The 54,719-nt window shown below is 32.9% G+C and overlaps 1 protein-coding gene and 3 long non-coding RNA genes across 4 annotated transcripts; 2 read left to right on the top strand and 2 right to left on the bottom strand.

Annotated features, from left to right (window-relative positions):
* Window positions 1–1,114: 1,114 nt before the first annotated feature.
* Window positions 1,115–11,885, bottom strand: LOC133174433 (uncharacterized). The gene is made up of 14 exons (XM_061309557.1): window positions 11,826–11,885; window positions 10,180–10,221; window positions 9,251–9,344; window positions 9,035–9,128; window positions 8,563–8,642; window positions 7,979–8,072; window positions 7,019–7,043; window positions 6,206–6,260; window positions 4,344–4,441; window positions 4,056–4,174; window positions 3,870–3,935; window positions 3,174–3,220; window positions 2,151–2,302; window positions 1,115–1,791 (listed from the first exon to the last, which is right to left on the bottom strand). Exons 2-14 carry the CDS (start codon window positions 10,190–10,192, stop codon window positions 1,571–1,573), a joined length of 1,158 nt encoding a protein of 385 aa, XP_061165541.1. The 5' UTR covers window positions 10,193–10,221; window positions 11,826–11,885; the 3' UTR covers window positions 1,115–1,570.
* A 1,265-nt stretch (window positions 11,886–13,150) lies between these two features.
* LOC133174683 (uncharacterized) lies at window positions 13,151–17,882 on the top strand. Its single transcript, XR_009719170.1, has 3 exons — window positions 13,151–13,312; window positions 15,633–15,742; window positions 17,479–17,882. It is a non-coding gene; the product is annotated as an uncharacterized LOC133174683 (long non-coding RNA).
* Window positions 17,883–23,004: 5,122 nt separating this feature from the next.
* Window positions 23,005–26,737, bottom strand: LOC133174688 (uncharacterized). The gene is made up of 3 exons (XR_009719172.1): window positions 26,504–26,737; window positions 24,724–24,829; window positions 23,005–23,113 (listed from the first exon to the last, which is right to left on the bottom strand). It is a non-coding gene; the product is annotated as an uncharacterized LOC133174688 (long non-coding RNA).
* A 2,443-nt stretch (window positions 26,738–29,180) lies between these two features.
* LOC133174415 (uncharacterized) lies at window positions 29,181–49,800 on the top strand. The gene is made up of 4 exons (XR_009719136.1): window positions 29,181–29,304; window positions 49,043–49,256; window positions 49,389–49,495; window positions 49,682–49,800. It is a non-coding gene; the product is annotated as an uncharacterized LOC133174415 (long non-coding RNA).
* Window positions 49,801–54,719: the final 4,919 nt, after the last annotated feature.

The following is a 54,719-nucleotide window of genomic DNA, read 5'->3' as shown; positions in this document are numbered from 1 at the left end:
GGTCACAATGGTTAATGGAAAGTCACCTTGACCTCATCTTACAATGTGTATACACTGATTACCCAGTAGATGTTTATAGGAACATACAAACAAAGTAGGATTCATTGCCTGATCTAACAAATGTGTCTGAAAAAAACGTGTACATGAATTACACATAGAAGTGATGTTAAATTCATATGAATGTAAGGTAATTGTACAATAAATTTATAAAAGCTAGTTATCTTTAATCTTTCCTTCATTGTTACTTGAAGTTTTGCCAGTACATATAACAGTAACATATAACTTTAATAGTTTGACCCTTGACCTTCCAACCTCTTAACTTATCCAAAGAGGGGGACCAGTGTATAAGTTTGATGACAATCAATCAAAAGATTCTCAAGATACTCATGGCTGTAAGAACCGGACCAGTCCCCCCCCCCCCCCCCCCCCAATAATTTTGTCAATATATAGAATACACCGTACTATAGAAAATATACATGTAGCTACTATATGCTTGTGCCCCCTCAATAATAACGTCCAATGACCTTTTTTTTTCGCTTGTCAAGGAATTTTGGTAGTTGATAGTGCCCCCCAACTGAAAATGTATGGTTGTGCCCCCTCAAAGTGAAATTGCTTCCTACAGGCCTGATACTGATCAGACCAACTGACTGCTTAAAATGGCATGTCCTCTTTTTTCAAGCAGCACAAATATACAAGTCTTTCAATGAGGATTCAAACAAACAAATATCATTACATATTTACTTCATATATTTAATTAAACATATATAATGTACAAGTATATACACAAGGCTATTAAAGAATCATGATGAAGATTATAAACTTAAATAACAAAACACATATTAAGTATGAAAGCCCTAGCACCAACTGTTCAAAAGTTATGGCCAAGCTTAAAGTTTGGCAATTTTTTGTAAAAGTGGGTCACACTACAAGGTCAAGGTCACGAGGTCAAATTTGGTGGTACCCAAAGAAAGATTTTGTCACAAGGAATACACCTGTGAAATATGAAATTTTTGATTTTGGGGGCATAAAGAGTCAAATAAATACAATATTGTTCAAATATATATGAAGTAAGAGTGGTTCATTCTAAATTTCTTCATTATACTAAAAGCTTTAATCCATACATTTCAGTGTGTTTTATAGTGGGCCTATAGATAAGGTGTGAAAAGCTTATTTCAACTCTCCCCTCTAAAAAATATTGCTGAGAAATTCAGTTAATTATGCACATTCACTTCTTTTATCCTTGATAGAAATGAAAACAGAGCATCCTTGAAGTACAATAAGTATAACATAATACATCAGGTATCAAAAAAATATTGCTAACATAAAGAGAAAATATCAATGAATGAAATTGATATTCTAAAGTTTAAAAAAAAAAAGATAAGGGGGCATATATATCTATAGTATTTCTGGATTTTGAACAAAGTATTTCTTCCTGCTATAAGCCAGTACATGTAACTATCTGACAGTAGAAACTATTACATAACTGGAATTTTTACTGCAGTTGTGACATTACATTGTGACATGATCTACCTTCATACATACATTCATACATATAATGATATTTCATATATCAAGTCAATAAAAGAGACATAAACTCGCTTAGAAAAATGTACAGATGGCGAGCACAAGTCATGTCAGTTATGTTGACCGGGAAAGGCAAATTATAATGGCTCAATATAGATGAGGCTACGGAAGCAAAATCCTCGTCAATCTCCTTGAAATTATTTCTGACAAGTCTCTGTAACTCAGTCACAACGTTTCTCTGAACAGGATGTAAGTAGTTTGAAGCACCTGAAAAATGAGTAAAATAATTAAGATTGTTGGAGCTAAAACAGTTGTGACATATTTTATAACACATGCATATGATACATTTTCAATCATTTTTGTGTGCTTTTGGTACATAAAGAAGAGAAACCAATGAATATACAACGAATACCTGTCATGCATGTGCTTCCTTTTCTATAACATTTAACAGAGAGTAGCATCTGCTAAATCATGTATATAGCTAAATGTTTTCATGTATATATTTAAAATAAGCATTTCCTGGAATGTGCTAAATTAATTCTACACTTACATAATAAACTAGAAGTGTTTGTGAAACACTGATGCCACAGATAATTTTACTGGTTTAGCTAATAATTTACTCATACCAACAACTTCAGGATTTTGAAACAATACTTCTGGAATTCCATGCAGGGTATCTCCCAGCTTCTGTCTTCGTATGGAATGAGTATTCCATTGGTCCATTATATCTTTTAGATCTCTCTTTATCAGTGGAAGATAAACAAATTGTATACAGGATCTAAAAAATGCAGTTGATATATGTAAATATACCGGTATTTAGACTGTTAGTAGCAACAACTTTATTTGCAATTCATTTGTTTGAAATAATAAGGTATGCAAGTGGCCCTGGACAAATCCTCTCATCCGAGTCATGCTGTCACATGAATATTCAAAAAGACTCCCTCCCACACTTGATCAATTTCAGTTATAAGGCTATATACCAAGGTACATGTACATGCTAACATACATGTAGGTGCACTAAGTCAGAGTGTTATTTTAGAAACTATAGTGTTGTTCTTCTAACATTCCCACAATGTAATAAGCGAAAATCAAAATTTCATGTTCACATTGAATGTAGCTGTTGCAATGGCTCTTCCATTAATTGTTACTTAATACCCAAAGAATAATAGTTTTGAAATATGAGTCATGTTTGCAGGCAAGACTGGGAGTTATAAAATGTAAATATAAGCATTAATTGAATCACTATTTTTTAAAAAATGAAGTCTCATAAGTCCAACAGTGTGTGCAAACAAATTTTCATAATGTGCTACCACAATTACAAGATACTCTATTTGTTTACCATGTTTAAACACACTGTTGCAGTTAGGAGACTACATCTTTCAAGAAATAATAAATGAATGCTTTAATATAGCAGTTTCTTTTCAAAGCATAAAAAATGCTACCATAATTTCTTTTGCAAGTACAAATGACATAATATTTTTATCCTCCATGTTACAGTCTATATTTTGTTACCATTTACAGAGATATAGACGACACTTTATTATCAATGACAGGGTATCATTCTTATCCAAGACAAAGTAAATAGACATGTACATCTAATATTTCTTTTCAAGGAGGTTCATCTGAACTCCTTTTTCATCTATACATACTTATGTAGAGGATTTCCTATTTCCAGCAGTTCTTCATACACCAATCCCTAATAATAAATTCCCAAGATATATTTTCGTATTTTTTTATATTTACTATGGCCATGCATATTACCATAAACGAAGTACATGCATAGTTAAAGCTGAACACGCTTCGTAAAAAGAATGCGTCCGACATATTCGCTTGAACTCGGGCTGTATCTGAGGGCCCCTGTATATAGAGTCGCTCACTTGGTCACTGTTCAATGTAATCAATCGTCATCGGTGTAGACGGACGTATGCTATACAGCACTTGGTAGCGACAAAATAACTGTGTGCTTCTTCTAAATAATGCAGGAGAGTAAGATACCAAAGAGATTTACAACAGTTACACAGGTCAGCGCAGTATACAAACAAACACAAATATACGTAGCTGCAATAAAATGTAAACAAAGGGAATGCATGATAACCAGCACAAACACGGGTCGCCATTCCACACCGATACCCGTGACAATAAAGCAGTCACGTGTAACGAATCCGAAGAGTATACCCTGGTGCTGATATCTAAGATAGTAATATCGAAAATGGCGTATGCCTATTTACGAGTCGTGTTCAGCTTTAACACACTGTAAAATGTAACTTTAGTCAGTAAAATACTTGTTTTCCTAAATAAATTAAGAGAAACATTTTTGTAATATTTCAGATGTGGCAATAACTTACTTTGAAATGATCCATCCAGAAATCTGCTTTCATTTGCCTTAAAATGCCCCAAAATCTTTCAATTCTCTACAATTAATGTTTGTAAAAAACATTATTAAAACTTGGACATATGATTTTCTTTCCAGAAAATGTTATCTGTGTGTGTTTTGGGGGTGTGGAGCTGTTTAAAACATGTACAATGCTAACCTGATTTGCAGTCGAAGTTCCAAAAGACACTGCACTTGGATCTGTCTTAAGAAATGTTTGGAATGTTGCGATGATCCCATTTTCTGTGCCAGGATCAGCTCTTATCTTTTGAGGACAACCTTAAAAGACAGACTATGATGTTATCAATATATGCCTTCCCTTCTAATTCATAACAAGTATTTTGAAATTTTGGTGGCTTAATTTCAGAAATCAATTGACATTTCTTGAAGCACACTTGCAATTGTAACTTGTCATTAAACATAGTACCCGGTGATTCTGTCACTATACCTTTCATAGTATGAACTGCATTCAGGAAGTATTCTGCTACAACCTCCGGTCTTTTATTAGTCACATCTGCTTCCAGCCATATCAACTGTCTGGAAAATCTTTCAAAATAAATTGAAAATACAGAAGTGGTACAATCTTAGAAAGACACTATATTTTTCTCTTATATATATGCAAAATAAGAAATTAGATTTTATAGTTGAAAGTTTTCCATTTATGTGAATGTTGTTGATCCCATCAATAATTTAAAACAACATCTGCAATACAGCAGATTAAACAAATAAATTCAAGTCTTTCTCATGAAAGTAAATATACCAGATTTTTAAAACCCTTAACCTATTAAAAAGTGTGATGGAAGAACATGATGGAAGGATGGAAAGACAGAAGTTGGAAAGAGCAAAGTACGGAAGACAGACATGGCAAATGATATATGTTTTGGCCATATTCATGGTGGGGCATAAAAATGTCAGATATGAAATGCTTCTATTTGAACAAGACTAATCATCGGCAGTGGCAGATTTAGAGGAGGCCTGGGCCCCCCTTTTGTGTCAAAATATCCATAAGATTTAAGAAATCATATTTTTTTGGGTGTGGCTGTGGGCCTCTACTCCAACCCCAAACTGGTCAGCACCCCCCCCCCCCCCTCCTTTTCCAAGATACCTGGATCCGCCACTGATTGGCTCTGCTGCTTTCCTTCAAAAGATTTTTTTTATATATATTTACCTACGGTAATATATTTTCCTATGTAAAACTTTGAATGATCCCCTATTGTTGTCCCACCATAACCCTAGAGACAACTAGAGATAACAAGAACTCTGTGAGCCAGTGCTCACTAATAATACCCCCGCTCTGTTGTGAATACACAAGTTCAGTTATGGACAGACACAGTAATAATCAGGAAATTGACATCGATTTGTACAAAAATGATTCGCAACATAAAGCATGCCTAAACAATGAGTGAGTTAAAATTTCAAGCATCTGCGATGAGTAGTTGCTGAGAAAACTGCTACCAAAATTTCTTATGTATTGTACGGACAGACGCACGGATAAACAAGAAGTTGACATCAGATTCGTATAAAAATGAATCCCACCACATGGCATGCCTAAACAAAGAGTGTGCTAAATTTTCAAGCATCCGCAATGAGTAGTGCTGAGAAAACTGCGACCAAAATTTGTTACGGACAGACAGACAGACAGACACACAAGGGTGAAACAGTATACCCCCCTCTCCTTTGGAATGGGGGTATAATAATTGAAAAAAAAAATGAATATACACTATGTCCAGAAACTTTTACATCTGGTCCAGTGGAGAGGAAGTTTTTTTTTTTAATTCACTATATTTTCAACTAATCCTTGTACAAGAGCATGGTTCATCTGGAAGAAAAAAAAACCCTCACCCAAGGATGCTTTGTGGCAAGTCTGGTTAAAATTGGTCCAGGGTTCTGAGAAATATGAAATGCTAAATGCATACTGACAGACAAGCAGACAGATGGACAGAATTCAATTAGAAAACCACATTTGAGCTTTTAAAAAAATATTTAAAATTTTGATGGTTTCTTTTTGTATCTAAGTAAAATATTTGATTTCAGTTCAGAAATTATTATACTTTTATGAGAAATCCATGTAGAACTAACATTAAATCAAACCACGCCAAAAAATCTTTTTAATTGAAAAGGAAATGCTTCAAAAACAATATGTCCACAATTATACAGTCCAAAAGAATATTTAAAGTTTTAGACATGAAACTACGAAAATCACATGAAATTACTTTTTTTTTTTAAAAAATAACTTAACATATTGTATTTGAATACATTGATCATTAGTGTGGAATGTTTAAATTAATCAAACAAAACAACAAATCATACCCATCAATGCAACCATGAATGCTTATACCATATGGCTTTAGTTTGTCATATCCATCTATAAATGCAGTTTCATGTTTGGAATTACAGTTTAATTTCTGCTTGCAGGTGTCTCATAAGAAGTTAAGACATTTGATATATTTGTTTAATTTTAAAGCATTTCAAACCTATTTCAAATATCTTTTCTTGACATGACTGACATTTAGGACAGATATCTACTATAAAATAAATGATATGTTTGTGAAACACTGATGCCCCAATCTCAACCAAGCCTTGGAGTGTCCATCCTTAGAAGCATCATCCATGCTAATTTAGTTAAAGTATGGCTAAAATTCACTCATCTGGAAAATATAGGGGAAATCCAGCATTTGAAGCAGAAAGGGTAGTGTACATCCCAGCATCATCCATGCAAGTTTGATCCAAGTAGGGCTTATAGTAACATGGACATGTATAGGAATGAAGCTGCTTCAAAAACATTAACCTGGTCAATCATCTGAAAAATGTAAGTAAGATCCAGCATCTGAAGCAAGTCTGGTAGTGTCCATCCCTAGATGCATCATTCCTGCAAGTTTGGTCCAGGTAGGGCTTATAGTTTCCAAATGGACTTGCTCCTAACACTTTTACAGGGATGTGACGCTAACACCCACACCAACAGTATAGCATAAGCTCATCTCGACATCATCGGGGTGAGCTAAAAATAAATTACACAACCTACTTTTCATCTTATCAAATTGTAAAAGTTACATAAATAAATAAATAACAGGATTGATTTTGACTCTTCATTCATGAGCCAAAAGAAGGCAATATTACACTTACCCAAATGCCAAACAAAATTTGGACCCTATAAATACACATTGTACAAATATGGTATAAATAATTGTCCCTGACTTTCATATTCTGTACAGCAGGAAATTAGCTCGTGGAAATAATATTCGCAGAAATAAGAACCCCTCAATATCATATAGTGAATAATTCTTTAAAAAAATGATAAATTGAAATATTACCATTATCTGTGGTTAGATTCTTTAATTCTCTCTGTGTTTCATTGCAAACATAAAAGCAGTAATTAATAAAAGCGGAGAAACTGATGTAGACCGTCTTGCTAATAATGAAGGTTTATGGATCAATTTAATCACTTAATACATGTAGTTGTTCGTGATTTTGAAGCTTAATTTAATTAATAATTAATTAATATATATAATTCTATAACTTAATAGTGCCACCCAAAAGACTTGCAAGGTAATTATCCACGAAACACACAGAGTTAACCTTTACATGTGCTTATTACTTATTCTTATTACCTTTAATTGAGGCACTTGCGTAGTAAAAACGAAGGTTACACATTTATTTAGTTATACTAACAGTTCAACATAACTACTAATAGAAGGAAAAGGAAAAAAAACAAGGGAAAAAATTAAAATCATCAGGATGCGTGACAACGCTTTGACTTCAAATTGGTATTAATCTGACATTTCGTTATATCTAATCGGGTTCAGAAATGACATGACATAATACGCAAGGAAAATACTTGCAGTGCTGAATTAATAACATTTCCTTTCTGCAAATTCAAACAACCCCGATTTACTACAAATTTAAAAAATTGCGATTTTAACCTGCTGTACAGTACATGTACAAGGTATATTTCACTTTTTTTCTTGCATAATTATTTTTCAAGCTTTGAAGTGTTGAATTTTGTCACATTTATGAAATTAATACATTAATAAATACTGAGATGATCAATGTTTCATAATTTTTCTTTCAGTCTTCGGTCTATACCTTACTAAAGTATTGCCTTCTTCTCAGTCTTCTCTGCTTCCTTCTCTTTATCCCATCTTCATCCAAAAGACGAACTATATCTCTTGCTATGGACCTGTATCATTAAACATTTATTTCATTTAATGTATTAAAATTTTACAATTATTGACTATTTTTGAGGGCAAACATTATGACTTCTGAGCCCAAGAGAACCACTACCAACCAAGGCTCAGCCAGTCTTAACAATGGTTTTTGAAGGGTGAAATTTTTCAATACAACTCTCAACTGAAAGACCAAAATATTTGTTATACCCGGGTATTTTACTGAATGGTTCATGAAATATAATTATACATGCTTATAGATTCCGTGCAGTCAGCAATTTTTGGGAACATGACTCATCATTTTTAATGCTAACTGTTGCTACATTCTGTTGCATTGGATGGGCATGGTTTAATCAGTCATTGGAATATAGTGTTTTTTATCAAATGTTTCTCAATGAATCAGATTCAACTAATTTACATGAAAGTATAACATCAAAATATTTGCATGTTTGGATGTATTTAATCATGGATGGAGGAATGGACTGACTTTGATTATATACTTACCTGGTAATATTCAGCTGGTGTTTCATTTTTATAATTCTTCTTAGACTTTCAGCACCTGAACATCCATTCAGTATTTCTCTCTACAGAATATTGTAAATTGCATGTATAAGGTTTGCTCTATACAACTTTATATGTATTTTAATTAATATATGCAAGTTTTAGCATAATTTTCCGAATTTAATAGTACACTTTTTCTCCTTAAATACATGTACATGTGTAATGTATGTAATTTTAAATTTTGGCAACAGTGATGATTTAGAGCTGAAAAGACATCAGGGATATGAATTCCACTAAAATATGTCAAATTCCACACATCTTTCATACATATACATCCAACAAATAAGTTAATCATTGTGTTCTAAACTTTCATTGAAGAATTACCGGGTACTTAATAACAGTTAAAAGAACAGAAATATTTAACCTGCACGTGCACCTTTATATTTATGAATTTTCTAAGAAATAAAATTATTACCTGTGCAATATCAAATATTTCATCAAAAGCAATGTCTGCAAGCCTCCTTTTCAAACCAAGTCTAGGTAGAACTTTCCTTGTTAGGCAATTATAACTGCAAAATATTTTAATCACATAGAAGCATCATCATTGAATGACAATTTATGTATTTGATTAAAAGTCATGATACATAACTAGACTTCCAAAAGTATTTTTTTAAATTTTGTATTATAATACCTTATGTCACAGTTATGGTTTCTCTGGATCAAATAATGGATTAAACGGTAGTTAAAACCCTTATAAAACAATTCTTTTATCTTTTCAAGTATATCTAAAAGAGAAAAAGAAACCTTTTAGCATAAAGTACTGATCATTTTATTATATAATCTACAGTCCAGCTTATACAAGAACATGATCTAGAGGATTTTCCCGATTTTCCCCAGAATAATGAAGTTTAACTGTATATCAAAACAAAACATTGCAAATGTCCATTATTCATAAGATATACACTGCTGATCAGACTAAAGACAATGCTGAAAAGGAACAGCTTATTCTGATAACAGAACTGCAACAGCAGAACAGTAATTTTGAGCCAGGCTCATTGCTTTACTCTTAGAGCAATAATTGCCTTTTTGTCAGGGTGTTCAACTGGATATGCTGCTTCCTCACTGCCAATCAAATTTACAAGTTAAAAAAAAAAAGTCTGTATATGCTCAGACGCTTTTGAGACAATACAACACTAAAATTAAACGAAGTAAAGTAAACTGATAAATTTTCTTAACAAACAAAATTAATGGTAATGTACTTTGGTTTCTCCCATGTGCCATGATGTACTACGATTTATTAATATGGTTTTAAAAGATGCATGTATGCAAAAGGTTTTCATCCGGTCCCCCTCAGTGTCTGTAGCACATACTAAAAATAAAGGTAGCATAACCAGGATAACACTAATGCAGGGAGCACGTGACCTGTGGTACACTTTGATGCAGAACTTCCCACTGAGGACTCATCTGAGCATAAACGTTTGTCCTTGCTGCATCAATGTTTATTTTTGTACATGGTGTAAGACCCCAGAACGATCCATGTGATAAATTCAATGTTCACTATTCTGTAAATGAGCTCTGCTCTCTATACTTCTGAGTACTTTGATTTTAAATATCACTTACCTTGCCCAATCATCTTCACTTCAGCTTATAATCTTTGTAAAACTACAAATAAGGAATACAATACATATAACACCCAGTTCACTTCAACAGTATATAACTAAATATACGTTTACAATGTTAATGATAAGAAACTCCTTATACCATATGCTTTACTCTCAGGGTCATTCAGGGTTGCAAATAATTATTAGCCCACTCTCAAAATTTAAGTGTTTTGTCTGAAGGTAAGGGTTGATATTTTCCTGGAAAATTCACTAGCACAAGGGTTACTGATCATTAAAAATTTCTAGCCCAAACCTCAAACTAACTAGCCCAAACCTCAAACTAACTAGCCCAACAATTTTTTAATGCAAAATAAATTAAAACACAACAAAAGTAAAATTTTCAAATGCTTTGGTAACAGAAACAAATTAAACTAGTTTTCAGTCAAAAGAAACCAGTTTACATACATAGAAAACAGAAATAAAGTCACAAGAATATTTTCTGGTCTGCTAGTCTGGCAGACTATATTTACATTTAAATTAGCTAGCCCTTGAAGTCTTAAAACAATTAGCCCCAGACTTTGGCTACCAATTTTAACCCCTGCTGAAGGCTTCAAACTCTTCAGGATGTTATTGCCCACATAGCAAGTAAAAATCTTATTGGAACTTCAAAACATACTGAATCATGTCATCATTACAAATATCTTAGATTACAAAAACCAAGTGGAAATTTCAAACAAGAGGTATCTAACACCACAGAAAAACAATAGGGCATAGCTTTTTGGATTATGATAAAAGAGGATCCAAAACTTTTTCTAATCGAAATTGTGGAAATTAATTAAAAATGGAATTTGATTTGAAGTAAAGCAGTATGCATAAGGAGTTTGTTTCTCTTTTCTTTATAATTGTTTTCAACCTTTTATTTACATTAATGTGGACCCCAAAGCAACAATACAGGCTAGTAAAACTTGTGAAGTTAGGATCCTACATGACTTCTATACTTTCAGACAAGCAATATCAGTCTTAAAAGACAAGTGTAAAAAGTCATACCTTGTGGGCAATAACACCTTTGTGAGGAGCAACCGTGAGAGAATTAAATCACGCGCATGAAAGAAATTCACGCGCACATGTCTGAATTTCAAAAGTGCGAAGGAAAAATTCGCGAAAAAGAATAAATATACACATGCAACTTATTTGGAACTCACCAGGATTTTGACAAAAAGGTTGCATAATGTGTGATAAAAAATTTATCAAATCATATTCCCTCTTGCATAGTCAGCTTAAGAGTTACACAGAACTCATTTTGTTATATTCCGAATACATACAAAACCTAGTCTTTAAATCAAATTTACTTACTTTTGCATGTTGCAAAGACATTCTTTCAATACTTTTGCAATATGTACATCAACAACAAAGTTTTTCTGTCAAAATTAACATTTTGTCATTAGAAAAGCACAAATAATGAACTTGTACTAAATAACTAACTACTTTACATGCTAAACTAGGCTAGGGTTTCATTCCCTGACGAGAAAATTCGAACTAGGGGCCGTTGCAGAAGAAAGTTAGGTTTGAAAGTTCTATACCAGTATACCTTAACATTTAAGTTTGAAAGTTCTGTACTTTAGCATTTAAGCTTAAAACATTGCTGGTGTGGTGTTTACTTCTTACCGTGTTTGTCCTTGCTTGTAACTTTTGTTGTCGAAGACTGAGATCATGAGACTGTCACTTCTACAGTAAAATCAACTGAACCCACATGTAAGGATCTCTCTCACATAGACGCTTTGTATCCGTCACGCTAGAAATAATATTTCTTCACGCTCAAGATAATATTTCCTTCACGCTTCAAATAATGTGTGCAAATCTCTCTCACATTAACGCTTGTATCCGTCACGCTAGAAATAATATTTCTCGACGCTCAAGATAATATTTCCTTCACGCTTCAAATAATGTGTAGTCTGTCACAATAATAATCGTGTCTCCCAGCGTTTCAACATAATTATTGTTTCAACAAGGGAGAGTTTTCGTTCCTGTCACTAGAAAAGAAGTTATCTTTCCCGATGAGAAATAAAAATAAAGTTTCTACGAACAATTAAGGCGCACATTATTATTGTTGCAAATATGGTGGTTTTTTTTTTTTTTTGTTTTTTTTTTTGTTTTTTTTTAACGTGCATACATTTTTATTTCCATGAAAATGGCTTTTTTTTTTTTTTTTTTTTTTTTTTTTTTTTTTTTTTTTTTAAATTTTCAAACAGTAGTTGTTACAAGTATGCATTCTTATAAATCGTTGAAGTAAACGTAATACAGCTGTAATATGAATCTATAATATTGGTGCTAAATAAAAAATAATGTACACATCGATCGACAAGATTATAATTATTGCTGTTGGCAAGATTATAGTTGTAAAACATCAGAGGATAAATTATTATTATTATTATTGGGCTAAATAAAAATAATTTGTACACATATTATGGTAGTATATATGGAAAGCCGTAGGGTACCCCCACATTATTATTATTTTTTCCTATATAAGTATACCAAAAATAATTATCTCATACAAAAATAAAAATCTTGGTTTTTCTTTACAACATTATTATTTTCCTGCAACAATTATAATCTTGTCTGCCAAACGTGTACACATTATTTTTATTCTGCCCCAACATTATAATAATTATTCTCACTTTACAATTATAATCTTTTCAGTTAGTACGGAGACATTATTTTTATACACCTCCAAATTATAATCTTGTCAGTCGATGTCTGCACACATTATTTTTATTTCGCCTCAAAATTATAATAATTATTCTTTCTTAATAATTATAATCTTGTCTGTCCATGTGTACACATTATTTTTATTTCGCCTCAAAATTATAACAATTATATTCCACATCGATCATACAATAATTATAATGTTCAACAATAATAATCTCGACCAGAAAAGATGCAACATTATTATTTAGACGCTCGACAAAATCAAACGTTTGTATGATTCTGATGCACAGCACAATTATAATCGTTCACCAATTTTGAGAAGGTAAGATTATTATTTGGACGCTTGAAAAAGGAAACGTTTGTCTGCCGAAGATAATCACGTGACTCAAGGCCATGTGCTAGTATCAACAGTGCGGCAGTGCCAGTGAAAGTCAGGCGGTATGCCGGTAAGTAAAGATGATTTTGTGATATTAATGTACAAGTAAGTGATTTACATTCATTCAAGAAAGGAAATGTCTCAGAAATCAGCTGTCAGCATATTGTAATTGAACTACGGCTTCCGAAGAAACTAGTTCGAATTATCTCTATACCTTTGTATAGGGGATGGAGATTGCATGGTGATTTTATGTTCCATATGTAGATAAAGTGGCGATAAATTATATGATATATCTTTACTAACAGATATATCTTTACCAACAGTATATGCTCGTATTTTACAGTTTTAGCTTGAATTTTCTCTGCAGTAAATCATTTACACTGAGTCTTACTCAGGTCTGGTACAATCACTAGATTTAGCTACGTAGCTTGAATTACCCACATAGCTTTATTTACCTACCTGGAGTAGCTTTATTAACTTACTAAATCAAACTTATTTCTTAAAGAAGAATTTTTCCCAGAAAGTGCAGAAAATTGCACTTTGATGCAGTGATAATTTTCAGCTTTGAACTCATCTGAAAACAATTCATGAAAAAATCACTCTTGGAGATGTGTCTTTTTTGCGCAATTGCAATCAAAGTTCTAAAAGTTTTGGGGCTACATACAACAGTTAATTTGTGACCTAACAGTTACTTCTTGAGTGTAATAACAAAGAAAACCAGTTTTGGTTAACATGAGTACAATGTGAAGTTATCATACTTATCCACGCCTCATCACACACAAGGTGTGTACAGTTACTCAAACAATGGGAATACATATTTTCCTTAGAAGTGATCAAACGCAGCAATGTTAAAACTATCTCTGCTTTAGATTGCTTTTTAAATGATACCTAGAATAAATATTAGTAGACATTTTCTTGCGACTTTTTGTCTTTTTAAAATAAAAAGCAAAATTGTGAAAAGTTGCCTTGAAATAGCTAAATAAAGCTACCTGAGGTAGGTAAATAAAGCTACGGTAAGTAATTTTAGCTACGTAGCTAAATGTACTGATTGTACTGGACCTGTTACTGTCAGTTGAAAGTCTGACTATTGATGACTTGTCTGGATTTGCTGATTTTATGTAGTTATGTATGATTGGACCAAAACATTTCTCTTAATATGGCACCAAACACCTATGTTTGTGTCTTTGTTGTCTGTTGTTTAATGTCCCTCTCGAGAATTTTTCACTCATATGGACCTATACTCTGCACTCAGGGTCATTGAGCAGTGAGGGATCTTTTTCGTGCCAGCACCTACTGCAACACAGGTTTATACAGTCTATTCAGAAAGACCGGTCTCCACCTCCCGCAATGGGATTCGAACCCGCGACATAAGGATCAACTCCTTACTCCGTGACTCTAAAGCAAATGCTTTTAAATTAACTACAGTAACTGCACAACGCAGGCGACCCTATGTTTGTTAACTTGAGCCTTTGTTTGTTAACATGAGCAAGAGCTATGTTATTGTTAATTTTTACATTTTACCCGGTATGTTCAATTAACTACCAGTTAACTGCACAAATCACTAAACACAATCAGGCAACACTCGTGTGTTGGATTTGGTTTTAGCTCACCTGAGCCAAATGAACATTTTGACCGTCCGTAAACTTTTCACATTTTCGACTTCTTTTCAAGATCTACTGGGCCAATTTCAACCAAACTTACCATAAAGTATCCGTGGGTAGAGGGGAATCAATTTTGTTCAAATGAAGGGCCATGCGTACTTCTAGAGGGAGGTTATTAAAAATTAGTAAAAAATTAATGGCATCTTTTAAAAATCTTCTCAAGAACCACTGGGCCAGGAAAGATGAAACCTGTGTGGAAAGACCTTCAGGTAGTGTAGATTCAAATTTGTTTAAATCATGACCCCAGGGGTTAGGGTGGGGCAACAATGGATGATCAAAGTTTTACAAAAGAATACATAGAAAAAATCTTTAAAAAATTTTCTTCTCAAGATCAGCAAAGCAATGATTGGTGATATTTATATGGAAGCATCCTTAATAGGTAGTATAGATTCAGATTTGTTCAAATCATGACTCCTGGGGGTAGAGTGGGGCCTCAAGGAAAGTACCCACTTATAGGGGAAAAAATCTATAAAAATCTTCTTAAGCCATGATTAGTGAAAGAAATATGGAAGCATCCTCAGGTAGTGTAGTTTCAAGTTTGTTCCAATCATGCCAAAGACACTGCTCAATGACCTTTTGAAGAAAAAAAAAATTCACTTCTGTTTTTCCTGCCACTGCCATTAAAAGTTCTAAATATGAGAATTTCTACATTTTTTGTTCAATCACCAGTCACCATGAGAAAAAGAAATTATGCTATAGTTTTTGAATTATTTGAACATTTAATTTTAGGAACAACAGAGTCTTGATTTTTAGAGGCAGGTTTTAAAGAAAGGAAAAGAAATCGGTGTTGTAAAGAAAGAAAAAGATTTTCCACTCAAAGAATTATGGATAACACAGAGGTAAAAAGGACAATAATGGCTACAAAGAATTAAAAAATTATTTATTTATTACATTGGCAGATTTACCCGGGGGGAGGGAGGGGTAAGGAAATGTAATGGGTACTTGCAAATTTTTACATTGAGATATTTTTAAATTTATTCTGCAGAAAATATAAATTTTAGGATGTACATAATCTAGTAGGTGCTATATTTAGATTTACACTCTTTTGATATGTTTAAAACAGACATCTACTCAATAATTAATTATTTACAATTTAGCTCACCTGAGTCTAAGGCTCAAGTGAATTTTTCTGATCAAAGAGTGTCTGGCATCTGTCTGTCATGTATAAATGTTGTGTGTCATATCTAAATTTTCAACTTTTCAATTTTTTTTTTCCAGAAATCAACCCAATTTATCACAAGGCAGTATTGGGTGGAGATGATTTAAATTCATTCAAATGAAGGGCCAAGGGGAGATAATTAAGAAAAAGTTAAAGTTTGGTGGTGTCATTTGAAAATCTTCTACTCAAGAACCACTATGCAGAAAAGTTGAAACTTCTGTGAAAGTTCCCTGACATAGTGTAGCTTCATATTCAATTAACACCCCCTTTGAGAGAATGGAGCCAAAATATGGGATTAAAAATCTGCACGGGAATATACTACTAACTAGAAGTTTGTCCATAGGACATGAATCCCCACCCAGAGTATATTAGTAATGCAACATGAAAATTTGTGTATGAAGTTTGACGATGATATCTTTAATAGTTTTTTGTTTGTTTATTTTTTGTTTTGTTTTTTTGTTTTGTTTTGTTTTTTTTTTTTGTAAAACTTAGTTTTATAAACATATACAATAAAAGTAAAGAAAAGGTCATTGGGACAGTCAAGGTAAAAAAAAATGAACAAAATTGATGAATTTTCAACAAATTGTGTACCAGAGCTTACATAAAAGTATCTGGAATAGTTTTGTTGAAAGTGAGTTATGTGCTTATATAAGAAAAAAAGTGATATCAAGGTCAAAGGGAAAGTCATGGTCAACAATTGTTGTTGCAGTTCAAAAACACTCTTCAAAATGTTTCAGTGTATAAAGTTTGATAAAAATATCATGATTATTTCTTTAAAACTGAGCTTAATACAAATTTGAAAAAAAGTCAAGATTAAAAATGTTCATGCAACTGAATAGCCCTTATCAATATGTATAAGCATATGAAGATTAATCAAAATCTCTTGAATAGTTTCTTTGAAACTGAGCTACTCACTTATTTAAGGAAGGTGAGGGCAAGGTTAAAGGAAAGGTCAAGTAAAATAATGATTATGACATTGAATAGATCCTATCAATATGTATCAGCACATATATAAGGTTTGAAAAAATATCTTAAATAGCTCTTGAAACTGAACTAAAGAAAAATTTAGGAAAAGTGAGGTCAAGGTCAAAAAATGTTCATGCTGTTGAGTAGCTCTCGTTAATAATTTATATGTATCAGCATATGAAGTTCAAAGTGTGATGGAAGGACAGCAGGACATGTTATTGGGGTTAAAATTAATTTAATTATAAACAGTTAGGCTAAGGTGAGGCCACAATATTGGGTCATTTTTCATTGGGAGAAAAAGGGAGATTTTTAAAAAAATTCTTCAGAACCAGAACACTACATGTGCAGGACCAAGGTGACTAAGGTGAGCACTGTGGCCCATGGGCCTCTTGTAATGTGTTATTTAATTCATCAACAATCAGGTGAAATATTAAATTTGTTATATTTCAGTACTTCCTATTGATGACATCTTAACCAACTTTGAAAAAAGTTTTGTTTGAAAGAAGAGGATCTGAAGAAGGAGAAAGATCTGTTTAGATTCAGATGGATTAATAGACTGTCAGACCTTTTGCCATCACTTAATTCTGTACTATTAGTTCTGTAACACTGAGCCTATAAGCTTTTGACATGATGGTTTATCTAATTTGAGAGAGCAGAGTCCATGATATCAGTCTTTAAGCATTTCAAGATTTACAGAATATGTACAGATATAATAGCAGATAAAAATCCCACACAAAGAACACACTGATATAAAGTTAATGGAATTTAGAGATATTTCATTTCTCTCTTGTGTGGATTGATTTAAGAAAAAAAAAAGTTTATGCCAGAAAAATATAATAAATTAATTACTTGAGTCTTGTTTTGTGCTTATATTTCTAGGTCACCAAAGTCAATCAGGTGTCCTATTGCTATCTGTTTTCGTCCGTCGTTATGCGGTGTGCGTCGTGCATTGTGTGTTAACATTTGAACATTTTTTAGCTTCTTCTCTGAAACCGCTTAACCAATTCCAACCAAATTTGGCATATAGCATCTATGGGTGAAGGGGAAAAAAATTGTGAATTTCATGGTTCTTTCATGGTCCCTGCCCCCATGGGGCCTGAGGGGTGGGGCTAAAACCACCAAAATTAATGCAATCTTTAAAAATATTCTTCTTTACTCCTGGACATCAAGCAGTCAAACTGTTGGCACGATTGTAATAAGCATTGAGCTCTCTACCAAAATTGTGAAATTCATGGCCCCAGGGGCAGGGGTTCTGGTGCTAGATCTTCTTCTCTGCTCCTGGGTATTAAATAAACTAACTTAGTACATAGTTATGATGAGCAAGAGTGCCTCTTTCAAAATTTTGAATTTCATGGCCCCTGGGTCAGGGGTTCTGGTGTTAAGGTGGGGCTCTATTGATTATATAGTAAAATTGCATTAATTCTTTGAAAATCTTCTTTTCTGTTCCTGGATATTAAATAAACTAAGTACAAAGTTATGATGAGCATGGCTGCCTCCTCAGAAATTATGAATTTCATGGTCCCTGGGTCAGGGTTCTGGTGTTAGGGTGGGACTGTATTGATTATGTAGGGAAAAGGCATAAATTCTTTCAAAATCTTCTATGCTCCTGGGTATTTTTTCAAACAAAGGAAGTGCATGGTTATGATAAGGAAGAATGCCTCTTCCAGAATTGTGAATTTCATGGCCCTTGGGTCAGGGGTTCTGGTGATGGGGGGGGGGGGCTTATTGATTATATAGTAAAATGCATAATTTTTTTCAAAATATTTTTGCTACTACTGGTTATAAAGTAAAGAAACAAGTGTATAGTTATGATGAGCAAGGGTGCTTCTTCCAGAATTGTGAGTTCATGGCCAATGGGTCAGATGTTCTGGTGTAAAGATGGGGCTTTATTTATTTAATAATATAGTGAAAATGCATTTCTTTGAAAATCTTCTATGCTTCTGGGGATGTTCAAGGCAAACAGAGTAAAAGTTTTAATATGCAAGGGTATTTTTACCAGAATTTTGAAGACCTTGACCGTTTAGTCAAGTGTTCTGGTCATGGTCAGGGCTCGATTAACTTGTATTCTGCTGAGCAAAATTATTCCCCTTCGCCATTCACTTTTGATAATTAATCAACGTAAAAAATGTATTTGAAAGCTTAATAGAATAAGAGAATTATGCAAGAATATTTATTGCATAATACAAAAAGTACTTTCATAGTTTTAATGACTTGGAAATAATGGATGAATAAAAATAAGGCAAAAATAACATCTTTTTAAATGTTCTTTAAAGGCCAAGAGAGGCCAATATGGGGTTAAAAAAATAGACATTTTGTTAATAGTCTGCATGATCATAGTGATAAATGGGGGGGGGGGGGCAGATAGATACTAGACCAATTATTTTGTTGATGCTAATCATACTATTTTTCTTGCTTTTGGGCAACAAAGCTTCATTTATCAGTTTATGGATCCTCTAAATTGTTGTATTGTACTCAGGTGATCGTTAAGGCCCTTGGGCCTCTTGTTTGGAAATCTACCTACATGGAAGTTTTTTCATTACTAGATTTGAGTGTGAATTCCTTCTCTATGGAGGTACTGCATAACTGTCATTTTTATATTAAAATGTGTACATATAACATGTATAATTTATGGATTATCAGACATATAAACAGGATTTTGCATATAGTCATATAAGATCTAATTTCATGTAACTTTAAGGAATTTTAACTCTGTTTTCAGATATTGATGTGGAAAAAAAAATTGCACAGATTTTCCTAATTTTTACCTTCTTTTACTTTAAACCAATATTATGGCCAAAATTTGGTTAAGGTACAATGTGAACAAATCTGCATAATATAGTAGACCTTTTGCATTAGTATTTTTTACACCTATAATCAAAGATTAAGGGGCATATACATGTAGTTTATGCCTTGTTTTTCTGTCCGTTTGTTCTCAAAAAACTTAAACATTGTCAATAATGTTTGATTGGTTGGAGCTATGGCTTTCGTATTTCATGTGTATTCCTTGTGACAAGACCTTTCTTTCGGTAAACATTATATAAGTATATTATAGTATATCTTAAAGGTGACATATGGGTCCATCGTGCCAGATCAAGATGTTTGTAAATTGTGATATAATTGTAAGTGATTATCTATTTTGTTAAACACATGTCACTATAATAAATAAACACTACTACTTTTATTTGATCTCTTGGAGTTTGACCCACTTTTGCAAAATTTTACCAAATTTTTACCTTAGCTTGGCCATAACTTCTGAACAGTCGCTGTTGGTGTTAGTGCTTTCATATTTCACATGTATTTCTTGTTACAAGACCTTCCCTTAGACACCATTATTTTGACCTTTATAATTGACTTACTTTTGAAAAAAAACTTTAACCTTCACCATAACTTTTCAACGGTTAGTGCTAGGACTCTCAAATTTTACAGGCATATTCCTTGAGACAAGACCTGCTTTTAGGTAACAACATTTTTGATACCTTGACTTGGACTTTAACTTGCATTTGAGAAACTTTGACCTTCACCATAAGCTGCTATTAGGGGCATCATTGTTTCACAAACAAATCTTGTTTTTTTATTCATTTATGGCTAAGTGGAAATTTTGATTTTCTAAGATCTCTCCTTTATTTTCATTAATGTAGACCTGAATCATGTTCAAAATATAGGAGCTCCTATATAGGCCATATAGTAGCTCCCATATTTTGAACATGTATTTTCAATGTTGGTGAACAGTATTTGGGTCAATGATTATAACATGTATATGACAGAACTCCAGGAAGTCAATCCGGCTTTTCCAACATGCCTTCCTGTGCATGTTTGTCATTCAAATCCAAGACAACACCATAAAAAAATCATCACAATTTATTATCCATTTTCATATAATTTTAGTACATTCCATCTCCCACCCCGCCCTGAGTGGCAATTTTTGGTCTTGATTTTTCGACAATGAGTAAATATTACAATATAACAAGTGCTAATTGTAACGGGAACCGTTACAGATGTTCCCCAAACGGCTCCCCAATCCCTTATGATGCCCCATTCCCTACAAGCTTCAATAAATTAGACAATACTTTCGTAATATAGATGGACACTTTATTTTTAAGGGTATTTCATTGGAAAACTACTCCGATATAGCCATATGGGTATTAGCCAATCAAATTTCAGTGCATGTGCTTGCACATGTTTTCTACATTTTTCACATTAATTTTCTTATAGTGTCTCACAATACATACATTTGTGTTAAATATTAAAGAATCTCATTGAAAATTTGAGAGATGTAACCGTTTAAGTATTAGCCAATCAGAATTTAGCATACGCGCATGCATGGCCTTGCATTCAATTCTGATAGTATCATAATGTAGGAGCTCTATGTGCCTATCCATGTCATAAATTTCATCCTGTTTTGTTGAAAACCAAGGGAGTTATAGACATTTAAAGTTTCAACCAATCAGATTAAAGCACACCTGCATGAGCGTGTTTTCAAGAAATTTCCTATATAACATGTTGTAGCACCTTATAATATATACTTATATTCTAAATTTCAAAGTATTTTGTCCAAAAACAAGGAAATTATTGAGATTTTTGTATCAGCCAATCAGAGAAGAGCGCACGTGCATGCGCGTGAGTTCACACTAATTTGACCATGTTATCTTGTCTAGACTACTAATATATCTTTATATTTTGAGTTTCAAAGCAATTCATCAAGAAATATAAAAGTTACGGCTTCATCAAGTATCTCAGTCATTTCACTGATTGCACGCGCGCGCACGTGCATGCATGTGCGCGCAAAATGACCTTCGTTCCGAACACCTACAAAACATGCCTATTAACCCTAAAAAGGTTTCATGTCAATCGGATGAGTGGTTCTATGAGAACACTCCCGGACAAAAAAGTACCGGAGAAGAAAGTAGAAAAAAAGAATAATAATAATAATAAGAAGAAGAAGAAACAGAGTAAAAACAATATGTTCCCAAACTTCGTTTGGGGAACATAATAATGTACCTCTTGTCACCAAATGGGTAGGTTAATAACACATCATTACCAGATAACTTTAAATAAAATAAATGTGCAAATTACTTTCAGGAAAATGGCAAAGAAACTATTTGCAAAATATTCAAATAGCAAATGCCTCGATTATTTTGGTATACATATATACAACTTCAACAAGAGGCCCAGGGGCCACCTCGCTCAACTGAGTACTGTGGCTAGGAAAAAAGCAAAAATCAGTTTAGTATGTAAAAGCTTAAATGCACAAGTGGTTCCGACCTACCCCTAAAAAGGGGGAGTATGATTTGAACAAAATTGAATCTACACTACATGTAACTAAGGATGCTTACATATTTTCTTTGACAGTGACCTTTTTTTCCTAAAAGTTTGAACATTCATTGTGGCCCCACCCTACACCCAGGGGGTCATGATTTGAACAAACTTGAATCTACACTACCTGACAATGATTCCATGTGAGTTTCATCTTTCCTGGATCATTGGTTCAAGAGAAGAAGATTTTTTAATGGTGCCATTAAATTTTCGCTATTTTGTAATTATTAAAGTTTACAATGACAACGAGAGAAAACGGACAAATTTTGATCAGGAAAGCTCACTTGAGCCTTCGGCTCAGGTGAGCTAATAAATTCAATCAATATAAATGCAGAAATTCAAGTTTTTTTTTAAAACATGCAGATCCTAGTTCATCAGCGGCAAACTGAGACATGGCTGTGACATTTTAAATGGAGTATCAAATGGACATATTTCAAATAGAAATTTATCAAAAATGCATCACTTCAAATGGAGTGTCAAATGATGTCAAAAGGACAAATTTCATGTATAAATTAATCAGGAACAACACATGCATTCTTTCATCAAGAATTCTCTGAAATTCGCCAAGACTCTTCTTTCTTCAAAGTTATTCACATTGCAATTTTTTTGTCCAGACCAGCACACTCTTCTATCGAGATTTCTCTGATTTTTATCAAGGCTGTGTTATCTTCCCATTGCAAGATTTTTGTCCATAGGTCTTAAACTTATGACGTGCTCAAAGTCTATCAGGGTGAAGTTAAGACTCCAACATCAAATTTATGGTTCCTGAACCCTGAAAAATAACATTCAAAACACAATTAGAGTTTTTATAATTATCATGCATAATCAAGGGGACTGGGTAGGATGGAGAATTTTTTTCATGATAAGCATGACAAGTGGAAGGCTTTCAATGTGACAGCAAATTGGGTATTCCTTGTGTGAACAGAACTGGCATTTCTTACATGATTAAAAAAAATTGTCCATTTGCAAGAGTTATTTCCCTTTATGGAAAAAAACCCTCCCCATTGTTCTCACTATATCCTTTGTAACTTGCCTGTAAATTTTTTAAAAATCTTTAAACTCCTTTTGACAATTTTATACCGTATCTTTATTGGCAAAGTATGGCCAAAAAAAAAACAAATCATAATGAACATACACTACGCTATTTTGCATAGAAATGACTATGCTCAAATAAAAATCCCATGGGCCACACTGCTCACTTGAGCTCTTTGGCGTTCAGTATTGAAAAGTTAAAATTCATACTGGGTCGAACTAATCCTAAGGGGAGGGGAAGCAGGCATGATTTGAACAAACCTAAATCTACACTAACTGACGATGTTTTCTATTTCTTTGACTAAGGCCTAGATAAATAAATTGTGTGTTTCCGGTTCCCCAACCAACCCTAAAATATATGAGCCGACCCTGAAAAATTTATCCGCCGATATCTTTCCGGAAGTAAACAATTCCATTTTCACTATTAGAAATCCAAATCTCGATCACTGCGGTGTTTGGGAAAATGCATATCCTATACACATTAAACAGAAATGCCATTAGTAAGCCAACCTTTTGGGAAAAAGAAATGAACTCTCTGTTTTTCTCATTTTGTTTATTGTGAAAGTTGAATTTTAACTAATAAAATGTTAAAATAAAATAAAATGTTTTGCCTATCTACTTATTTTTTCTCGGGTTGGAATATGAAACATACTATTTATTTATCTTGGCCTAATCATGGCCTTAGAAGATTTTTAATTATCTTTCCTTTGTATTCTTGTGTAAAACTTTGATTGTCCATTGTGGCCCCTGCTAACCGCGGGGGTCATGATTTAAACAAATATGAATCTACACTACCTGAGGATTGTTCCACACGTTTTTCTTTCCTGGCCCAGTGGTTCTTGAGAAGAAGACTTTCAAATGACACTCACTAAACTTTAACTTTTTCTTAATTATCTCCCCTTGGCCCTTCATTTGAATGAAATTAAATTCTCTCCACCCAATATTACCTTGTGATAAATTGGGTTGATTTCTGGACAAAAACTTTGAAAAGTTGAAAATTTATGGATGACACACAACATTTATGTATGATAGACAGATGCCCGACACTCTTTGATCAGAAAAATTCACTTGAGCCTTAGACTCAGGTGAGCTAAATTGTAAATAATTAATTATTAAGTAGATGTCTGTTTTAAACATATCAAAAGAGTGTAAATCTAAATATAGCACCTACTAGATTATGTACATCCTAAAATTTATATTTTCTGCAGATTAAATTTAAAAAAATCTCAATGTAAAAATTTGCAAGTACCCATTACATTTTCTTACCCCCCCCCCTCCCCCCGGGTATATCTGCCAATGTAATAAATAAATAATTTTTTAATTCTTTGTAGCCATTATTGTCCTTTTTACCTCTGTGTTATCCATAATTCTTTGAGTGGAAAATCTTTTTCTTTCTTTACAACACTGATTTCTTTCTTTAAAACCTGCCTCTAAAAATCAAGACTCTTTGTTGCTCCTAAAATTAAATGTGCAAATAATTAAAAAACTAAAGCATAATTTCTTTTTCTCATGGTGACTGATGATTGAACAAAAAATGTAGAATTTCTTATATTTAGAATTTGTCAATTGACTCTTTTAATGGCAGTGGCTGGAAAAACAGAAGTGATTTTTTTTTGTTCAAAAGGTCATTGAACAGTGTCTTTGGCATGATTGGAACAAATTTGAAACTACACTATCTGAGGATGCTTCCATATTTCTTTCACTAATCATGGCTTTAGAAGATTTTTATAGATTTTTTCCCCTATAAGTGGGTACTTTCCTTGAGGCCCCACTCTACCCCCCAGGAGTAATGATTTGAACAAATCTGAATCTAGACTACCTATTAAGGATGCTTCCATATGAATATCAACAATCATTGCTTTGCTGATCTTGAGAAGAAATTTTTTTAAAGATTTTTCCTATGTATTCTTTTGTAAAACTTTGATCATCCATTGTTGCCCCACCCTAACCCCTGGGGTCATGATTTAAACAAATTTGAATCTACACTACCTGAAGGTCTTTCCACACAGGTTTCATCTTTCCTGGCCCAGTGGTTCTTGAGAAGATTTTTAAAAGATGCCATTAATTTTTCACAAATTTGTAATTACATGTACCTCCCTTTAGAAAAAGGCATGGCCCTTCATTTGAACAAATTGATTCCCCTTTACCCACGGATACTTTATGGCAAGTTTGGTTGAAATTGGCCCAGTAGCTCTTGAAAAGAAGTCGAAAATGTGAAAAGTTTACGGACAGACAAAATGTGATCAGAAAAGCTCACTTGAGACTTTGGCTCAGGTGAGCTAAAACCAAATCCAACACACGAGTGTTGCCTGATTGTGTTTAGTGATTTGTGCAGTTAACTGGTAGTTAATTGAACACATCGGGTAAAATGTAAAAATTAACAATAACATAGCTCTTGCTCATGTTAACAAACATAGGCTCATGTTAACAAACATAGGGTCGCCTGCGTGGTGCAGTGGTTAAAACATTTGCTTTAGAGTCACGGAGTAAGGCCAGGAGTTGATCCTTGTCGCGGGTTCGAATCCCATTGCGGGAGGTGGAGACCGGTCTTTCTGAATAGACTGTATAAACCTGTGTTGCAGTAGGTGCTGGCACGAAAAAGATCCCTCACTGCTCAATGACCCTGAGTGCAGAGTATAGGTCCATATGAGTGAAAAATTCTCGAGAGGGACATTAAACAACAGACAACAAAGACACAAACATAGGTGTTTGGTGCCATATTAAGAGAAATGTTTTGGTCCAATCATACATAACTACATAAAATCAGCAAATCCAGACAAGTCATCAATAGTCAGACTTTCAACTGACAGTAAGACTCAGTGTAAATGATTTACTGCAGAGAAAATTCAAGCTAAAACTGTAAAATACGAGCATATACTGTTGGTAAAGATATATCTGTTAGTAAAGATATATCATATAATTTATCGCCACTTTATCTACATATGGAACATAAAATCACCATGCAATCTCCATCCCCTATACAAAGGTATAGAGATAATTCGAACTAGTTTCTTCGGAAGCCGTAGTTCAATTACAATATGCTGACAGCTGATTTCTGAGACATTTCCTTTCTTGAATGAATGTAAATCACTTACTTGTACATTAATATCACAAAATCATCTTTACTTACCGGCATACCGCCTGACTTTCACTGGCACTGCCGCACTGTTGATACTAGCACATGGCCTTGAGTCACGTGATTATCTTCGGCAGACAAACGTTTCCTTTTTCAAGCGTCCAAATAATAATCTTACCTTCTCAAAATTGGTGAACGATTATAATTGTGCTGTGCATCAGAATCATACAAACGTTTGATTTTGTCAAGCGTCTAAATAATAATGTTGCATCTTTTCTGGTCGAGATTATTATTGTTGAACATTATAATTATTGTATGATCGATGTGGAATATAATTGTTATAATTTTGAGGCGAAATAAAAATAATGTGTACACATGGACAGACAAGATTATAATTATTAAGAAAGAATAATTATTATAATTTTGAGGCGAAATAAAAATAATGTGTGCAGACATCGACTGACAAGATTATAATTTGGAGGTGTATAAAAATAATGTCTCCGTACTAACTGAAAAGATTATAATTGTAAAGTGAGAATAATTATTATAATGTTGGGGCAGAATAAAAATAATGTGTACACGTTTTGCAGACAAGATTATAATTGTTGCAGGAAAATAATAATGTTGTAAAGAAAAACCAAGATTTTTATTTTTGTATGAGATAATTATTTTTGGTATACTTATATAGGAAAAAATAATAATAATGTGGGGGTACCCTACGGCTTTCCATAAGTATAGTATGGAAACGTGATAATTGTAATTTTTGCGGGGAAATATAATAATATGCTGTAAAAATTTTTTTTTTTTTTTTTTTTTTTTTTTTTTTTTATTAATTTGTGGTACAATTATAAATATATAGGAATGATAATAATGTGGAGGTACCCAAATTATTATTGTTGCAGAAAAATAATAATGTTGTAAAAAAGCAAGATTTTTGTTTTTTGTATGAGATAATTATTTTTGGTATAATTATAGAGGAAAAAATAATAATAATGTGGGGGTACCCTACGGCTTTCCATACCCGCCCACCCCTTACAAAGTATCCCGCACCGTTGTTTTTTTTATTTCGGTCTTTTTATAAAATCAAAAGTCAATTGGAAATATTTTGGCATAGCTCACGCATAGTTTTAGAGTTACTCCCCGTTTGTAATAAAAGTCGCGTGGCACTATTTTTAGCACAGGAGCATGTGGAGTATTACCGGTATTGCATATAATACAGGTTGTCTGCGGACTTCATATTCTAATTACATCTATTAGAACTGTTTATTAAAGGCTAAATTAGACATGTGTTGTATAAAATTTTGATAATATCGAATGTGTCATGAGTGAAAAATTAGACGTTATAGGGACAGTGGAAATCTATGATATTTTCAGACAAAACACAAGAATTTGTTGGACAAAAGAAAAATACATATTTAGAAGAAAAAAAAAAGCCAATGAGAAGTGGTAAATAACACGTAGAGCACCAATATGCACAAAGTATTGGCGCCCAGTTTCATACATTCAAGTAGTCCCCCCCCCTCCACTAGATACGTGCACGCTCTTAAACGGGTGATACTAATAAATTCTCTGAATAAGCTTGTTTTATATGTAATTATATCGTACCATGTCTTTTCTCTAAGGTGAAACAAGTGCAGGAAAATCGTCAACGATAAATTTACTCCTGAAAACCGATATCCTTCCAGAAGGCGTGGATGCAACGACAAAAATAATTTGCAAAATAATGCATTCAAAAAAGAAACGGATTAAATTATTCAACCGAGATGGCAAACTATTAGATAAAATTAAAATAAAAGAAGAAGAAAGTGGTACTCAAAATAACGAGAATTCAAGCGACTTTATGGAAGGTTCCGATGAGGACAATGACGAAGACATCAACCAAAATCTTTGTCTTGAAGAGGAAGAAAGCAGAAATTCTCAGAGTACAGAGGATGAAAAAGAAGAAAATGTTCACGCTGAGGAAGATGACAGTGATACTTGTTCTGTTTTAGAAAGAATATTTGAAAGTTCTTCAGAATCATCTTCCGACATTCATTTCGTTGAAATTCACCTTCCATTAAGTATATTGAAAGTATGTTTTGAATTTAATCTTTCTATTTATACAGGAAACAATATATAGTATTTAATTGTGTTTTTATAACAATTGTATGTTTAACTTTCTAATTCTCGAATCATAATTTTAAAAAGATAATTTTTAGACTATAAATACTCATTTAAAGTTGTTTTTTTACACGTCACGTCTTATCATCAAAAGCTTTTCCAATTTTTTTTTTCAAATACTTCTTATCGTCCACCTAGCATTCAAAAACGTACATATTTTCATGAAAAAAAAAAAAAAAAAAAAAAAAATCGCCGTAGTAGATTTTTTTTTTTTTTTTTTTTTTTTTTTGCAAAAAAGTATTACAAGCATAAAATAAATCTAACTGGACAAATTCTGCAGATACAGAAAAAAAAACAGACAAAATTAAAAAAAAAAAAAAAAAAAAAAAGAAAAAAAAAAAAAAAAAAAGAAAAAAAGAAAAAAAATCAAAATCTATTTTAGATGACTGGTTTTGTTTTGTATTGTTTTGTTTTTTTTGTTAATTTCGGTTTCAAAAACCAAGGCGCATCCGAACACTGCACTTATTAGAATTTTAAAATATAAATTAAAATCGCCCATCGTAATTCACCAATGATGAAAGAACTCATATTTTTTCTTGTATTTTTTTTTCAAGGGAAACATTATGCTTGTCGATACTCCAGGCGTAGGGGATTGTGACAAGCTCAATGAAATTCTAGAGGAGTATCTGCCTTATGCTGTGGCTTTTGTATTTGTTGTAAATCCAGCTAGCGGAGGGGGGATGCAAAAAGACAGGGTAAGATACAATAACTTGTAAGTGGTAATGAAACTGACAAGATCTGAGGTATAATTTTTGTCACAAGCAGTATATTTTAAGAAATATGAAAATCATTTTACAATACTTATATAAAAAAATGTAGAAATTTTACTTGCCTTCTGTTTTTTATGAGGCACCTTCTCAATTCAACTAAAAACAATGACCACAGTAATTCTCAGAATCGGAAGCACTGTAACTTATCCAAATACAGTTTAATTCTCTCTTAAAAAGACACATTCAAAATTTTGACAACGAGAAAGTTTCACACTATTTTTCATGATAAATTATTTCACTTTTCTGGACTCACAACTTGTCAATTTTCGGGCATTTAAAACTTATGAAGGAATAAAATTACTTTAATGTCTTAAACCTTTCCTGAATTGAAGCAGAATGGTCAAAGATATTCTATATCTTCATAGAATGAAATCAAAAGTTGAGGTCTTTGATATAAATTTGTAGATGTTATTAAAAAATGCTAATTTTTAGCTAAAGTTGATGCCATTGTTTCCCCCTGGAATTTCAGAATAAATTTGCTATATTTCTTCCAGTATGATTACAGAATTCATAATACTTAATTTGATAAGTGATTTGGGACTAGCATAAATAATTTCAGTGTACAAAATAATTCTATGTGCAACCTGCATGAAAAAATAGGAATTCAAACTTAACAATGTGTCACAGGGTGAATTATAATTAATTAATTAATTAATATTACTAATTATCATTCATATCATACTCATACATTTGTCTAAGGCATTATATTATTATAGTAACTAGTGAATTCCGTTCTCACTACGGAATTTACTACGTTCATTCATTGCCTTATTCATTCATTCATTCATTTATACGGGTGAGTGGTCAGTGAGAGTACGGGTGTGTGAGTGGTCAAACTGGTTTTATTCTGTCCCCTGCGCATTCGCGCCAATACTAATTCTCAAGCACTCCAACCTAAGACTTTGGGGAGAGAAGACGCTCTCTCTCCCCAACACAACTTTATCTCACGATAATTGTGAACTTTGTCTAGGATTTACGGTAAGAAATAACTGGTAAATTATTTCTAAGGATTCAATTATTATTCAATATCTCTTTGATCATTTTATTCAAATCGAGTATTTTCTAAATTATCCAAATTTATAAAATTTAAATTATGATCCGCGTAAAAGTGTGAGTGAGGCGAGAGATATTTAATACCTGTTGTTATATTTCAGGTCACCCTTCCTTCTATATTATAAAATTCCACAATCGTAGAATATATATTATATATAAACATCGAACCCAGCAGTCGTGTTGTGTTGTATTTTACCACATATATAAGGCTGTGATAATGGCGCCCAACGTGATTAATATTTTCTACGCTGGAATTTTCATTTTTTCATAAAGTCTAAAGGGTGATTCGTATTTATATCATCGTTGGAGTTCTTCATTTGTTCATTTTAAAAATGTTCCTTTGATTGCTGTTATTTAATACTCAATTCAACTGTGTCTTCATCTGTTCATCTGTGATATTGAATTGGACCCGCTCGAGCAGAACTGAACACTGATCACCAATGATTCAATACTTCATTCATCGTGCGTGACTTTTACAGCTGTTACTATATATATACCGATAGGCCTGCACCGCTGGAATGCGTTTCCCATCTAGACATTTCGCGTGCCATCCAGGATTCATGTTCCAGGGACTGTGACTTTCTCTATATATTTATTTTATTGACTGTTAATTTTCAATTCATTTGTTTAATATCATATATTTCTGTCATTGTTTATATTCATGTATACACGTGTGTGAAGTGCGTGCGTGTAAGGGAGTGTAAAACTTAAATAACTTAATTCAGTTCAAATTTAGTACACAGTCAAGTGGCATTACAGTTAAATTAGTGACAAGTTAACATGTCAGCATGTGCTAACATTTTTTTGCACTCTATTAACATTCTCTTATTTTTCTGAGCAGAGGAAATTCGAGTGAACAGGTGCGTGTTAGATTGTGACGGTTTCAGTCATCATTTAGATCATTCATTTCATTCATCATTATTATGAAATTAACAGTGCTAATATTTGACTAAATTTAAATTGTACAGTGTAGTCATAATAGAGCTTAGACTAACACTCTTACTACTAGCTGATACACGATCTACATTACTTCGTTCTGTTATTTCAGATTACAGGATAAGGTGTAGCAGTTACAAAGAAATATTAATTACTATTTTCTTTATTACAGATTACAGGAAATCAGCAGATTTAAACCAAAATTTACTTTTGTATTTAGTTTATAATTTGTTGTTTTAAGAGTTTAATTTACTGTAATTAGCTTTGATATTTAATGAGTAATAGTAAATTACAGAAATACTTAGATAGACCAGTAGAAAAGAAGAAATTAGTTAGTCAGCCTGTATTAGTTAGTACAAGTTTGGGTAACTACCTGAAAAAACATCTAAATCTTTTAATTAAAACAATATCATTTATTCTTGCATTTTGAATGTAGACCTGGTGCTCGATTTTCGGATTTTTATCCTTGGTTAAATTACAATTTACGTGCTCTTTTGGACGACTACGGCCATTTGACGTTGTATGTTTGGCTTGGAACATGTGATATCACTAGTAAATCTGGTAAGTTTATTTCTTTAGTTTCCGATGACTCACAGTCTATTGTGGAGAATGTTGTTCACCATATAGATAGTTTTCATTCAATTGTCAAAGAGTTTAAGAGAGTCAAACTCATATTTGTGGAAATTCCTCCATATTCTATAGTAGAATGGAATAAAAGTAGAGGACATATTGATCCTGATAGTTTTCTTGATCAGGACAAAGTTTTGATCGAAATTATAGATTCCATAAATTTTAATATTAGGAATGTAAACAATAAATTATCTGTCTATAGTCCCAGACTTAAACTCGATATTTTGAAGTACAGAAAAGATAAAGGAAAATCTCAAAGAGTTTCATTTAATTTTCAATTGTATTTGGATGGAGTTCATCCCGGTCCAATGTTGGCCAGAGCGTGGTTAAAAGACTTATAGAGAACATTTTTGTACACTGTTCTTAAATGTCTTAATATATACAGTGTTATTGATACATTACTGTTCATCTGGGAACAGGTATCTGTTGGCAGGGACTGACCCAATCACAGAAATCATACCTGTTACTCAATACACTGTATCATAGATTTATTCATGTACATAGTATTACACTGTTGGGTTTGTATTGGTAGGGATTGACCCAATCATACTTTTATACCTAATAAGTTGTAAATTTACTATTACATGTGATACTGTCATTATTTTACAAAATGGCAGAGGCAGGTAAGAAAGAACAAAAGATACCATCAGACAAGGCAGGAATAGGTGAGGATACTGATGCAATCTCTATACAGCATCATATTTCTGAGGTACAGAAAGACCCCAACTACAGAGTGTTAACTAAAGAGGAATATGACGTTTTAGTAAATGCTAGTTTAAAGCAAAGCAACACTAGTACCCCTTTGGGTAAACCAAATATGTCACCAATGGCAAGACTCTTAAATAGTAAACCATTAAATTTTGACTTCCCCAAAACACCAGATGTCCCTTCTACCCCTACATGTACAATCAGTACCCAATACAACTTTCCAAAATTACCAACATTTAGTGGTGCTGATGATCCTAAACAAGGTGAGGTCAAATATGAAGTATGGAATTTTGAGGTCAAGTGTATTCAAAATTCAGGCCAATACCCTGAGCACATTTTGCTCCAGTCTGTAAGAAATTCATTAAAAGGGCTTGCCCGATCAATGTTAGTTTCTATTGGAGAAAATGCTTCTCTAAAAGATATTCTAACCAAACTTGATGGATTTTTTGGAAATGTTGCTTCAGGGGAAACTCTTATGCAATCTTTTTATAATGATATGCAAAAAGAGGGAGAATCACTTGTAGTGTATGCTTCTAGATTAGAGGATACTTTATCCAAAGCTATAAAATTTGGCCATATAGATGCCGTTGCAAAAGATGCTATGCTTAGAAGTAAATTTTGGACTGGTTTGTACAATGTACAATTAAAACAAAGTACTAGGCATTTATTTGATTCAATTAAAAACTTTGAACATCTTCTTAGGGAAATTAGAAAAGTACACCAGGAAGAATTATCAACTCCTGTGAGAAAGACACAGAAAGTATTCCAACATGCTGAGAGAGCAGAAACAACAGATTTACAAAAGGAACTTCAGAAATTGGCATCAACAATGCAAAGGTTAGAGAGCAAAATTGACAGTAACTCTCAAAGTTTTCAGCAATTAAGCAATAAAGTTAATCAGTTGGAAAAAATGTCAAACCAACAAAGTCCAAATTTTATTGGGTCAGGTAGAAGTAGAGCAAGAGGATTCGGTTTTCGTGGAAACTCTAGTAGAGGCTATGTTCGCGGACGAGGTCAATTTCGGGGTCAAGGTCATTTCAATGTAAATGAGAACAACCGAACTCGGTCAAACAATCAAGTGCCTCAAAAGAGTAACAATTCAACAAACTAGTAACCTCTTCTATTAAAGGGCAAATGGGGGAGGAATCTGTAAATAATAGCCCTGAACAAAATTTGTTGTCAAGAATGGTGGGTCATTCAAATGAAAATAGAATCATTATCAATGGTGTTGAGACAGAAGCTTTAATAGATACAGGTTCTATGGTTACTTGCATGTCAGAAGAGTTTTACCATTCATTGATTCATAAACCTGAACTTCACAGTATTGCAGAGTTTGAGTTGAAAGTATATAGTGCTGAGGGTAGTAATTTGCCATATTCAGGTTATGTGGAAGTAGATTTTCAAGTACCTTTTCTGTCAAAAGAATCATTCTATGTACCAGTCTTAGTTATGAAAGGAACAGAATACAGTAGTAAAGTCCCAATAATTGTTGGTACTAATATTATAAGACTGTGTAAAGAATATTCTAAGTGCATAGAAACCACTATTCCAGATGAATGGGAATTAGCTTTTACAAATTTAAGCATTGCTAGTGATATGCCTGTCAAAAGCACAAATAAGTATCCCATTACAGTAGCACCATACGAGGTGAAAACAATTTCTGGTTTAGTTAAGACCATGGACAAGGTGAGTACTGCTATTACAGAGCAAATTAATACAAATCAAAATGGTAGTCTTTTGATATGTCCAAGGGTTGTTACAATGAAAAGTGGCAAAACTTGTAGAGTACCTGTTCGTGTCTGCAATATGTCAGCACAACCAATTAAAATAGCACCAAAATCTGTCATTTGTAATGTAAGTGCTGCAAAGGTGGTTGATACTTTAGATTCACCATTGTTAGATTCTAAGGACCATAATTCATTTAATCTTGTGGATGCAGGTATAAAGGTTAATCATAATAACTTAACCCCAGATCAATCAGAAGAGTGTCATAATTTTCTTAACAAGTGGAAACACATCTTTTCTACATCTTTCAAGGACATAGGGAGAACTGATCTAGTTGAACATGAGATTAAGTTAACAGATAATATTCCTTTTAAAGAACCATACAGAAGGATTCCACCAGCAATGTTTGAGGAGGTAAGGCATCATCTCAAAGAAATGTTAGATGCTGATGCTATTAGAAAATCTAAGAGTCCTTATTGTTCAAACGTAGTACTAGCCAGAAAATCAGATGGTTCACTTAGATTTTGTATTGATCTCAGGAAGTTAAACAACAAAACTATAAGAGATGCATATAATCTTCCTAGAGTGGATGAAACAATTGACACTTTAATTGGCAGTAAGTATTTTTCTAAGTTAGACTTAAGATCTGGTTATTGGCAGGTGGAAATCAAAGAGGAAGACAAACATAAGACTGCATTTTCGCTTGGTCCACTTGGTTTTTATGAATGCAACCGTATGGCATTTGGCTTGACTAATGCGCCCGCTACATTTCAGCGGCTAATGGAAACTTGCATGGGTGAGATGAATCTTAAGGAATGTTTGATATTTCTAGATGATATACTTGTATTTTCATCTACTTTTGAAGAACATTTAGAGAGATTGCAGGGTGTTTTCAAGCGATTAGAAAAACATAATTTGAAATTAAAACCCTCGAAATGTGAATTCTTTATGTCAGAGGTCAAATATTTAGGACATATTGTGTCTGAGAAAGGTATTCAAACAGACCCTGATAAAATATCAGCTTTGAAAACATGGCCTGTCCCTAAAAATATCAAATCATTACGTTCTTTCTTAGGATTCACTGGTTATTATAGGCGTTTTGTTAAAGACTATGCCAAAATTGTAAAACCCCTAAATGATTTATTAGTGGGTCACCCTACAAACAAAAGAGCAAGCAAGTCAAAGAAAAAGAAAGTACCTTGGATTTGGGGTAAAACAGAACAAACTGCTTTTGATTCCCTAATAGAAAACCTCACGTCACCCCCTATTTTAGCCTATGCAGACTTTTCCCAACCTTTTATTGTAAATATTGATGCTAGTAGGGAAGGTCTTGGCGCTGTTTTATACCAGAATCAAGGAGGGTTAGACAGGGTTATAGCTTACGCAAGTAGGGGATTGCGCCCCAGTGAATGCAATTACCCCGCCCACAAATTAGAATTTTTATGCTTGAAATGGGCACTATGTGATAAATTTCATGATTACTTATATGGGAATACATTTACGGTCTATACTGACAATAACCCTTTAACATATGTAACAACTACAGCTAAGTTGGATGCAACATCGCACCGCTGGTTAGCGTCTCTTTCTAATTACAATTTCAAATTAGTTTACAAAACTGGCAAATCTAATAGAGATGCTGATGGGTTATCACGGAGACCAACAGAGGTAGAAGTTTTTCCTGACGTTATAAAAGCTTTAACATCTGCAGTTTTAATTGAAAAGGAAGAACTACCTTTAGCCGAATGTATAGTTTTATCACAGAATGCTCAGTTAAAACATGTAGAAATAGAGAGTCAGAATACAGATTTTAGTACCAGTAATATCAATTGGAGAGAGGAACAAGATAAAGATACAGCCATTAATAGAGTAGTTGAGTTAATACACACTGGATTGAAACCTACAGGTAAGGACTTACAAAACGAAAGTCAAGATGTTAAGGAGTATCTTAGAGAGTGGAAGAACTTAGAAATTTGTAAAGGTATACTTTATAGAAACACCATTCAAGATGGGGTAAGTATTAAACAATTAGTCTTACCGGCACAGTATAGAGATGTAGCTTTTAAAGGAATTCATGACAATGCAGGACACCAAGGTAGGGATAAAACTCTATGGTTAGCTAAACAAAGATTCTTTTGGAATGGAATGGATAATGATATTAAATCCAGAGTAGAAACTTGTGGAAGGTGTGTAAGAAGAAAAGTAGGTGATACACCAAGGGCTGATCTTGTTAATATTCAAAGTACTAAACCCTTAGAAATTTTATGTATAGATTTTTTATCTCTTGAAAGATCAAAGGGTGGATTTGAAAATATACTGGTGATCACAGATCATTTCACTAGATACGCAATGGCTGTGCCAACGAAGAACCAACTTGCTAGAACAACTGCAAAAGTATTATTTGAAAATTTTATATGTCATTATAGTTTTCCTGAAAGATTACATTCAGACCAGGGAAGAAATTTTGAAAGTAAAGTTATTAAAGCACTTTGTAAATTAGCAGGTGTGAGAAAATCACGTACAACACCATATCACCCCATGGGTAATGGTCTAGTTGAACGTTTTAACCAAACTTTACTTAAAATGTTGGGAACTTTAGAAAATTACAAGAAAGATGATTGGAAATCTTATATTTTACCGTTGGTTCATGCTTATAATGCAACCAAACAAGATACAACTGGTTTTTCTCCACATTATTTAATGTTTGGTTGGCATCCAAAGTTCGCCATTGATGCATTTTTAAATTTAGATCCTTCAGAAATGTCTGATAAGCCAGTTAGTCATCAAACTTATGTTGACAAATTGAAGAAAAGATTAAACTTTGCTTATAATGTCGCAAGATCTAATGTCGAAAAAAATACTACAAGACACAAAGAGAACTATGATAATAGAGTCCGATTCTCAAAGTTAGAGATCGGAGACAGGGTTCTAGTTCGTCTTTTAGTAAAGACTGGAAAAAGTAAACTATCTGATAAATGGGAAAAAGATCCATATGTTGTGTTAGATATTCCCAATAGTGACATTCCTGTTTATAAAGTACAGAAGTCATCTGGCAAAGGACCAGTAAGATTACTTCACAGAAACTTACTGTTACCTTTTATGTTCTTGTCAGATGATGACTGTCTTACAAATGATAAGACCGAGAAAAGTAAGAAAACTGTTAAACAAAAACATAGTGTGTTTACAGAAAGTGGAACAGATTCTGAATCAAGTGATTCTGAATCAGAGGTGTTACTGGTGACAAAACCAGCGAATACAAATAAGTGTAAAAATGTTCATAACACTTCACGTGTTAACCAGAATACTCATCTCAATAGTTCAAATGAACAAATGAGATCAGATGGTTTGACATTTAACACATTTAATATTTCAGATTTTAGTAGACCTATGTCAAGGTTAGAAAATTCTTCTTCCGTTGACCCTGCATATCAAATACAGGACAGTGGTTCTTCTTTTAACACAATATCGAGTACAAATTTGTCCGAAATGCGTGATAATTTGTCGCGAGGTAGTGAATCGAGCCCGTCTACTATTCAACCAAGTATAAGACGTTCCACAAGAGTTAAAAATCCTCCTGATAGATATGGAAATTGGGTTGTAGGGGAGCATGATGCTCAAGTATGGTATGTGTAGGAGGAGAATGTCACAGGATTATTACAGGGATTAGATTTCAGACAGTATATTCCAGATAGTTAGTTGTATATAGTTTTATGACGTAGATATCTAAAGTTGATAGTTTCAGGACGTATGTGATAGTTGATAGTTTTATGACTTACATGATCGCTAGTTGATCATATTACCTAGATTTTAGGATACTTTATTAATCATGGATTGCTTTTCAGCGTAGCCATTCGTGATTCCAGTTTTATGACAATAATACATTGATATGAATTGATTGAATGATTTTGTATTTCAGCTTGTGCTAATACAAAATGTTTTCTGTTATAGAGCAGAAGATGTTGCAAAACATTAATTATCAATTATATGTGTGTTGATATTTTTAATATTTAATACTTTTATTTCAGTTGATATATATTTTTTACAATGTAATTTGATGAAATGTGAGGACACATTTTTCTCAAAGAGGAGGAGAATGTCACAGGGTGAATTATAATTAATTAATTAATTAATATTACTAATTATCATTCATATCATACTCATACATTTGTCTAAGGCATTATATTATTATAGTAACTAGTGAATTCCGTTCTCACTACGGAATTTACTACGTTCATTCATTGCCTTATTCATTCATTCATTCATTTATACGGGTGAGTGGTCAGTGAGAGTACGGGTGTGTGAGTGGTCAAACTGGTTTTATTCTGTCCCCTGCGCATTCGCGCCAATACTAATTCTCAAGCACTCCAACCTAAGACTTTGGGGAGAGAAGACGCTCTCTCTCCCCAACACAACTTTATCTCACGATAATTGTGAACTTTGTCTAGGATTTACGGTAAGAAATAACTGGTAAATTATTTCTAAGGATTCAATTATTATTCAATATCTCTTTGATCATTTTATTCAAATCGAGTATTTTCTAAATTATCCAAATTTATAAAATTTAAATTATGATCCGCGTAAAAGTGTGAGTGAGGCGAGAGATATTTAATACCTGTTGTTATATTTCAGGTCACCCTTCCTTCTATATTATAAAATTCCACAATCGTAGAATATATATTATATATAAACATCGAACCCAGCAGTCGTGTTGTGTTGTATTTTACCACATATATAAGGCTGTGATAAATGTTAAAAATACTCTGTAGGAAAAAATGGTCAGTTTCATCTAAAAATCTTCCACCACAAAATATAGTCTCTCACTTAATGCTTTTTGTATGGAGTTTAATGGTGAGTTTTTAGCTGAATATAGTTAAATGTTTATCGTAGAAACTAAATTTATTATAAAAAATAAATATGATTCAGCATTTTAAAGATATAGTACAAGCCAAAAATCTGCTCAAAAGTATGGAGATCTTTACAAAATGCATATGGTTTGACGTTACTAACTGTCTAATTATCATTTACTTGAAATTACTATTTTATAATAGTTTACATTTTAACTTTTTTACTCTTACTATCTAAATGTTATCTTAACTGTAAAACACAAATGTCATATACGTAACTAAAGCCAAAGCCTTGTCCCCTATCCCTTTTATGACTCTCCATTAAAAACTTGAAAGATTTTTAACAGCCCTTTCCACTACTCATATAAAGAGTTATATTATATCCACAGTCTAATAGATTTCAGCAACATTCAAGATACAAATTGGTCCTTTTGGTCGCGGAATTATAGTAGTTAGGCGCTCGCTTCGTGATCCAGAATCCCGAGGATACAATTTTGGTCCCGGTGCCGCGTCAATACCAAACTGTTAACTTTCAAATATGACTAGATATTACATTAAAACTCTCGTCTTACGGTAGAAAGGTATTTTCTAGTATTGTTATCAAACAATTAAATTCATTTTTAATATACACGTTACCAAAATTTCATTCTATTTTGACAGATAATTCATGAGTTATTGAAATTTATATGACGTTAGCTCCCCCCTCGCCCCCACCCCAAATAAAAATAACAATTCTAAATTCTCATTATCTCTATTGCGCGTCTATCACAACCTTGATTCTCCTCTACATGAAGTTCATAAGTGCATTTATCTTCCTCAAAGGGATATTTATTCAACCCTTCAGACAGGACAGCCCCTAGTTGATCGAAGTTAACTGGGCTATACCGACGCCTACAAATCAGGCATCTAGCTAGTCCCGCAGATTTTCGCAAACTGGTTTGGTAAATGTGAATATTTACAAGAAGGTTTTGACAATCTCTGACAACATTTTCCTGAGGGGTGAACATGCTGAAAAATTAGGCTTCCGACGCAAACGTGCGCGAGTGAGAGTATCATCGACGTAAAGTTGACGTGCTCATGGACTAAAATAGAGCAATGCGTGTTTTTTAGGTCACCTGAGTCACTCAGGTGACCTATTGCTATCCGTTTATGTCCGTCATCGTGCGTCGTCCGTCGTGCGTAAACATTTAAACATTTTCAACTTCTTCTCTGAAACTGCTCAACCAATTTCAACCAATTTTGGCCTATAGCATCTATGGGTGAAGGGGGACAAAAATTGTGAATTCCATGGTCCCTGCCCCCCTGGAGCCTGAGGGGTGGGGTTAAAACCACCAAAATTAATACAATCTTTAAAAATATTCTTCTTTACTCCTGGAAATCAAGCAGTCAAACTGTTGACATGATTGTAATAAGCATTGTGCCCTCTACCAAAATTGTGAAATTCATGGTCCCAGGGTCAAGGGTTCTGGTGCTAGGGCGGGGCTATATAGATCATATAGTGAAAGTGATATATTTCTTTGAAAATCTTATTCTCTACTCCTGGGTATCATTTAAACAAATTAAATACATAGTTATGATAAGCAAGAGTGACTCTACCAAAATTGTGAAATTCATGGCCCCAGGGTCAGGGGTTCTGGTGCTGGGGCGGGGCTATATAGATCATATAGTGAAAGTGCATTATTTCTTTGAAAATCTTATTCTCTACTCCTGGGTATCATTTAAACAAATTAAATACATAGTTATGATAAGCAAGAGTGACTCTACCAAAATTGTGAAATTCATGGCCCCAGGGTCAGGGGTTCTGGTTCTAGGGCGGGGCTATATAGATCATATAGTGAAAGTGCATTATTTCTTTGAAAATCTTCTTATCTACTCCTGGGTATTATTGAAACAAATTGAATACATAGTTATGATAACCAAGAGTGACTCTACCAAAATTGTGAAATTCATGGCCCCAGGGTCAGGGGTTCTGGTTCTAGGGCGGGGCTATATAGATCATATCTGAAAGTGATTTATTTCTTTGAAAATCTTATTCTCTACTCCTGGGTATCATTTAAACAAATTAAATACATAGTTATGATAAGCAAGAGTGACTCTACCAAAATAGTGAAATTTATAGCCCCAGGGTCAGGGGTTCTGGTGCTGGGGCGGGGCTATATAGATCATATAGTGAAAGTGCATTATTTCTTTGAAAATCTTCTTATCTACTCCAGGGTATTATTGAAACAAATTAAATACATAGTTATGATAAGCAAGGATGCCTCTTCCAAAATTGTGAATTTCATGGACCCTTGATCAGGGGTTCAGGTGTTAGGGTGGGGCTCTATTTATTATATAGTGAAAATGCATTAATGCTTTAAAAATCTTTTTCTCTGCTCCTGGGTATTATATAAACAAATTTAGTACATTGTTATGATAAGCAAGGATGCCTCCTCCAAAATTGTGAAATTCATGGCCCCAGGGACAGGGGTTCTGGTGCTAGGGCGGGGCCATATACATGTATATCCTATAGTGAAGGTGAATTATTTCTTTAAAAATCGTCTTCTCTACCCCTGGGTATTATTAAGACAAACTATTAGTACATTGTTATGATACGCAAGGATGCCTCTTCCAAAATTGTGAATTTCATGGCCCCAGGGTCAAGGGTTCTGGTGAAAAAAAAGGGGGGGGGCTCTATTGATTATATACACATGTAGTGAAAAAGCAAAATTTCTCTGAAAATATTCTTTTCTGCTTCTGGTTAAAAAAGCAAAGAAGCTAAGTGTATAGTTATGATGAGCAAGAGTGCTTCTTCCAGAGTAGTGAATTGCATGACCCCTGGGTCAGATGTGCTAGTGTAAGGGCTCTTGATAATATAGTGAAAATGCATTAATTCTATTAAATAATCCTGTCTGCTCCTTAGTGTTAAGCAGATAAATAAAGTGATTACTTATGATGAGCAAACTTCTGGTCCCAGGGTGAGAGGCTCTGGTGTTTCTTGATGGGGAGGGGGGGGGGACTCTATTGATAATATAGTGAATCTGTAGTAAAAATGCATTATTTCTTTAAAAATATTCTCTGCACCTGGGCATATCAGAGCTTAAAAGATTAAAAGTTTTAATAAGGAAGGTATTTTTACCAGATTTTTGAACATCTGGACCATTTGGTCAAGTGTTCTGGTCCTGGCTAGGGCTCTATTAATTTGTAATCTACTGAGAGGAGTTATTCCCCATTGCCATATACTTTTGATAATTAATCACTGTAAATAATGTACTTGAAAGGTTAATAGAATAATGGAATTATGCAAGAATTTTTATTGTATAATACAAAAAGTACTTTCATAGTTTTAATGATCAGGTGGACTTGTAAGTAATAGATAAATGAAAATGAGACAAAAATAACTTGTCTTATTAAATGTTCATCAAAGACCAAGAAAGGTCAATGTAAGAGATTTCAACAAGGAATTAAGATAGTACAGAAGCACTGATAGTTTGTTAGTTTCCTGTGTGGTGATAGTATTAAATGGGGAACAGATTAGAGCCTAATTTATGAACTGTTAATGAATGCTAGACTAATTACTTTTTTTATCCTGATCACTCTATTTTTCTTGCTTTTTGGGCAAAAAAGCTTCACCTTTCAGTTCAATTTATGCTCTATGGATTCTCTAAATTGTTCTATTATACTTAGGTGACAGTTTAGGCCCTTGGGCCTCTTGATTTAGTTTTAGAGTCAATGTAATGCTTATTATTGCCTACTGTATTAGAATAGGTTTCAGTGATGATTACACAGTTGGCAGGATGAAAAATCCAATCTTCACATGACGTTTCTACGCGCCAACGTCACCGTCACGATTAGTTGGATACCATTCTTGTTCCTCTCTGACAACGTATAAAATATTTTATATGTGGTGGAAAAATTAATAACAAACTGCACAGCAACTTGTTGTTTCCTTTTGTTCACTTACAGTACCGACCAGACACAATCTAACAGAAAGCAAACCCAATGCGCACCCCGGGTTCGCTTCCTGGGTTCACTTCAGGTTCCCGGAGCGCACCCCGAGCGAACCCGCAGCGGACCCAGCGCTGTCAATCAGGATTAGCGATAAGAGGTGTTAACCAATCAGCGCGTCGACTAATAAGCATGCAAGTTTGTCATTCGATGTAAACAGAAACATTGTACAAGCGAAGCGTGTTAATGTACAATGTGAAACTATTATAAATATTATTTAAAAAAAAAAATCATATTTATATTTCAAATATCCAGGTAGTAAGTTATATTGACATAATTATTCATTTTCTTTATTTTTATTTTAAAATCCATTAATATACATTTCGTAAAATCAGACAATAAGTACTTTAATGTATAAAAGAAAAAAAAGACAATAATGGTTATTACAATTGTTACTTAAAAAAAGAAAAGAAAAATGGCCTTTGACAAATTATAGCACTTCATCATCTCAAGATACTGCACAAGAACTTGTACGTCTACGTGATTTCATTCAACTATTTTATTTTATTATTCCAATTTACATTTTCGTTTAAATTCAGATCAACCTCCAAATTATTGATCTTCTTAATTTAAAAAAAAATAAATGTACAGTTTAAATGCCCATGTATGTCCAATCGTAAATTAGAAAGAAAAGAATCTCATTTTTTTTTAACTACTACAGTATTATTTTGATTAATCTTTAAAAAATAATGTAAACCTTCATTTAAATGCAGATATATAGGGAAAGATTATCTTGTCAATTCTAGTTGTCATACATGTAGACCTAATATTTGAATTTTGTACCTACATGTACTTGAAAGTCAGTCCAAAAACCACAACAAAAATCCCTATCACTTTCTTTCACGTCGATGTACAGGTGCGCATGTACACGAACCTCTTACGTATGCTACATGTAGTTTTCGAAATACTGAAAAAAAAACCAGACGCGCACATTGTACCTTGTAAATTGAAATTGAACTTACAAAAATACTTTAATACGTTCCCCTACATAGGTACATGTATTTGAAACTTATTTAATTCTAACACTTAATGATAGTTTCAAAATGAAACCAGGGTCATCGCGTGTCGGTAATCATCCACCTGTTTAGGAGATATTGCGGTTGCAAAGGGCAATTGCGATATTTTTTTTTTAACTGACACTTGCGAGCTTGATGTTTACTGTCTCCATGGTCAGGATATACCTGAGAATATACTCCACCTACATTCGAACCTTCCATAAACCCTTTCAACTCCTAAAATTTCCTCATCGGGGCACGTGATCAATGAGAAATCCAATCAATTTTTTTGGATTTTGAATTTGGAAACGTCAGTAGATAGTTCTTTGGTACATTACATAAGGAGTACATATTCAAGTAATTTGGTGCCACCTGAATGCTGTAAGAAACGTGAACAACAACATGGAGCAGAGTTCGAAGAGATCAATTTCAGATACAGTAAAATAGTTTTACTACAGAGAGAGAGGAGCACTGTATATTAATTGAAATTAAAATTGCTACAGCAGGCCCATAGAAAACAATTCGAGTATGAGGGGCGGGATAAAAAAATCATCGGGCGTTATTAAACTTCATCTAGTTAATCATGCGAGTGTACAGTAATTGATTTTTTGTTTTGTTTGTTTTCTTTCTTGCTTTTATGTATTTTATTTCATTTTTAAACATTTAGATTTTTTTGTTAACATGTCGCTACGGTATGTATGTACTTGGGTGGTGGTGGTGGTGTGTGTTGGGGGGGGGGGGGGTTGTCATGAACCAGTAAGGAACATAAACTCTTAAAATGATCATTTTTTTGAAAATAACTTAAAAAAAAATTAAATAAATATATTCTTATCAGGAGAACAATTATTAGGTTTTTAAAAAAGAAATTCCGTTAAATTTTCCTCACAAAAAATGATTTTTATCATGGAATTAAATTATAAATGATTTGTAAAACGAGGTAACACTGTGTGAGAATTTTTAGTGATTATCACGACCTACATGTACATGTAATGGACTAGCTTAAATGTTGATTGCTAAAAATGAAACGTTTACGTATACAGTATGTCTCTTTTATTTCATAGATAAGATCATAATTCAGTTGTTTGTCTTTCAAACATTTAAATAACGATTTAGTAACTGCAACTACAATAGGAAGTTCCAACTGATTTTAAAACTACTCACGCATGAAATATGTTAACAAATGAATTTGAAAGCTTTTTGTTAAGATATTCTTATTAATTTCACTCCATCATATACATCGAAAATAAATTTAACACCTTTTCTTCTTCTCCTTTTTTGCGATATACCTGTTAATTAAGAAAAATAAAAGTGATATTTCTACGTCGAATGTATGGTGAAATTTTGGAAAATTTATCAACGTTCTGCACATTGTCACTTACATGTACATGTTTCGATCGCCACAAAAACAAAAATGATCGATTCACTGCTGTATTTGGAATATACAATGGGCGGGGCTTATTGGCGGTGAACTTTTAAGCGGGGTCCGCTTCACGCATGAGAAAGCGAACGTCGGGTTCGCTCTAGCGGACCCAGAGCTGACACCAAGCGAACGCAGAGCAAACCCGAAGCGCACCCAAGGCAAACCCAGAGCGCTCCCAAAATTTCTGAAAGGGGACCCGTAGCGGACCCAGAGCGAACCCAGAGAGCGAACCCGGTGTTCGCTTTGGATTCGCTCTGGTGTTAGGTTGTGTCTGGTCGGTACTGTAGGCAATTCAATGACTAGACCCAATGGAACTTCCGTCAGCCGTACCATGATAACAAGAAATTCATTTTGACTGTAAATATATAAAAAAAAAAAAAAACGATGTGTATACTTCCAGTGCATCAAGTAGTAATACTAAATCTTAAACAAACCTGACATCATCAATATGCATGTGTTCTTGGCTTTAACACTTTTCCTACGCGACGTCAAACATTTCACGGTTGATCAATTTTAAACATGCAATTTAGTACAAAGTACCGGTAAACAAAATACATCTCTGACCAATTTTCATAATTTTTCGGCCACTCAGTTAAAAGTATTTCGCATATTATGATACCATGCGTTTCTTTTTCTTCTCAGTGAAATATATGGAGATAACGAACAGTATTCAAGCTCCAAAGTGCCAGACAGTTCTATAAAATATGTCGTCTTGTAGCATATTAATGATACCTAGTCTTTCCATTCCTTTGATTTTAGAATTTTTGAAAAAAGAGCATTATTTTTCGAGTGAAAATAACGTGGAATATATTAATTTTCTTCATCTCAACAGAAAGATGTACTTTAACTAGAAGTACATAATACAAAATAATCTACACAATCTGATAATCTTTTAATTCATCATGAGTATTTAGCTTTCCTGCATTTATCGTTAAGGTATTTCATTTGTCAGATGATTGGAAAAGTTTGGTCAGAACCTTAACCTCCAATTTATTTGTTACAATTCATTTTTATAACATATTTGAATTAAACAATGCAAATTACACAGTATTCAATTTCAAAACTGCACACACAATCATTAAGAAAAAAAGATCTATAGGAGACTATTTCTTGAGGTGGAAGGATATTCATGAAAAAATTCTTCAAATTGACATATTTATTGAATTTAATATCTTGGAACTTTAATCCTACATAATTTACTTAGAAAATTGTTTCGTTATTCAACAGACTTTTTCAGGAATTGAAGAAACGTTAAAAAAGTCAAGAGAAAACTTTATTTTTTGCTTGAAAATCGCATAGTTTTACCAATATCTAAAAAATTACATCATTAGCCCCAATTTTTTCTCATATAATTTTAAACAACATGATGTTTTCAACCGATTAGCACTAAAATCATAGAAAGCTTGATACAATAAAAAAGAAATATTGCCCAATTAGATTTTTAATAACCCTAATATGATATTGTTTGAGTGCAAAAAAGGTCATATAATTATTTACGCGCATAAATTTTCAGGAATTTTTCAATAATAAATATTATTCCAACTATTTGAAATAAAATAAGATTATATCAATTGCCATGATTGCATCTTGTAAAATATAATTTTTTGTTAAAGTAATTAACTTAAATGTTACAATCTAAGTGAAAAAATGGTCAAGTTAATTGTACTATCGCTCAGAAAGATGCACACTGACCCAAAGTTTACTTTACGATTTTGAGTCATGCTTGTGCTATAGAAATAGATATCTAAAACATACTTCTCAAAAAATTCCTTGAACTAACTTATGTGTCGGAAGTGAAATACTATAGAAATAGAAAAGTTTTTATCTAGATGCCATAACCACCTTTAGCCAAGTTCATAAGGTGATAGTTACTTTGTCCTTTAATGAGGAGTTTTAATGCAAATTTTAGTTTTGGTAAAAGCTGGTTATGACATGAGTAGATGATGTTTTCTACCATACCAACCTTTTTCCCTATCACTCTTATGCTAATTTGGACCGAAAGTACTCTATCGCGTGACCCTGTTTTCATGAAAAAAAATACTATAGTATCGTTAACCAACAGGTTCTCAAATATCAAATTGGATTATTAACTTTATGCTTCATGCCGTTTTCAGGAAATAGTTTTTACTTGAAAATTTAAGATCATTGTAATCTGAAAAGCAGACATAGAGGATGTTCCTTTGTGATTTTAATTTTTCTTATAGTTTATTTTCCACATTTGATTAACACCGCTTCTTAAACGCGTTGCTGCACAGTTCTCTTGAAGTTAATCCTTCACTGCAGTAAATATGTTTCTGTAGAGTAAGAAAGAGGCTTGTTAGAATATTAAAGGGAACCCACTATTTATCTTTGTTTGTAAAGATTTTTTTTTCTTTAGTTTAGGAATCCGGTATAGGTATGGTAGTTCAAAATCAATTTCATTGATGGGAAAATTAAAAATATTAAAAACTGAAATAAGATTTTGAGGAAATTCCTCCTTAGAAGGAAAACTATGTGTATAAGTTGTATTACCATTTGAACACGTTCCTCAAAAATACAATAAAAATAATGAGCTTCACAAACAAAGACAATATTGTTTCCCGCTTTGTCAGCTTGGACCTGTACATATTGATTGTGTAATCTTTCCTGTGATACCATTGCAAGACTTCACAGATCACTCCAATTTCATTTTATGTTAATAAGCATTGGTATCTAAGGAGAGATCAAAGGAAATTCGATTTCCATACAAATAATTTTTGTACATTTACAGAATGCAAATAGTTATCTTTTACAATACTGCTTTTTAGACTAGGCATACGATTTTCTATAATACACAACTTAATTTCTCAGCTTATGAAATCACAGGTAAAAAAGGACCATATGAACATGATTTATCATGATAGGAAGACATTATTTAAATGTAAAGAATATTGTTAAAATGTGAGATATTGTTTCCCATATAAAACTATGCTTAAAAAAATATATTCACAATATTTCCTGATCCGTCAAAAATGACATTAGACTACTCGGTGAGATGTGAATCGATGAAATGGAGGACAATTATTACGTTTCTTTTATCCCACACTTTATTCCTCCAAGAAGACGGTATCAGCTATGTTTAATCCTCCATGCAAGTAACTAAAACCTATAACAAAATTTTGTCGTATTCCTTGACTACCTTAAGCATGGAAGCCTTTATAATATACGTCTGATAAATGAAAAAAAATAAGCATAACAAAACATTTATTGATTGGATTCTCGAACAGCATGCATTTTCCCGAAAATTCGAAATAAATAGTTTGTTGGGTCCAACAAAACGCATGTTGTCCTCGAAACTAGTCAATAAATGTACAATTATGATCTTTTTAAACAAATATTCATTACAGATATTAAAAGTCATGAAGAGTATAAAGGCGAAAGCGGATACGATGATATGCTTTGATCCTGCTGATGTTATTTTCCTAGTTAATAAATGGGATGCAATGTTTGACAAAAAAAAGGAGGACTACTGAAAAACAGTGGCATGATGTTGTTGATAAGATAAAGAACTCTTGGCCAAAAGTGAATATTGACAACATTATACAGATGTCTGTCAGACTGGTACATTTTTTTTTCTTTTTCTTACAATAAATCTGCTTCACTACACTTTAATGAAATATATTGAGAAATGCCAGAAATTATTGCGACGTGATATTTAGACAAATTTGCATTTTTGGTTTTTGTATCCAACAGGTGACCGAGGAAGATCAGAAGTATAGTAATAATTTTTCATGTTTTGAAAAACTCCTGCATTTCCTCGTTGATAAAAACATCAACAAAAGAATAGAAAATAATCACAGGTATTCAAATATTTTTTTTCGTCGTGTAGTATCATGCAAACATACATAAACACGCTTGGTTGATTTCTTAAAATACATTCTTTGCTTATTTTTACAATTTCATATTGCTTGTTAAATTTGCTATCTTGGCGCTTTTACTCTACAAAGATGTGTCAAAAATCCTGTCAACATTTTTTTTAATTTTAGATTTCTGGCAGAAATTTTATCTAAATTAGAGATGTTTATAAACTCAAGAATTTCTGCGGCAAGCAAATCTTTGCCCGATTTAAAAACTGATTCAGAGCAGTGTCTTAGAAGATTGGAAGACCTTGAGAGAAAGAGCAGAACTGTAAGTTACTGAAAAGCAGATCTAGATGGATTGTTTTATACATGTTTTTTTTTTTTAATATTCTGTCGATATCATTCATACAAACTGGGGGATAATTTAATATAAGATATATAAATAGATAGATAGATTAATTAATTAAATTCACTTCAATTGTAGACTTTAGATACCTGCTCTAACATTTTGGATAATGCAATAAAAGAACACGGAGAAAAATTAATGACATTTATAAAATCAACGGACTTTCAAAATGAAGTTCTTTGCCAAGATTCGACATTAGAAAGTACCTCTCAACTTAGGATTGGTGCTTGGATATCCAAAAGAATTGAAATGGCTATTTCAGGCTGGATTGAACAGAATGATGATATATTTATCACTGATTTAGACAGAAATATAAAATGCAAATTTCAGGAAATTCTTAGAGAATTGGAGGAAATTTTAGAGAAATTTGGAGGGGCGTCAAGGAATTTTGACATTAGTGAAATGCTTAAAACATTATTTTCGGACGCTCTAAAAAGTGGAATTTATGGATTTGGCTTCGGGTTTTTATCATTTTCTATTTTGGCTCCTCTTTGTAGTATTCCAGTATGCACTGCTGGTGCGGCAGTTGCCATGGTGCTTTCCTATAAGTACGCAAAAGGTGTTTTTGAAACGCTAAAATTGTCAAAAAGAGAAGTCATTGAACAGTCATTTTTAACAAGGAGAGATGCAATCACTAAGGATACGGTTAAAAAAATTTTAGACCAAAAATACGGTGATCAATACCGTCAAATATCTAAAGAGTTATTTAGCAGGATCATCCCACAGGAAATAAAAAATGGAAGATGTTTACTTAAAAATCTAGAAAATGAATATGAGAGCCTTGTATGTAAAAAAAGTGCTTTGGATAAACTGTCTTATGAGTTTGTAAAAATACGAACCAGCCTGCAAAGCTGTCATTTCCTTGATTCTCATGTGTGATATCAAACTGGTTATTACAGCAATGCCTTTGAAGACTTAAAAAAAATGAATGGAAGTTTTTTTTTTTTTTTTTTTTTTTTTTTTTTTTTTTTTTTTTTTACATATTTCTTATAGTGGAGACGGATGGACTCTGTGATTGTGTAATAGCTTTTGTATTTTTTGAAGATCATTTCTGGTGTACATATGAGACAGTTAACAGACCATTTGAAATAAGCATGCTCTGATTTTTTTTTTATTATTAGTGTTGTGATTTGTCTGTTTTTTGATTAGTATTTACATTTTGTTAAAGTGTGTATTATTGTATGGAATTTTTATGATCTACCTGAAGAAGGTCCTCAAATGGCAAATCAACCTAACTGTAAGAAACTACAATTGAATGAGAACTCTTCACAGAGAGTTTTCAGCTTCCTTGGATTGTGAGCAAGAGTCAATCTTTGTTGATGTAAAAGAGCTATGAATGATGCATTATTAACGCAATTTTACATGTCTACTCAAATACGATCTACGTAAAATCTACAGAAAATTCATGTAGCTGCACGACTCTAAATATCCTCGTATGCACATGCTCATCTTGATCAGCAATAATTGCAGCAAACGGAAGAGTAGAGATTTAATTGTGCCCGGATGATGTTCACTGGCAACGTTTATGCTGATTTCGTTAATGGTTAAGCTAGTTTGTCTGTATGCTTGCTTATGTCTGTTAATGCTTGCTGATATTGTGATTAAATACTGATTGTGAAAGCTAATTCTATCAGAAGTAACATTCCGGTTAAGCACATAGTAGAACTTTGTATATTGAATTTCGATATCACGATTTTTTTTTTATTTAAAAAAAAAAAAAAAAAAAAAAAAAAAAAAAAAAAAAAACATTAATTGTAAAATATGGCTTGCTTTGTGCAAATATGCGAATACAATATTGTGCAGTTTTATGACTGCAAACAAAATAAAAGTTTAAAGTTTTGCCTAAATATTTGAAAATCTAAGAGGTGATTTGAATGTTGTCTTTTGAAATCGAATGCAACAAGAGTGATGCTAGATATATGTTTGTTGTTCCAGCTTGCAATTGCCTATTTCAATTCAAATTGAAAAAAATGTAACGTTCATCATATCATCAAAATAAGCAATATTGATCTTTATATATTTATTATTTCATTATCAGAAACATTGACGGACAAACAAAAATACCTCCCAGCATGGTAACTATTTTCTTGATGTGAAATAAACTTTATTTTATGATTTCTGGAAAGAAGCTCCTTTGAATATTCTTTTAGTCGTCAAGAAAACTGGTGTTGAAAACATTCCAGAAAGTTTGTTTTGACCTAATCTGCTTTGTATAAACTGGAAAAGTACTGTAGTAAATTAAAGTTAACTACAGTGATAACTTTAAGAAACGTTAAAAAGTTAAACTGATAAAAAAAAGTTACATTAATTGCCTTTTCATTATTCGTTGAATTTGAAAATATAATTTCAATAAGGTATCAACATTCTTTAGAGATTATTTTTATTCCAGACCCAGAATTCAACAGAAGTTTTCAGAAAATTTGCCGGATTTTTTTCCTAATAATTTGTTAAATTATCTTTTCAGGGGTTTCCCCTCTTTTATCCTTGGTATTTTAATTTTTATTCAAAATTAATATTTTATAATATATTGTATTTGACATTTGATATGTATGATTTAATAATAAAAACATCCTAATATTATGCACAACACAAATTTCATTTAATTTTCTTGCCGCACAAAAGCAATTCAAGGTTGGCTGTTGGCTAATACAACATGACTTTCTCACGGTTATCTCACACATATGTGATCAAACTATTTCCGAGATTTTTTCTCCCGATCAAAGAGTATGGAAACCAGATCAATGAAAATGCCTATCACAGGGTGAAAAGCCAGGTTTCTCAAATTTGGAAACTTGATGGAAACATATGGGAATTGTGATCACACCTTTCTATATAGTTTCTTTTTTTTTTTTTTTCGAAAACCACTATCTGGTTTCCACGTACACTCCCGTAATAGAAAAAATTAACCCGTGGTTTCCCTTAAGTTTCGTAAGATGGGACACTTTGAAATCACGCACCAAATGTTTTCTTACATATTCCCGACCAGGAAACAGCCATCACGTGTTTTCCATCATCCTTCCCACATGGAAAAACATTGCAAATAAACTTTACTATCTTCCACCCAGTTCCCATATCAGGAAACTTGTACGTTTTGGATTACACTTATTTTCCCGATGATAGATATTTTAGAAAATTTTGATTCGATTATAATGTAACAGACTTGTGTTGAGATAATGTGATGATGATAAACAACAAGGCTGTTGGTTTGAGTATTAACAAGACGGTCTCTCTATTGATGGATATAAAAGCAATGTCAAAAAGAAACCCTGTAATGAAATAACAAATTATAAATATTCAGCATGAAAACCTAGAATGCATGAAAAAATAGAGTTATTGATTGATTTACAATCAATATTAAGGGGAGGTAATCCAATGATGAAATGTACACAATCAAATTTCCCACTTCTTTAATCAATAAACATCATAAAAACTTAACAACAATTATCTTAATGACAATGTTTATGTACATCATTACATATTGTAATGCAAAAAAAAAAAAAACAAAACAAAACAAAAAAAAAAAACAAAAAAAAAAACAAAAAAAAAAAAAAACAAAACAAAAAACAAAACAATACCATTCATACCATTCAATGGGAATTGGCCATGGCAGCACAATATAAGCTACACACAATAGATTTACAGGTAGGGTAAAATCAATATCATCATATCAACAATAATCAACTTTGTAGATATCTATTCTAAGTGTGAAATAAAGTTTACTTGAAAAATATGAACAAGTGAGACATCCATGAATTTACTATTTACACAAAACTTTATACATGTATCTACAGTCTCACTCTCACTATTCATTTACTCCAGGAAAAGTGATTCAAGGAATTAAGTGCAAAATTACAGATTTCACATTTAATAAAATTAGAATAATATATATTACTCATTAGTATTAAAGAATTACTTATCATGCAATTAGAAATGTAAGTCTCAATGTCAAAGGTCTTATATCATAATAATGGCTGCACAACAGAACTTAAACATGACCATAACTTACCATTGCTAAATCAGAATTAACCAACGATACAAAGAAAACTTGGAGGTGAAATTAAAAGATACATAATGACCATGGCCAGAATATAATTAGAGCTGTACCTCTCCGGAAAAGAACAATTTAAAAGTCAATACACTTAACTACAGATTAAATGAATAATTATACGATTCAGCTGTAGAAGTGTGTTGCAAATAAAGATATTTACATAATTGATTTAAAAAATAAACGCACATGCAATACCCATTGCTATGCACATGTGCATAATAAATAAAAACATGAGTCTGTCACAATAATTTTCCCTTAATACTTTATAGAACTGTTAGAGTAACTTTGTATAAGAAAATTGATTGTGTGGCCGTAAACTCAAATAAAGTGTAAATTAAATTCCACATTTTTCTGTCAGTAAAACTCATAAAGATGCATGAACTAGAATAGAAAAGTGTAACTTTTTATAAATATCAATTGCAATGTTAGCTGATAAGATAAAACTCAATCATTGCGCTGACCCTTGTGGTCGCATGCAGGCATCTTTCCTCACGTGTCACAGGTGGGGACACGTGTTGCAAAGATGTGTGTATTTTTTTGTTTGTATATTAAATGTGATTTGAGAGGTTTTTCTACCTAAGGAGGTTAATGGCTATTCTCAAGCATGTACATTCGCATAGTCTCCACAAACTCAGTGTAAATTCATTGACATTTGCTGAACATCGATTTAAAAAAAAAAAACAAATTAAAAGCTTTATATAAAACAAGACAAATATTGATAAAAGGAGCTATAGCAAATTTATTTTTAGATATTCAATGATAAAAAAATT

This window comes from Saccostrea echinata, unplaced genomic scaffold, assembly GCF_033153115.1.
Source record: "Saccostrea echinata isolate AGI-Se365-2 ecotype Australia unplaced genomic scaffold, CSIRO_AGI_Sech_v1 ptg000058l, whole genome shotgun sequence".
In the NCBI taxonomy this organism is placed as follows: domain Eukaryota; kingdom Metazoa; phylum Mollusca; class Bivalvia; order Ostreida; family Ostreidae; genus Saccostrea; species Saccostrea echinata.
This window is presented reverse-complemented; position numbering and strand designations above follow the sequence as displayed.

Coding starts and splice junctions, on each gene's coding strand:
- LOC133174433 (XM_061309557.1), bottom strand. Junction 9,129..9,250: donor AACCATAACTGTGACATAAG/GTATTATAATAC, acceptor AATATTTTGCAG/TTATAATTGCCTAACAAGGA. Junction 4,175..4,343: donor TGCAGTTCATACTATGAAAG/GTATAGTGACAG, acceptor CTGTCTTTTAAG/GTTGTCCTCAAAAGATAAGA.